We start from the raw sequence: 72,089 nt of genomic DNA on the forward strand, positions 1-72,089 counted from the left end.
TAGTTTTAAGTTTCACTGCATTATGTCAATGTTTATTGCACTATTTACCCATCTGGCAACCTTGATACTGTTCTCTGCTTTCAAAAACGTTCAAAGGTTTGGGGTCAGACAAACCACTCCATTCTCAGACCTCAAACAAGTCTTGGTCTGGTTGATTTGCAGCAATAAACCACTTTACATGACCAAAGTCGGCTAGAGTCCAGATTTTTTAACACCGCCATTCTAGACTTTTGAAACATCTAAAATTGAGTCAAAGATAGCAAACATTTCTTTAAAATTCACACATGGAACTTGTGAACAAAGTTAAATCATTTTTTATTATGCGTCAACATAAAGTACACGGAAGTTGACTTCTTTATTATGACCAACATAGAAAACTTTTTCAATTTTGAAGTGACAACGCTGACCAGATTAGATGGTGACTTTAAATCGTCTTTTGTTGGACACATATTATGACTTCTTTATTTTTACCAACAGACTTATTTATTATGACCAACACAGAAAACTTTTTCAATTTTGAAATGGCAACGCTGATCAGATTAGATGGTGACTTTAAATCGTCTTTTGTTGGACACATTGTACTCAAAAAGAGTCTAATAATACCTGTACCAAAAGTTAGTTCACCTTTACACTTTACAGATTTGCGACCAATTTCTTTATTGCCAACTTTTGCCAAAATTTTCGAAAATTTTTTATATAAACGAATGATGAATTTTATTGACAAATATAATATTTTAACCCCAGTTCAACATGGTTTTCGTGAAAATGATTCAACAAACTTAGCATTGACAAAAATTTATGATGATTTACTTTCTAACTTGACTGATCACAAATACACATGCTCGGTTTTTGTTGATTTAAGTAAAGCTTTCGATACAGTTGAAGTTGATCATGGCATACTTTTAAAAAAACTTCACCATTATGGCTTTCGTGGCAAGTTTTTAAACGTTTTAACATCTTATCTAACAAATAGAATGCAAAGTACAAAAATTAATGGTAAGAATTCTAATTTCAATGTTGTTAAATGTGGTGTCCCACAGGGGTCAATCCTTGGTCCCTTGCTTTTTCTTCTTTATGTGAATGATCTTCCAAATGCATCTTCTTTTTCAACTACACTTTTTGCTGATGACTCAAACTTTCATATGTCAGATAAATGTCTGTCATCTCTCCAAACAAATGTCAATAGTGAAATAGGAAAAATTGATGTGTGGATGAAATCCAATAAACTTTCATTTAAATTATAGTAAAACTACTTATATGATCCTCTGCAACAAAAAAAAGTGCAGCAGAAAATTTTAGTCTGTCCATCAGTGGCCGATCTATCGAAAGGAAGAAATGTATAAACTATCTAGGTGTAACTTTGGATGAGCGATTGACATGGGATAGTCATATTATTAATCTTAGAAAGCAGCTTGCAAAGGTCTGCGGCATGGCATTTAAGCTGAGATACATTGCCCCTTTAACAATATTACAAACTTTATATTATGCTTTGTTTCAATCCAAGATCCAATACTCGATTATAAATTGGGGAAGAGCAAACTCTACATTGCTTGCTCCACTACAAATGTTACAAAACAAGTTCATTCGATCCTGCTTATTTTTGCCGAGGTCAACAAATACAACTGTTCTTTTTCACCAATTTAATGTGCTCAGAATTGACGATATTATTAAATTAGAAACTGCAAACTTTATGTACAAATATGTGCACAAAATGCTGCCCCGGGCCTTTGCTGAATGCTTTATTTTTGTAAACGAAATTTACCATCATAAAACCCGTCAGAACCAAAAGAATGATTTATATTTGCCTTCTACAACGTCAAACTCTGGTAAGAAGATGCTATGTTTTAATGGAGTGAAACTATGGAATCAAGTACCAAAAGAAATAAAAGAAAAGTCTTATAATGTTTTTAAATTTAAATATAAATGTTTATTAAAGAATTTGTACAATGATCACTCATGAAACGTATCATCCGCTTATTTCTCTACACAGTTTTTTTTATGTTGCCCTGTGTTATTCCATTGTTAATGTATTATGTAAAGCAGGGGTGTGCAACGTGCGGCCCGCGAAGAAAAATTATGTGGCCCGCAAAGATGTGCCAATTTTGAATTGTGTGCGGCCCGCGAAACATGTTTATACGGTAATTTAGTTTAGTCTGGTACGTTTGAACAATTCATTGTGGAGTGGATTATTGTAGATTTTGCACCTTCTGTTAACCATTTTAGAAGTCTCCCACCGGCCACCGCTAATCCATTGTATTTAATTATTTGGAACGTAAAAATGTATGGTCACATAAAAGGCATTATGAACAAAGTACGACTTTGGAAAGCTCACGTACAGACAGGAAATATTTTCCACTTTTCAACTTTAAGAGACTATGGAATGCATCCTGAGAAGAAAACTGAACTTGCTGACCAACTTGAAAAATTGTTGTATGAATTTTTGGCTCGTTTCAAGGACTTCAAATCTCATGAACATTTGTTTGGTATATTCGCTTCGCCATTCAACACAGTCATTAACAAAGCACCAGAGGATATAACTTGAACTGATTGATCTTCAAGAGAAAACGGATTTGAAAGCAAAGTATTTAAAAACAAATCTTGGCGATTTTTACCGAAAACATTTCAACTAAGATGACTTTCCATATTTGAAAAATCCATGGCTTCAAAAATGGCACTTTTTGGCTCAACGTATTTGTGCGAGCATTTTTTTCTAAAACGGGCGTCATGAAATCTCCCTATTGATCGGTTCTGACAGACGAACACTTGGAAAATGGACTTCGAATTGCGATCACTTCCATTAAAGTAACTTTGGAAAAAGCCGTCGGGAAAAGAAGCCAGCTGCAAACTTCTCACTGAGCTCGTTTATAGACAGTGTGACAATAAATTTGAATAGCAGTTTTCTTCAGAAATTTATGCGTCCTAACTTATTATTTCTGGAAGGAGATAACCCCTAATATAAGAATAACATAAATAACAAAAAAACTATTCTTTTGTGCCTGCAACTACTAGAAATCATATGTTAAATAAACGTGCGGCCCGCGGTTTCACCCAGTTATTTATATCTGGCCCTCCTGTAATAAAGGTTGCACACCCCTGATGTAAAGTGCTGGTATTGTGCTATATATTATATATGTGTTAATGTTCTTAATTTTGTGTCTTTTGTTTAAATGTTTGGGTGGTAGCTGACTTTGGTGACCTTTTGGTCTTTCGCTGCCATCCTTGTTGTGCGAATTATTTGTGTTTATTGTGTTTTTGCTTTTTGTGTCTTTCTTTTTCGCCAACAAAACAAAAAATAAACTGAACTGAACATATTATATAATATTAACAGTGGCTTAATGTTAATAGTTGCCACTAACTACTTTGTACAGTACGAGTTCTAAAAAAATGCCTCTATCTAGTAAGTAAACTTCAATTTTAAAGTGATCTTGATCTTATTGTTCTTCAAGATCAAGATCACACAAAAAAAGTGATCTTAGATCAAGATCAAGATCACCAAAAAAAAGTGATCTTGAAGATCAAGATCACGCCCATCTCTGACTGTAGATAATAATAGAGTTTTATAATGTCAAAAAGTTTACTAAAAATTTAGACAACAGTTAAGTTAGTAGCCTAACTAAAAAGTATGGTAACTTATTGGGTGGTTCCACCTGCGCTGTAGACGTAGTCATTCAAAATTAAAGCTTGTGTGTTGCAAACATGTGTTGTGAGTGTTTCTATTTTGACAGACAGCAATAATTGCAAAAAATACAAATTCTGTTTGATTCTGTATCAATGTAGTAGTTCTATAAGAGCAAAAGAAGCCGAACTAAACACCAGGGATCTCTGCTAAACACAAGCATTAAGCTGTTAGAAATCTGGAGTACCGTAATCCTAAGCATAGGCTGAGCTTGGAGAAAAACAGTGATAAACAAAAACGCTTCACGAAGAGATTAGGCCTACACGTGTAGATTCTAAATGAAATAGACTAGTGTGATAACAAGTTTAGGCCACCTACTTTAGTGGTTAACTGAAATATTTTGAAATAAAATTTAACAATGCGAGGTGCGTTTGTTCAGTGGCCCCGTGCAGTCGACTATAGCGTTGTGCCGGCGGTGGCCTATGGGCTACCGGCGCTACGGCCTACGGCCCTGTAGTAACTTTAATTTTTTTTTTAAATAAAGAACTTAATTGTAATACTCAGTCAATAAAGTACTTTTAGTACAAAATGTACGACTAAAATAACAATATTCGATCAAAACAAAAACCAAAACGTTCAAAAACTGTGCTTCACTATGAACTAAGCTGATAAAGTGCTTGTTTTTCACGTCACGAACTGAAATTGTAGTAGCCTACTGATCAGCACAGTAATTTTTGAACGTTCTGGTTGTTGTTTTGATCGAAAATCGTTCACCTTAGTTTTACATTTTGCACTAAAAATTCTTCGTTGACTGAGCGTTACAATAGAAAAAAATTGAAGTTACTGCAAGGCCGTAGCTTATGGACCTAACTACCGCCGCCACAGCGCTATGGCCTACTGTACGGAGCCACTGAACAAAAGGACCTAACATTGATAAATTTTATTTTAAAATATTTCAGTTAACAACTAAACTAGGTAGCCTAAACTTGTTATTATTTCATTTAGACTCTACACATAGAATTTTTTCATGCAGCAATTTTGTTTATTACTTGATGTTTTTGTCGTAGCTTACCTTGGCCTACGCTTAGGGTTACCCAGGTTTCTAGGCCTACAGCGCAAGTAGAACCACACAATAGATAGGTAGATAGATGTTTATTAGCTGCTGCGAAAAAGAGAAATAGGCTACCATACTTTTTGACTAGGCTAGGCCTACTACAATTTTATTAAGTTGATAGTCTACTAACCGTTGTCTAAATTTTTAGTTAACTTTATAACATTATCTAGTTAACTACAAACAATTTATCGTAATGTAGCGGCTGCATGTTTGAATGGTGAGAACGTTTCGCGACGTTCGCAAAGGACGTCGGTTCGACACCGCTCCAGAATTTGCGACTGTGTCTCGGCAAAGACACTTACTGGCATGCTAAAATAGGGGTAGCAGCTGACTCGACGACTAGGCTATATACAGTATTTTTTCCAGTGACGTAGCCAGAAATTTTGAAAGAGGGAGGTTTTGACGGCCGGCGGGCGAAGCCCGACGGCGTGTTCGCCTAAGACGACATCCAGCGGCGGGGGTCTATTTGAAAAATAACTGTGAATTTGGTGCATTTTGAGAGCATTTTCAACAAAAATGTGGGTATGAATATGCCTGAAAGATGGTGCTGTCCGGTGGCATAGCAAAAGGATAAGCTCTTGTTTTCTTCGGCATGTTTCGGTAATAAAGCTAAGTCTCTATGTTTTCTTGTTGCTAATTCCTGGCTGATATTTGAATGTTTGGTATTGGCATAACTCGCTCTTTTAATGCAGTTTCGTTTAAAATTAGGCAAACTATGTTTTAGAGACAGAAAGAGACTGAAAGCATAATTCTCAATATCGTGACGTCACACGCATGCCAAAGGAGGGGAGTTGAAACCCCCAAAACCCCCTTTGGCTACTCCACTGATTTCTTCGCTGCTTCCTGTTGTGTTGCGTTTGTGACCGCAATGAAGGCTACGACGCTATTGACACTCTATATGTTGTTGCAATGGGAGCAAAAAAACGTGATTAGGCTAGCCTATTAGGCTATTGGTCCCCCATGTTAACTTTACTGCGTACCGTAGCTTATATTGGTTTGATATTACGTTGTTCATGTTTGTATTTGTTACAAAACTATCTTAATATCCATTAGAAGTTACTGGCGTCGACAAGTCTAGGGAGCACTTTTGGACCCAGGATGGTTCCAAGAGCCTGCAAACATTCCAGGGACCCGGGGAGTTAAAAAGATGCAGAACATCGTTTTTTGTAGTTCATTTGAATCAAATCAATTTTATTTTGGAGACTATTTATTTTTTTTTAGAAAAAAAAAAAATGCCTCTGTTTTTACAATTTTACTAACATTGTTCCTTTCTGAGGTAGTTCTTCAAATATGTATGGTTTCATTTTTTAACGATGTCTTGTTTTTAGGGCCAGAAAATGTCATTAGTTCAGTGCAGCAGGTCATAGCCCTAAGAAGAGCCGAAGTCATATCTCCATAGAGCAGCTTATTGTTCAAAATCATGAGAGAAATCTAGGCTATAGTCGAAAGGGCGCCACTCTGCAATCGACGGCACGTCTTTAAGTGCCTTGCAAAAGACACAGCCACCTGCTCTCTTGAGCGGTGTCAAGCCGGCGCCCTATCAAAAGTCGAATGAGAGCTCTCACCACTCGGAGCTCGCTATTGACCAGATATTTATTGATAGACGCTTGCAAGGTGTTGTGCTTTTTTCTTCATGTACCTTATCACCTGCATTTTAGAGACTTTATGCAAAAAAAATTAAACATTTCGTTAATGTTGTGCTATCTAAAATGCATATCGCATTTTCTAAATTTTACAAATTGTAAGTCTGATTAAAGTTGCACAAATCCGTAGGCTAAATTTTACCCCTGTCATAAACCGTGAAGGTACCGGTAACAAAAATGTAAGTGAAAAAATTGGTACGGTCAGCCGATGCTTTGCAAAGTTTGTTTTTTCTTCCATGGAGAAGAAAAGGTTACCGACCCCTGGTTATTCTTTAACCGCCACGTAGATACCTCTTAGTTGGCTAGAGCCAGTGCCGGTCTTAGGGTATTTCGGGCCCTGTGCGGAATGTGCTTTGCGGGCCCCAATGACAATGATCCATTTCAGTAGCGTAGCTAGGTATTTTGAAATGGGAGGGGGTTGATTTGATGGTCGGCGGGCGAAGCCTAACGGCGTGTTTGCCGAAAGCGACACCCAGCGGCGGGAGATCTGGGGGGCTCCCCCAGAAAATTTTCAAAAAATTACTTTGAATTTGGTGCATTTTGAGAGCATGTTCAACAAAAATTTGGGCATGATTATTATCGTAAAATCAAAATGGTGCTGTCCAGTGGCATAGCAACACGATAAGATCATGTTTTCTTTAGCATTTTTCGGAAATATAGCTATGTCTCTATGTTGAGTCTGGATGCAACCTATTTCAGTCAGATAAGTTAAATCTGGTGTGTCTGCCGTGAGACTTAATTTGTCCGCCGAGATAGCTGCTCAGACTGGACAGGTTTGTCCGCTGTCAACAAAATCGAATTTCGACCTATTTCGTCCCCTGAAAAGATCAAGAAAAATTTTGAAATGTTTGCGGCAACTCCGATCAACGACTTCGGCTCTGTTGTTTTTTCTCGATCCTTTCAGGGTACGAAATGTTCAGGGGACGAAAAGGGTTGCACCCGTTGAGTCTCTATGTTTTCTTGTTGTTAATTCCTTTGTTGAATTCACTTGTTGAATTTTTCCATGGGAAATGACAAAAATTACTGCATTTTCTGAGTAAATTCCGGGCCCCCTAATTTGCGGGCCCTGTGCGATCGCACGGTTTGCACACCCCAAAGACCGGCACTGGCTAGAGCAAATAATTTTACTCTATAAAGAACATTGCTCAAACGGAAAAGGAATTCTTTGATTTCAACTGCAAAACAAAGAAAATTTTGTTTCTTGTGATCATTTTATTCCCTGTAATGTTGTGATTTTGCATTGTTTTTTGGTTAAACAATTCAAATTTGCTACATTGCAATATGATCATTTAATAGCCAGAGAGAACGCTTATTGCCACCCGCATAAGGAAAGTGAGCTTTATTACAGCGCCACAACGGACAAAGATAAGCTTCATTCTACGCAAAGCCCAAATAAATCGTTCTCTTCTGCCATTGTTTAGTCATCATTGCGTACAAACTGACTAAGGCAGTTTTCGATTTACTTTTGCCGGCTGCGTTTATGTTTCCTAAGATAAGGTCAGATTGAAAAGTAAACAGGGTTGAAAGTAAAGTTAGACTGTAGAACTGCATATTTTTAGAAATCCGTTTTCATGTTGATTTAGATTTAGAAGGTTAATTTTGACGTTTTATCGAGCTGGGTAGGCTAGTTAATGACGAATAGTAAAGCCTATATTTAATTGCAAGAGTGGTGGGCTTCACTTTAAAATCGCGGATTTGTTGGTAATCTGACAATTTTCTGCAGGCAATTGTAGTGACAAGTTAATTAGTAAATTCGATATAGAAACGAACTGCAATATTGCTGCTTATCAATAGTTCATCATCGGAAACTCAAGCAAGTTCTGCCGAAATCCAGCATTCGTAATGCGGCAAAACAACCAAAATATTTTGAGCGTCTTTTCATACGGTTTGATGTTGGCTTTGACGCTTTCGGTGGTTAAATCGACGGAGTCGGAACTGCAAAAAGGTATGTAAGATTTTTACCTTACCATTTACTTTACACTCATAGCTTTTTCATTGATAAACTTTGATTGCTTTTGTTGGTGCTCAGCACACGTATCTGTCGATTGTGGCACAATGCAGTAAACAACGTTCATTGAGGTACAGCAAAACTGGAGTTTGGTGCAAGAACAGTCGCTGCTGAAATGGGGCCATTTTCTAGTGATTGGTGCAAATTAGGGTTATGGAGTCGGGCGAAAAATACACGACTCTCACTCGTCGATTTATAACTGGCCGACTCCGGCTTCAGTGTTGCAAGTTTTTATTTTTTATTTTTGATATATTAAAAAGAGTAATCATTGCTTTTATGAAAGTTAGTGCATTCAAGTTGTGGTGTAAGTAATAGAGTTTTGGTTTTATTTATCATATTGCAAACAGTTTAAAATTGCAAAGCAATATTTTATTGTTGATCGTTTCTGCATCAAGTCGAAGTCGGCCTTGTTTGTAACAACTCCGACTCCGGACATGCCAAACTCCCTCCCACTCCACGGTTTCAAAGGCCTGGTACAAATGTCGTAATTTTCGAAACAAAACGTTTTAGTAGGCTAAACTGCTAATATGCATTCGTCAATGCTGGCATTTGTACAACCCTTTGAGGACCGCTGGGACATTTAAGAATCGATTTCGCTATAATAATAGCATCTTCAGCTTATTCAAATAGAATTTTGCACTGTGTAAGACGGTTCAAAATAAGAGAAACTTTTATAAAACGAAACAGTGCAAAATGAAGGAAAAATGAGACATTTTACTACCAAACTAAGTGCATAGTCAGTACAAAAAAAAAAAACGAAAAATAAATAAAAAGACAAGTTGTTCGGTCAATCCTTTGCAATATCAACTGTGGATTAGTATCTTTTTCTTTGCAAGTTTAATTACCTGCCGGACTCAAATTAAAATTTTCTTTGCTTATTGTAAAAGAAACTCACGGTTTCTAAATGCCAACCGAACAATTAAGTTACTGTTTAATTTTGTACTTCTTTTTTAATCTGTTCTCTTTATTGATATGATCTCCTTAATAGCTTGAAGTATGAAACATGTGTGAAGGATGCAGTTATATGGGGATCATCCTTTACTTAAGGGGAAAAAATATGCTTTAATGAAAAACATGAAGCAAGCTGTGATTTTGTCGTAGTGAAAAATCAGGGTTGCCAGTTTTTCAGTTTTCTTGCGGATTTGGGCTACTTTTATTTTTAAGTAGCAAGGCTATATTAGCAGTTGTGGAATGATTGATTCGTTTGGTTTCAGTTCATTTCGAATTCACATTCATGTAATAAATACCATTAACGTAAAACTTTTGTTTTTAATCACTTTACTTTGCACGAATTTTCCAATTTTGGGCTACTTTGTGGCTTGTTTCAAACGTTTAGGTTAGTTTTAAACGAGTTTTTAGTGGAAATTTGGTTGGAATTTTTTTAAATATTTGGCAACATGGTGAAAAATATAACCGATTTATCATGAAAGTAACAGACGTTCTTCAAATGACCTAAGATACATCTTAGCCAGCTAAAAGAAGATTACGTACAAATTGAGTGCGAAGAGGAATTAGTGAAATTTAATAATACCGCTTTGTTCTTAAAGGTGCGGTAAATTAAAGAGTGCAATGTTTTGCTTTTTTAGGTTAAATATAAACTTAACTAGGATATCACAATCTAAAACTCGCTGGCCAGAACACCATCATCGGTGGTACGGTATCTGTATGTGGCTACTCACAAGTAGAAGCTCTAGCCTAAACATTGCACCATGCATTTGACAATAATTTTGTAAATCGTACTTCAGGCCTGAAACATACCATCCCGTGCTACTGCATAGCTTACAACAGCCCTACAAGCTACTGTGCACTTTAGCCCCTGCCGATAAATAGTCACCGAATTGAACACTTTTATGCAGAATTTTAAAGGATTCCCTTTAAAATGTAAAAAAAAAGTATTCTGAAAAATATATTTTGCCATTATTTTTGTTGTGCAAACATAACTTCTGCAACAAAAGAGTTTCATAGAATGTAGAAAATGAGAGTTTTACTTGCGGTTTCAGCGCAAAGCTGAACAATTACTATTACACCAAGCTCATTCAATCTCATTAATCCTATCGGAGTACAGTATTTTTCACACTGGCCGGGAGTAACAAAGACAGCCTTGTTTCACCAAAAATACTAATCCTACTCTATGCTGCTACAAGGGCATCAATGTGTTGTGTGGGAAACATGCCATACGCTCATGCACCTTGGGCAATTAGTGGTCAAAGCAGCTTGTTTTGTAAACTAGACTTTCTTGAACGATTGTGTTGTCACGCATGAAAGGGCACCAGAGTGTTTCAAAGTTGTTCTTGTTACACTGAAGAACTGATAATTTTTACGTTGGTTTTCAGATTTTTATTGTTGTTTTTGACGCAGGATAACAGACAGGTCTGGCATGCTGAAGCGCCAGCACTGCTTGAACTTTGAAATTGAATTAAGCCTAATTATGCGATTGCCAGAACAGGCTTTTGGCTATGGCTGGCTAGCAAAGCAGAGCGTTAACTGCACCACTTGCAGTGTTCTTTAGTCAAGCGTATGGTACATTACAGTTACACCAAGGTGTACACAGTACATGCACGTAAGCCCGGACATGAGTAGATTATGTCACTGTCAAGTAGTTTTTCAAGGGTAAATAGATGATTAATTTTAAGTTTTAGCTTTCCCGTGTTGCGAAAATACAACAAACGAAACGAAAGTTAGTCCTGAATTTTTCATGCGGGAGGGACTCTAAGAGGATAACGACACTTGCAGTTACACTTTTCAAAGATCATATCAAACATAAACAACCGAACGACATTAAAATATAGCCTACAATATTGTTGTATGTACATCTTTCTTTACACAAAACAAGATTGTCAGAAGCTGTTGGACCGCGAGCACTTCCACAATATCAAATCTGGCCTGCCTGGGAAAACTTTTGGACACCCCTGTGTTAAGTTGAGCTCTTTAGTTCACTGGTAGGCTTGCTTGTAGTTTTAGTGGGTTTATGGTCGAATTAAAAAAATCTAATTGGTGTTATTTTGTCTTAGATTGTTTTTTTTTCGATGAGTGCTCAGTGCAGTGCCGAAAACGTTCAATGTATTTCTTTATATTTATGTGCCTAAAATAATGTTAAATCTGGTTGTGCTGCTTACATTTTGTGGTACCACAATCTAAACTTTCTACCAAACCTCTATCATATTGCCAAAGTGTTTTTTAAGAGCACAACATTAATATAATCGCATGATCTGGCTAAATGGACATACAGTAGCCTACAGGCTTGCCGAATTAACTTTGGGATTGACTGGGTTCATTTGTAAAACCAAATAGGCCTATATGCCTTTGATTTCCCGCTTTGAGTTTAGGTACAGCTAATGTAGTCAGACTATGTCAGTTTTGTAATAGAAAGTTCAATCAGAAAAATTTAAATGTTTTGAAGCCCTCCACACTCCACAGTCCACAAAGGCATTTAGGAGCTATTTCCAGTGATTTAGACTCAATAGTTTGACTCATTTGTTTATGTTATGATCCCTCCTCAGGTCTGGTGTTGCAACGACGGCATGGCGCCAGTGCATTATGCAAAACTTTTAGACTAATCTTTTGATAACATCTACTCGTTTTACCTTAATCAACGTGGGAAGTATTAAACGTACGTCAGTACTTTACTGTACATTTTGTTTTCTAATGGCCCGTTAAACAAACGAAATCAACAAAAACTTGATTTCGGTTTTCTCCTTTCATAAGAAGCCAAAATTAACAAAACAATTTTAACATATCCATGGACAATCACTAACGTTGAAGTAACTGTTTTTGCGTTACTTTAACATCAAATTATCCTGAATAACACGACCGTATGGTATCGGTTCATAGACCATCTATTCAAATCCTAGATATCAAAGTACTTTTGAATCGCATCGGCTATGGTTCGCAAATTTCACTCATGAATTTCAGGAGCCATTCACTTTTCTAATATGTTTTGGTAATCCACAACGCAGGCTACACTTGTAGGCTATTTGCGATAAGTGGGTACTAGGTTAAAAGTGAAAAGCGTATATTTTTTGTTCCTAATTTATTTTTTTTCTTGAAAGTAACCGCACAAGTTGTAACAGTTAACTTTGAAAAATATTTTTAGTGAAAGTGTTGTTTCATTTTAAATTATTCTTCTAAGCCCAATTGAACTAGTCTTGGCTGATTCAGTGACGCTAAGTTGTTCTGCTCACGATGATGTGTTTTCCGGAAGCTGCGAGAAGATTTTATAAACGTCACAAAGAACGTGCAAGCAGTTAGAGATGCAGCGAACCCAAAATTGTTATCCGCACACCGCACCGCAACTGACTCATCTATCCGCGCACCGCACCGCACACCGCAATTTATCTGGAACTTTGACACTGCACTGCACACTGCAAATTACAAAAACTTTAAAAAATATTTTAATGCGTTATTTTTTTAGAAAGTCAATTGTAGCAAAAAGCACCCATGGCATATCACTGGTACGGTACGGTAACCTACCAGTACAGTTATGCACTAATTGGCTAGGCTAACCAGAGCATAGTCTCTTATCAGCAATGCATCTAAGTTCTAAGACATAATACAAACTAAGACAAATAGAATGTTCCTGGATCTATTATCAGGACTTTTGAACACTTTTTGTAAGCAATAATGCAATTTTAATGTCAGTGGCTATATGAACTACACAGTACACACACAAGAGTAAAACTTATAGCCTGAACTCACTGGGCTAACTGTTATAGTAACTAATGCGGTAGTTGCGCTAGGCCTATAGCCTGGTAACTGGGAGGTGGGCTTATCAGCTAGGCTATTAACCAAAAACATTCGTACAGCTTCCCTGACAAGCCAACCCCAAAACTCTGTCAACTGCAAGCCATTTGCAATTTGCATTTGCATAGCTTTCCAGCTTAGGGTTTCCGAAGGAAAAAAAACTGATCCGTGTTTCCAATTTAAATTTGAAGTTTCATAACTGATTTTTTTTTAAAGTTGAAAGTTTACGATTACAAAAGTTTAATTTCTTGAAAGTTTATGCGGCAAGCGGCGCGGCGCGGCTTTGTCATTTCAACCTTCCACGCGGCGCGGCACGCGGCGAAAAAGTCAAAAGTGGCCGCGTACGCGGCGCGGCTTGCATCACTACAAGCAGTATTGTTTTATTAAATGATTGGGATACTGTAATTATAAATTTCCCTGCCAAGTATCTTCAATAAATTAACTAATATTTTCAAAACCAAACTGAAACCACAATAAAACCAGAGCGAATTTATTACAGTTGTTATTTCTACGTTTTTTATATTTTTTTTCTATCTAGGACAAAGCACTGCTTCGAAAACTTTTAAATTTTTTTTTGTTTTCTTTACACTTGAAATGATGTTATTCAACGCTTTGTTGTCGATCGTCTGTTCATAGCAGCCTACACCGAAGTCAGTTCTCTTGGAAGGTTGTAGTTTTCTTTTAATTAACTGACCTAGTCTGCTAAATGTTTTTACCGTCTCTTTGGTGCAACTTTAAACGCAGCCTAATTTAATTTTTTTCGGTTTTAAAAATTGTTTTCAGTTTTAAACATGTTTGTGACATGACAACTGCCACGGTTAACAAGATTAACTATCAACGAAGGAATAAAGGTCTCCAAAATGGATGAACATCGTTTTCCTGCTATGCAAAAGCAAACTTTTTGAACTGAGATCGCGATAATTTCTGCTTCATTGTCTCAGCCTCCTGATCACTCATTAAGACTGAGTGGCAGCCAATTCTAAGCCAATCAGTGGTGTTTTGGTTTCGTTGCTTATCATAACATTTTCACCAAACCGCTCTCAGTACATGGATGCTCAAAATCGGTTGAAATTGATTCAAAGTATCTGGACGTTAAATCACTGTAAACATTAATAAGTTTACCAATTCAGTTAGAACTTCCGAACAAGAGTCACTAACTTTCCGTGACGCAATACTGGAGCCCAACTGGCTGGTTTTCCCAGAGAAGATTTTAGTGGGTTTTTGTTGCGCAAAAGCAAAATTACTACAAACGATTGTTTTTTTTGATTGAGTAATAGTTTTCGTGGTCATTGATCGTAAGATTGTTTGTTGTTTTAAAGTAACGTGCTCATAATGTTTGTCTACTTTTGACAAGTATGTCACTGAAAATTACGCACTGGTTTACACGTAAGTAATTTGTAATCACCACACGGAGTTATAGACCATATTCCATCTTGATCTGTTTACTTTAGTGGTCGATATTTATCTAAAGATAACTTCCATCTAAAATTTGACAATAAAGTTTCAAACTTTTGTTATTTTGACGACTCAAAGTCTTATGGTTTTAATTGTGGATGACCAGAAGACCACCTCGTATGTAATATGAGTCCTTTCAAGTTCTTGTCCGTTCTCCTACCAAAGATAAACATCGTTCAAAAAACTTTCTGTTCTTTATTACTCACTTAGACTGGAATTGGTTGACACCGAAACCAGGTGCAGCATCGATGCATCTTCTCCATCTGATGCCATTAGCCTGATGTTGCTCAGTTTCCGGGACTCACCAAGAAGAGGTTGATAACATGAGTCCCGATGCATTATTTTTGCGGTGATTTTTGTTTTTTTTACTTTTAGCTTGTCTAAAATCTTCTCAACTAAAACAGATATTTTTTTCACTTTTAATTCAAACAATACTCATTACCACTCAAGCGTAAGATCTTTACATGGCCCATGTAGTTTTAAAAACAGGTTACGCCCCAGCAGCCTTTAACCATCGCTTTAACCAACACGGGTTAAAAACAGCGTTTTTGCTTTAGTGGGATAGCAGTCCAATTATCTCGATCTCAGGTTGTAGCATTTGCATTAAGCTGGCAAAATTGGTCCTTTTTACATTGATTCAACATTGCATCAGCATAAAAAGGACCAATCTTGCAAACTGGCCGCAACAATTAGGCTGCTTTTTGGCGAACGTTTGCTAAATTTGAGGTCATAATTGTTACGGTCAATTTCATGTGTTTCCCGTTTGACTTTTTGCTTTGAATAGCAATGGGGCTTGGTGAGCTTTCCAGTCAATTGAATATTCTTGTTTTTACACCGCCTTAGCTATGTGGCTCGTATAATCGATGACACAAATCGTTAATTTTACATAAACTGTCAAAGGTTCGTTTCTAACTCAAGCAGTAAATCAGTCTTTTTCAATTCATGTCTACAGATGTCAAATTTATATAAAATAAACGGGTTTGTTGAATGGGTTTGTTGAATCAATGTAAAAAAACAATAACTGGTTTGCTCACAGGGAAACTGCTTCTGCTAATTTGCAAAAGAAAACTATTTTTACGTCGTACAGATGTCATCAATCACGTTTTAAACAGAAATGCACACCAGCCAAATATGGTTGGCACAAAATGTAAAGTGACAAATACCTTGAAACAAAGACATGTTGAAATTAACTTAAATTTTCACCTCTATTTCAATAAGCGTATTTACAACTAATCTTAACGATTCAATTACGTCAACTGTTATAATCGAAAATCATGATTTATTTGAAAACTTAGTAGTAGCTTACTGTATTGTTATCCATAAAAAGAAAAAAAAAAAGCACAAGTGTAGTTGAGTTTGAATATCATTGCGTTGGAGACTTGGAGTTAGTACTGTAGTTGGACAGCATGAAATGCGCCCAGATAACCTTGAAGCTGCAAGCGACTGAAGAACTGGCGCTGGCTTTGCCCACAAGTCGGAGTATTGTTAGCTGCGCACTAATTTTTAAGCTGACCGTGTCATTTGTGATGACCATTCAAAACTGGTTTGAAATGACATAATTTCTGATCGGGATAACTTCACCACACTGCGGAGGTTCGTGCAGGCATGAAATGGAAGCAGTGACAATTCAAGGGGCGTGTACGAGAAAACGTTGACCTTAAAAGTTGGGCAGTTGTCAATGGCCTTGTGTTTGTGTATGTTAAATTATCACAAATATCCTTTGACACAGCGTTCTTTAGTTTGAGCTCAACTGCAATCAATAAAAAAATATCAGGTACCTCATCTCAGAACGTGGGTTGCATTGGGCGATTACTTTTCATTTTATCAAAAACTTGTAGCATTCTACAATTGCCACCTTGGGTCACAGTGGTGGTATAAAACGATTTGAATTAAAGACAACAGAAAATTAAAACTACTGCTCGATCGCTTTTATCAGTATTTTGTTGTTAAATACCCAAATAACCCCCCGAATACCCGAAATGAAAAGGCGATCCTTTCCACATCCGCTGAGTATGTTTCTTGTTGTTGTGCTTATTTTGCAACATGCCTTTTTAGAAACACAACCCAGACTAAAACAACAAGTGTTTGGAAAAGATTTTTTTAAGGCAAGTTAAACAGAGTATTAGAGTGTCGTTTTATTTCCAACGGTTTTGAATTTATTTTTTAAGGCTTAGGAAATTGAAGTAGGTGTTGTATTTTGAGTAAAAATGAACTGGTATGGCTAAGTGTAGCAAAGCTTTGCTTCTCATAGAAGATTTTCGTAATTCAAGTGTTTGTTTGTTTTTCTTTATAGCAAAGCGCTGTGTGTTTGCAAGAAAATTGCTTCGATCTTATGTAATATGAACGATTGAGACTATTCTTCTCGGCAAAGTCTCCTTCCGACTAACGACTGTTAGTTTTTACATTGCTGGTTTTTAAAACGTCTAACATCATCAGCCTGATTCAAAAAATCAGATTTTGTTTCATGAGTTACTTTTCCCAACTGACCATATCATCGAGTACGACTCAAGACTAATCCCTCTGAAAGAAAATACTTAAATAAATCCCAGTATGACATGATCCCAGAATGCTGTGAGAGCTTTTTTTGTGGTTGATCGAAAAACGTTTTTTGCCACACAAAAATATTATTTTTTACAAAAATTAACTTAAAATTACAGCAAATATTTCAAGATGATACCTTTCACTTCTTTTGTGGTAGGCGTATGACAAATGAAGTGACCATAGAAAAATCAGAATTCATTTACATTGTTTCAACGTAAAGAAGCATTAGATAGAACCAAAAACACACGTTGTTTACTGTGAAATTTCCCTTAATGGATCGTTGTAGTCTCGGAGATAGTTATCATTATTTGTTTGGTTTAGTCTTTTGATAAATGTGAGCTGTATATATATTTTAGGGATAACCTTTTCTTAATGGATCTCAACTGTTATGTTAAGCAGCATACCGAACATTGATGAACGTATTAGCCGTTGTTGTGCATGGATCGTGGTTTGTGTACTTGTTTCTTTGCATTTGTTCAATTTGTAGCTAGTTAGTCATCTGGAGTGAGGCCTACCGCTACGAGCGTAGAAATGCCCCGATAAACCTGCATGTTAAAAAACAAAACCCGATGATGATGGTGATGAATTTACACTGGTGTTGTAGGCCGGAGACCAGAGCCGTTGAGAGAATCATTTTAGGCGCTGTACTAATAGTATTCCCGGGCCCCATATAAACAAAACACACCTATGCAAATGCATTATATCACAATAAAGGTTGGTCAGTGGACAGCAGAAACACCGTTCAAGAGCAAGGCAACAAAAAACGATAAAAACATAAGCAAACTAAAACATGACACAGCGTACGTTTCTAACTAGCTGGTTTGATGTGTGGAGAGGAGTCACCCTGTTCACCGCCTACATTTGGTTTTCTAGTCGGTTTATCACAGTGTAGTGTGATGAAGTTTCCTGCACATCAGTCTCAAGCCAAGACCATGTGTGTAGGTTAACCCGTATTTAAAATGGCCGCTTGTGACGAAAATCAATTTTGGTAGAACGTTGGTTTCAATCGAATTTTACTATGACGCAGCTGAAAAAAATTGAAATTAAAGAACTTATATTAATGCAAATAATGGGTACCGGTATGCACATGATTGAAAAATTCTTCGCTTTGAAAAATAAATCGATTTTTTTCAGACAATTCGATCTCTCTCAAACGTGATATATTTTCAGTTTTTTTTAAGGGAAATTTAACCATGAATCAAGGTGTAATATTCATTAAATTTTCGCTAAAACTTCTAAAAATCGATTTATTTGCCTTTTTGCAAAATATATTCTTTATTTTATTTACGATTATTCTCTTCACTTTTTATGGCACTGTTTTTTCCCAATTTATTGATATATATTAGATCTACCGTAGCATATAGGCTAGTCTGAACAGCAAAAAAAAAGAAAAAAAGTAGATTTATTGTATTAATTTTGAAACCTGTATGAAAGCAGGAAGTGGTGTAAAGTTAAGTTTCATATTACGTCTTGAAATATGTGCAAAGCGTTTTTGGTGTATATTGAATAAAATAATCCACCTTAAATGTAATTGTAAAGGATTTGTTTAATGTTTAGCTTCTAAAGTTGTCAGAATAATATTTTAAAAAGCCACAATAGCTTTCTTTCACTTTTCTTTATTGACACCTAATAGCGTTGACAAAGGGGTACTTTTGGACCCATGTCTGAGATAATTTTAGTGGTCCGTAACATTTCCAAGGAAACATTTACTCGGTAACATGAAGAAATCACCGGGTATTCTTTAAATATACAGCATTTTTCTTAGAAGTGTCTTTGAGGGCTGGTGATCTCATTAGTACCGGGCCCAAATTATCTTCTCAATGGCCCTGCTGACACCCTTCTTATAGGATGTACAATGGCTATAGGAGCTGTGTTATGATTCAACTTCATTTCCAGCACTCTTATCAGCTTGTCCCGTCAGCTGCTACACGCTCCTGCGTTGTTAGTTCGAACAAGCGTGTAATTGCAATTTGTGATGGCACTAATTACGGTAAGCATGTGGAGATGGAGCCCATCTGATGTTCTTCCAAGCTACAAATCAGTCCTTTTTTACGTCCATTCAACGTCTTCATTTTGTGGCTAGGACCTTATGACCTGACCCTGTAGTTCATCCCTACACTAAAAACAAACAAGGATTTAGGAAGAGTGCTTGTTTAGGATCGTGTTCCAACTATTTGTACATATTTTTCTGAGTGGTATACAGATAGCACGTCATTGCGGCAATCTGTGCATTTTTATTAATCTTTGCTAGCGGCAGTAAAGATGCTACAATGCACAGTCAGTCATTTATTTTTGTTCGGATGCAAAACAAAACGTATATAAAGAAAACGAAAACATACAGTGCGCGACTGCGCGTCCACTGAGGGAGTGCGAAAAGCCGTAGCCCTGGATAGGGTGAGTGGTGGTCGAGTCTGCACTTTCACTTTCAAACAGATATAAGTTTACGAAAACAAATGTTACGTTATTCAAATAGGTTCATCATGAAATAATATATCTACAAAGCATTAATGTCACATTAAATCCTCAATTAAAACTCACCCTAAAAATATACTGTAGGCTATCACAACCCCCCACATAACGTTAGCTTTCATAATGGCATTTCATTCTGTGCTTTTCCACGCAATAGTTGGCATGCATCTATTAGGTTCAAAAGTCAAAACTCAAGTAATTGTGAAGTTTTTACCAAGTATGCTAACAATTCTGCAAGTCAAATTATTCTATTTTTGTAACAACACTGAACTAATGCACGAATTGAAAAATATGTTGACAAAGTTGAAGGGTCAAGCTGTTTTTGACTTTCCTAAATTTTTGGATAATGTTGCCCTTGTGCGTGATATCCGACACCTCCCACCGAGTCAATAAGACTTAATATGAGCCTTAGAGCTTTGTGGTTTGTTCAACATTAGAACATGAGTTTGACCAAAACTCAGCTGTTATCTATACGAATATGTTTTGTGCGCGTACGAAAATATGATGTAATTGTTCAAAAATTAGTGGGGATAAGTTAATCAGCTTATGAAACGTCTTACACTGAAGCTAATGATGGTTGGTTACTCATAGCGGCGGAGGGCTGTAATCAGTATTAATTATAGCCTAGGTTCATTTACGGCGCCACATTCATCTGAGCCACTTACAAGTTTTAGAACAATGCCCAATTTCCTGATTTTTAACTTTTGCAGAAAATGAAAACATGCCAGGAAATCAACCAGTATTTCTATGCCTTTGTTTTTGTAACTGGGTTAAACGTTTCATACGGTTTTCAAGTTTTGCATAATGGTAACAGACCTATTTTGCGTCATAACTTGCTTGAACATTGATACGTTCTGTAATTAGCCATATGTAGCACAAAACAATCAACGGGGTTAGGCAAGCAACATGCCACTCATATGCCGGTTTGTCATGTCATGGTCGACTTGAAGTGTTTAGGCTCCAGTGCAAACACTTCTCAATCATCATGTACATGCTGCAGTGCTGCACAGAGAAAAATAGAGGTGGCTACCCATCATTTATTCAGAAGGTCCAACCTAAGACTACACGCAAAGAAACTTAACCGGCATCAAGCATATGAGAAAAATCAGAAAATCTTTTTTCAGGTTGGTAGCCAAATTTCTTCAGGTTTTTTTCTGTAGCTTTTTCTTCAAGAAACTAACTGACATTTTAAGTAATTTCACCGCTATTTTCTTCACTGTCGTTTTATGGGGTTATCTTCGTAGGTGGTCGCACTTATAGCTTGTTCTGGAGGTAAAAGCAACAAGAATATTGACATCTATACACGCGTTGGTAACAGACGTTTTTGGGCATCTTTTCAAGAATGTTTATTTTTTTTACGGTGCTACAACATTGTTTTACAACAGATTGACCCAAAAACAATGTGAAGTCTTTGGTACTTTGAGAGGCCTGGGAACGGCATTTTGTCAAATCAGCATTTGCAGCTTGTTGTATTCCTCTATGCTTGTGTCGCCATGCATCCATTCTTCTGTTACTTTTTCATCAACAAAACGCAAGAATGTTGTTGAAGCTTAGAGACATGCATGTGAAACTCTCTTAGTATCAAATCAATTTTCTGAGAAAAACTTTTTCCTGCACAAAGCGACCTTTGCCATTAGCGGTTTCTTTCTTATCATTGTGTTTGCCAGTTCTGCAGAACAATGTTACAAGCTATTAGATTACAACAAGTGATAGGACTTTTGTCAATAACATGTGTTTAAAGTTTAGTAGAAGCTGGTTTGTTTTCTGGTAAGCTTATCCATAATTCATGATAAAATAGGTTTCTAGCTGGCAAAATTCATTATTTTTACAATGATTTAATCTCTGCAAAAGTTAAATGGCTGAGATCATGCTCATTGTGTAATTTGGGAGAAATTATTTAAACTTGTTTTACACCATACAGTATATAATTGTGACACCAAAAGCTGTATCATAGTTTCACATAAGAGCAAAGTTTTACTACTTCTATGCGTTTATTTCATGTTCAGAAAGCGAAGAAAACGTTACCCAGTCAGCAAATCACCCCCTTTTTTATGTTTATTCGAATTGCTTGAATTTCCAAAACAATTTAATGAAAAACTTTACTCAAACCACTTATTTTGAAACGGGAAAGAAACATTTTGAAATATGTTTTTTTAACCACTATTTTTACCTTCCGATTCAATATTTTAAATATGACATAAAATAACAGCACCAATACATGGCAATCTATGGGACGTAAACCGGTAAACAACAGCGAAATATTTGTCTACTGTACATTTACTTCGTTCGCATAGCAGCTTGATTAGTTATTTTGAAAATGGTTTATAGATGCAATTAGGAAATGCAGAATCTCAAGATTAATATTACTTAAGTACGTAGAAGTCACCAATCATTACAAATGAACGACGTGCATATGCAAACCGAGACTGTTCAGCAGGCGTTGGATTGTAACTTTTTTTTGAGTTCTTCTGACGACTGCAGACTAGGCTATCACAAAATTAAAAAAATAATAACTATCCGACATTTTGTCAGTCAACACCACTGACTTTATTACGGGGGCTGGCTTATCAAGGTACAGAAGTTTTTACGTGTAAAGTCCATCGTGCTGACTGACAAATGTCGGAAATAAAGCTGCTTATTGTTTTCAAGATCTTGTGATAGCCTAGTCTGCAATCATCAGAACAACGCAAAAAAAAGTATTTTTGTTGTTTTTTCACTGACAGTGCGTGTAATGTCAATAAGGTGTAAAATTATAAAATACTTTTTTTGCGTTGTTCTGATGATTCAGTCTAAATAAAGCAATGTGAAAAGTTGTCGTAACAACTGCACTTTGTTAACGTTGAACCTTACTTAAACTCTCGAATATCTTCAAATAATAACATGATATTGCAAAAAATGAAAATCAAACGATGGCTGGCATAATACTACTTGTGCGCCTTCAATGCACGTGAACGTGGCAGTCGACCAGGGGTTTATTGGTGATTACGTCATTTCATTTTCAGTAGAGCATGATGATTTTTAGCACGCTTATTTGTGTACTTACAAATTGCTGAACAAATAGATTTTAGGTCGCTACAAAAAGCAAACATATTTATTTAAAAATGGAGTTGCTTTGGTCGCAGATTGAAATTTCTGAATCATTTACACGCCACCTGCTTTTTGCATCGATCTATCATCGTGTAACGTCTAAGTTTTGTAAAAAAATAAGCAACTTGTAAAGTTGCCCATGGGAAATGTCAGAGCGTCTATTGAAAGCTTACGTCTATCAGGCTCCTGTGAGATCACAGGCTTGGCTTAGCGACAAGATTGACTGACAGTTTTTGATCCCATCTTACTTAGCGGTTACAGACAAATTCTCTAGTGACCGTTTTAACTGGATATTATGTACTTCCACTGCACCACGCTCTGCAAGTCTCCTGCGGTCATGGACTTACGATTTGTGGGGTTTTGTCAAAGGCGTGTTTTCCGATATTTATCTCAGCAAACAATCAAACCGTGTAATTGCAATTGTTAATATTTGGTAACAGATAACAGATCGACATTTTTAACAGACTAAAAAAAGTGTTTTTTGTTTTAAAACGCCACTTAACCTTTTCATGACATTGTAATAACAAATGATGAGGTAAAAGTTCGTTTATTTTTTACATCAATCCACCGTTGTAGAACGTTGGGTTAATGCAGAAAAATTCGATCCTTTGCTATCAAAATGAGTTGCATTGTTGTGTGTGTGACCAATTCGTCGCAGATTCGATCCTTCACTTTTGCGAGCCTCCAGTTAAAACTGACTAAAGGACATGCTTGAGTAATTCTGCGTCAGCAGTAAACAGACAAAATGGTAGCAAATTATCATCAAGATCAAACAGGGGATGATTTGGTCTCTTACATGATTACTTTCAGAGGCGCCTAAAGTTTTCTTAGTAATTTTCGTCCCGTATCAACCTCTTAAAAGTTGGTTTAGGTAATCACTCAGCTTAAGCTTGTGAGCAATTCTTCTGGCTTTTATCAAGCCCAGTTAATAAACAGGAAATAATTTTGTTCTCTCAAAATCTGTCAGTTTTAAAATGATATGATCAAGATCCTGAGGATAATCTTCTTTCAAAATATAATTTCATTCAGATGCCTACCAGAACTACATGGAATGCTGTTTCCTTTTCCCGCATCTGCGTTTATGTTCGAATTAAACGAAAAAATTCGTTTCCTATGGTGATTTTTCGACCACTTTGAATATTTGCAAATGCAATGCATTGTGTACTAAATTGTGTCTGCGTGAAAAATGTGCCATTCATTGCCTTCACAGCTAAACAGCAAACCATAGCCTGCATGTGAAATTTCCTGCTTTGGCGAAATCACTTTAGATAAATCCAACAATTTGAGACAAACAAAGTAACCTAAATTGAATACATGTCTTAAATTCTTAAGCTTCTTATTTGTAATAGATTAGATATTCTCAATGGCAACCTTTACCGAACTTGATGCTCCCAAGTCCTTTTTTTTCATATAAAAAGCGATTTCGCGTGTTGTAGTTTTTTTCAAAAATTTGAGAGCTGTAATCTCGCTGTATTAGAAAAGTGATAAAAACACTTGTGGTCTTTCATTACAGTGCCTGTCAACCTGACATATTCTCATTAGACATATCAAAAACAAGAATCTTGAAACAGAGGCAGTTTACATAAACGCTGTGCGCATCCTCCAATGAAATCTCGGACAAGAAGTTCAACTAAGCACTATTTAATCCCATCCTCACATTCAATTACATGTTATTATAACAATTACTATGAAGAATCTTCGATCAATGCGGATAATCTTATAGATTTCGACATCATATTATTTCAGTTTGAATTCTTTTGCCCAAAGCACATTTCTGGACGAAGACGGCACTTCATTAAGCTATAAGTTTTACAGAACCAATCTTTGTTGTTTATTCAGGCAATCAGGCGCGCAGGTTGCTACAGAATGAGCACTCCTGGGCTAATTTTAGCTTTGGTGTTCATCAATAAAAATAGTAAAGCAAGCATGCAAACAACGCAATGCTGTCAGAACAGGGTTGTCAGACAGCTTTTGAGAAAAAGACCCAAACAATGTCGAAAAAAGGACCAAACTGGGTAAAAAAGAGCCAAATTGTTTAATAGTGTTAATAACGTTGCTAATAAAACATAATAACGTTAACAACGTCAATAACGTTACAACATTACAACAACACAGTCTACATTCTAAAAGAACAATTCCAAATCTTCATCTCCTACAGTGTTTCCACTCGAATCTTGGGCATTGGCATAAACATTGTCAGCTAAACACTGTCTAAAAAATCGTAATAACACTTTTCAGTCTCAATTTCCGAAAGACATTTGTTTAAATAGCTAGTTTGATAGTATGTGCCAACTGCTTCCAAAAAGAGCCAAATATTGAAAGCAAAGGGCCAAGGGGCCAAACAATTTTTTTTGGTGCCAACTATCTCTAAAAAGGGCCAAATTTCACAAATTTGGCCCCAAAAGGGCTAATCTGGCAAGCCTGTGTCAGAAGAAGCCATCGTTTCGAGAATAACAAATTATACAGAAGTGAGCCATCGCTAGACATCACACATTTTTTTGGCAAGCTTTCATCAAAATTCTAATTTATGCGGTTGCGTTTGATCACACTTTTTTGTACTTTTAACGCAAAACACAAGGTCTACTCGAATGGCAAGTGGCAAGCGTGTTGCTGAAGGTTTGCATGCGGTCTGAAGCCAAAGCAACGGGATCACACAAAAGGTATTTTAATTGTAGTCTGCTTCAGAAGAACAAGAGGCAGGAAAATATCTTTTGTAAGTAAATCAGATTAGTGAAGAAACCGAGGCTTTCATTGTTTGGTTTGTCAACCGTAGACAACTTCGTCGTAAGCCGAAGATTTGATCTGGACAAAAACATCCCAAGGGTACAGCAGTTGATTTTCGTTTGTTTAGAGTTTTTAAACGTTTAAGTTATGAATAAAATACCAATTGATCAGGGAGCAAGGAGGGTTAAGGGATGCTTTTATTTAGGCGTCTACAAGACTAACTTTTACAAATATTTTTCGAAGGGATATTATCAGTTCTTGTCAATGCTTTTATATGTCTACTATTCTGAAGTGTAATGCTTATGTCTTGACTGTCTTGTACTGTTTTTAGCTTTTGCTAAATGGCCTTTTCTTGTTTTGCAAAACGAAACATACACTTTTGACGTTGTTTTAAGCGTCTGTTTCTAAACGATGTTTGTGCCAGGCGATTAATACAAAACAGTCGATTTAAGTTTATGCTTTATACCTAGATTGCAAATGCAGAAATCAAAGAAGTGGCATTTCTGCAGGTCGCCAAATTCAAGCCGAATGATTTTTTAAATGAAGGACAAATCAATTTTTTTTCTTCGTTTGAACGCGTATATGTCGCAGGCCCAAGAGTCGAGCAGCAATGGCTGCCGTGCCATCAGCCATCCATTGTCGATTGGTCATCCGCTTCAAGATTTAAAGAAAGCAGTTTGTTAAATGCTGTGGGAAGCGCTTCGCGATGACAAAAAACTGATTAGCAATCCTATTGAAATCGAGCACCTGTCCATCTTGGATGGATTTCCTGGAGCTGATTTTTACTCTTCGGTGCAGTAATAAACTTTTAACTAATCAGCTTCGCCTTGACAAAACCATACTGCCATATTTATATTATTTCATTTTTTATAATTTAATTTTTTGTACGTTTGACTCATCTCTACCTTTGGCAATAAGCAAAATACTCAGTCATGTTACAAACAAGTGCATGCGTCTGAGATGGGATTTGAACCTATGACCACTCGTTCGCCATCGACTTAATACCGGCCAAGCACTCGGTTTGTCGCAAACGTGAAGCTTGACATCTCTTAATAGACCTTATATACCTCGCACATCCGTCCTTTTTGCATTGATTCAACGTCCGCAAACGTTGAATCTATTTAAAGATGGGATTTGTGTGCTGGCTGGTTCCACAGATAGATGACAATCAGAAATACTTTCGTGCTGAAAGATCTAAAAATACATGACAAACATGAGATTGTTAATCGTTGTCAATTGAGTTGATATCTTGTGGAAGAAAGCCGCATGGAAAATGAAATAGGGGCAGACCACTAAAAATTTAGACTAATGTTGAGACTGGACAGGATTTGATAATAATCAAACTGCAGTTAAAATATCTCAAAACAGAAAATTTTAACAATTGTGTTAGGCCTGATGTTGTATTATCAAGCCAGAACTGCAACAGTTGGGTAATAACGTACTTTGCCTCCAACCCTCAACGAGAGGAATGAACCTGATGACGATGTTCATTGAGTTGTAGCCTATATATGGGACTAAATTGGATTTATTAGCCATTTAAGATTTCATCCAACAACTAAATAACTTACTACTAAATAATAAAATGACTAAACAATACTATTACATACTACCGTACATACAAACTGTAACGTTGTGACATTTTGGATCCAAACCGCTGTTTTTTAGTTTTCATTATTGCTCATCTTTGGGACAACAGCGATGAAAGACGCTGATGTTTAACTCTGACGATTAAATTTTTGATATATCATTGGGGAATTTAATCGATCTCTAGGCATTTTCTCATTGGGGCTTACATGCAGACGAATTGGTTGTAATTGAGTTATACGAATTTTTTTTGCTGTTGCGCTTAGTCTGAATGATTCCTCAAGGGTTATAGAAATTTGGGTGGCAAAAATTGAATCAAAGACTTGTTGTGTTTAACGTCGCGTTTTGGTTACATTGCAAAACGTTTGTATTATTTTATCAGTAAAACATAATTGGTACTTGTGCAAAGTTGATATGGTAATTTCGTGTTTAAAATTGTAAGGCGATTTTGTGCAAAACCGCAAACCGTCCGTCGTTCTGTCTCTGGCTCTCAAATCTCGACACAGAGCGTAACTTGTTTATTTTTTCTTAATAGAGACGCTTGTTTATCAAACGACCGTTGTCAGCGGCATGATTAGACGACATAGGCGTCACGCAGTCTCAACTCACGGGTCCCGGCCGCTTTTTCAATGATTTGATCTCCAGTCTCAAATTTTGCTGCTACTCAACTCTTGCTTGCAGCCAAAAAGTAAAAGTACTTTGAGAATGAAACGGTCAGTTGTGAGTAGGCAAGAATAAGAACGGAAACTGTATAGACCAGTATAGAAGTTGGTGCACAAGCGCAGTGTATATAATATTAGTGTCACTGACTTGATTGGCATTGTGCAGACTTGGAGATCCACGCTGCACAACGCGATAACTATGCACCAGCAAATGCAATAAACAAAAACTTATTGTCATGCCAACGCTTTATGTTGGTCCTGCACAGTTGCTTGATGATTTGATAGGCTTATTCAGAAAAAGAAACAGACACCCAGCCCTTGAAATTAGTCATTTTTACATTTTTTACTTTTTTTTGCAACTCATAGTTTGACTTAACAAGAATATTCTACTTCGGGTTGTTGAAAGTAACCTATTTAAGGTTAGGTTCAGAGCAGCATTGCAAGTTTGAAACAAAGCAGTTGAGCTAACAAGGTTGTATTGACTTAACTTGTGAGAACATGCTTCCAGTATTTAATTAAGCTTACAAATTCTACGTAACAACAAATAGTAGAAAAGTAAACACCAGCGGTTGCCGAGATACTCCAGTCGTTCAGAAAAGGAAAACCGTTTTGAAAAATTCTATACCGCTGATAAATATACAAAAAGTTCATTAACATTCGAAGTTGCGTTGAGTTGAACGTGAATAAAACTTCATTAATTTGCAATTTGCACAATAAAGTTTCGAACAGAAAATAAACCTTTAAAAATACAGTACACATCTATTGATTGTCAAAAATATAAAATCTACAACTTCTCATCGTTCGCTGTCCAATCTTTAAAAATCTAGCTAGTCAGTGCATTTTATCAAGTCATAATTATATTTTAACATGACATGCGAGTCGAAATTATCTGAACCTATTTCAAACATCGCCAATACGATTCTTTAGCTTTTCAAGATTTGCTCGATCAGCCTTGAGCCATAGAGGCTATTATCAATTAACTGAGATTTAATACTTATTTTTCACAAACCTACACTTATTTTATTGAAATAATGAACTACCGCATTGTTAATCTATTGTGTTAAACTCTTCAACAGAAGTGGAGACATGTGTTTCTTGTTCCTTTGCTAAATGCCATCACTTATTACGTCTATTAATATCTTTTGATGAGAGTAAGTGCCAAAAGGTAACATTTGAAACTGTAGACATACTTTCATGTGAAGAATATATTTACTTAAGAAACCTTCGTGATTAAGGTTTAGTTGACAATACAAGTTCAAAAGATTGAGCCGCTGTTTAATTTTTAGCCGGAAATTGGTGATTAAAATCTGGTGAAATGAAAGCCGACGCCACTCAAAGCTACTTCTTGACATGTTGTGCAAATACATTTACTTATATCTGTTTGATAGTTTTTCACAGCCAGTACGAAGTCTGATGTAGAAGATGTGAAGCTATTTCAATTGGAATTCGGTCGCTACGTTTAGCTACCACAATATTTATCAGTAATGTTTCAACTAATAATTATTTTTCAATATGACGTAATTATTAAGTCACAATTCTCGCCAGTGCGCAAAGTTGGTGTATCGTTTATACCTTTTTATAGCAATTAAATTATGTATGGCTTTTTGTGCAAGTTTATGTTGTTAAAATAAATAAAGACAAGTTCATTTATTTGCATAGGAACATTGGAACACTCACGTAATCCGATTTATAGCAAAGGATTATAAATCTCAAACATTGGTGATAATTTGCCAAGAATCCGGTTCAGTTCACAAAGTAGCATGACAATTTAGCTATTCAATTAAACGGATCTGTTTATGGTGTCAACATGATTTGATGTTTCAAAGAAGGATGTTTATTGAATGATTCTTGCAAACAGTAACAGTGGCCCAGTTTAATAAACGTTGGCATCTTTATTCTTTACTTCTGGCAAAATGGAACAGGTGTGAAAAGATAACTTTTGTGAGCAGAAACTTATCATTTGTATTCTTTTAACAGTTTAGTGTCTACTTATTTACTGAAGGGTTATGTTGCTTTAAGCGTCAGGAGGAAAAGATACAGTTGAGATTAGAATCCGGGTCTCGTTGAGTTTTGAGCCTCAACATAACCGTTAAGTCAGTGTGTCGATAGGCATACAAGAATACAGTACTGTTCTGCAATTTTTACTTTTTAATCGACATCGTCTTGTCACAGAGAATGTGTTTCTACCAGGGCTTAGAACTTCAATAGTTCTAATAGGAAAAAATAATCTGAAAACTTTTCACTGACCGTAAAACTTTTGGATTTTATCACCCCTTTGGTTGTTAGCAATACAGATCAAAACAACAAAGATAGAACCAGCTTCCATTAAAGGTAACGCTGGTTCCCGTTCAGAGTTGCCATTTTAATAAGAAGGCGTTTTTCGGATTTTGATGATTTTCATTAACTATATTTCATAAACGACGACACACTTACTTTAACACCATTCGTCATATGACTAGGGAACTGTGTTCCGAAAGCTAGTGCAATTCGCTATTACCTCAGCGAACTCGCAGCATTAGGGTAAAATAGGTCATTAATATCTACATTGTGAAGTAAGCTAAGATCATGCTGCTAAAAGCGAAACTCAATCTATTACATAAGTGTGTATAGGTTTGGTGTAAAATGCATATTGATGTTGCAAAAACGTAAAAAAATGCAACATGCAAATACAAATGCAACGTGCAACAACATAAATGCAATGCAAAGCGACGTTAATGATCTTTTGGTTCCTCTGAACTATGTCTTTGTAGGTTTTTAAACTTTTAACGTTTTATTTTTGCGAAAGCAATGTTGTGATTTCGATTGTGAAAACTTACTGATCTCGTTTTTATGCAGCCAAGATGTTAGAAGAGCCATCGCTTCCTCGCTTCATGGAAGAGCCTAAAGACCAATACATGGTCAAGAATATGCCAGTTCAGTTTTCCTGTTCAGTCCAATCTTCCGCCAAGACACAGTTCAGATGCAACAGTCGATGGATACCACAATCCTCCTCCAAGACAAAGACAGAAGAAGATCCGAAAACTGGGGAGAAGTTAGCATTTAATTTTTACTGTTTTATCTTCAAATGACATTATGCATTTTTTTTTCTTCGCTTCAAAGTTTCACATGATTATGCACATTTTTAGCAACACGATCACAAAAGCCATTTTGCTTAGCGCAAATTTCCTGAGATTGAATTTGGATGTGTGTTCTTTTTTGCCTTGTTCAACTCTAAACTGTGACTATGCAGAAGAAACTTTTCTTAATTTCAAGTGTTTAGTATGTGACCGTCAATTTTGAACTATCTGTACCGTGTATATGATATCTAAATTAATTTGCATGTAATCAAAAGTACTAGATATTTCGCCAGCTATAGTTCAGCCCTGATATATTAGATTTCTTTTGTAGTTTTTGAAAAATTATTATTTTTAATTTTTTGGTTAATGAGACTGTAATTTTTTCTTTTTTTTTTTTTAGAAAAATTTGCCCCACTTGCACACACCATAATTAAACAGCTTCAGATAAAAATCCGGCAGGTTAACGTAATGTGCTTTAACGTAGACGTGGTGAAAACGTTTCCCTGAAGTATTTTATAAAACGTTTAACCGCTTTTGCAAAACCTTGCTGCTTCAATCACAGCTTTAAAATTGCATGATGTTCAGGTACACTCGCGTCACATTGAATGTGTCCCGGGCGGATTTCGATTCTCTCTTTGCTCCTTTCAAATATTGGTGCCAATGTGTAGCTTGGAGCAGTGCTGGTCAGGCAAAGAGTAGAAAAGCTACTCTAGAGTTGGCTTGTAAGTTCTTTTTTAACTAAAAAAACGTTTCAATAAGTTGTAAAATTATATAAAAATAACTTTTGATTGTATGAGAATTTTTTTCATCATTAAAATCATTACTGGTGGATCACAAATCCATTCAGATCCAACAACAGGCCCACAAGGAGTGTCATAAAATAGGACAACAATTTTATTCAGGAATAGAATTCAGTTATCTAAGCTTTTAACTTTTATCAGATCTTCATCGTCTGTTTGAACATGAGCCAGTAGGGGGGAGGACAACAGTGGGAAGTGAATATAAGCTGAGCTGCGCTCCTCCTAAGGGTCTGCCTCCACCCACAAGTAAGTTTGGATCATTTCAAAATAATCATTTTCGTGAAAAGTTTAGATTTTGCTTTTTGTTTGAGAAGATGTGTGCAAGATACATAAACTTATGCGAGGACGCAGTACACATAATAGTGAAGATATTGATCTATCAACCGCCTTTTTTGCATTGGGCAACTTCTTGATCTTGAAGAGAGAACAAGTAAGTTGGCATTAGAAATGTCTGTCAGAATTGCTTGGTCTTGTAGTTGGCTGCTTACTTTGAAGGGATCTACTTCTTTGTATCCTCCGTTCTTTCTATATGTATTTAAAAGTGTTTACTTTCAATGCTTTTTACCGAACAGTTGAATGGACGAAAAACAACAAAGTCATATCGGCTGCATCGGGCGCCAAATACTTGATCACTCAAGAAGGCGACCTGATTATTCAGATTAGAAGCACTGAAGATTCTGGAAAATACACTTGCCTCGCCAAGAACATTGTTTCTAATAGGAAAAGCCACACTGCTTGGGTCAGAGTTGGGGGTAAGTGTTAGGTTTTTTTGCTGTTTTGAATACATTTAATATATAGCCTGCGAAAAAACGTTATTTTGTTTCCAATTAATAATTTTGTTGATATCGTTTAACATATTTTGCTGTCTTGTAGGGATGTTAAAACAAATTAACCTTAGTTTTTGCTAGAAGCATATTTTAGGGATTTGGATGATTGACTTGGATGTATTTGACAGAGTCAAGAGTCTGAAGAAATGTCAAAGTTGAAATGATTTGACCCTTAAATTGCACACAAAGCTCTTAATCCACTCTTTCTAGTTTTTCTTTTGTCCGCTTTGCTTAATGGAACACTTGTTTTTATGTTGTTAACAATGTTAAAGTAAATTAACCAGTTAAATAGGTAGGTTAGCTGTTGTTCAAAGGCTTTGATCGACCCTCTCAATCATTTAAATTAAATGATGCAGCAAGAAAAGTAAAAACTAATAACTTTCTATTTTTGTGGCCATGCATCATTACACAAACTCAGGTTAGATATAGACTCATGAATGACTAATACACTGAATTGTTTGAAAATTTCTGTTCAGTTTTATTTTTACATCTGACATACAAACAATACATGCCAAACATCACCGAAGTCCAGTAATCAGTGAACGCGAAAAAACCTGAACTTCTACCATCCTTGATAGAAACAAGAAAACAAGTTTATTTTAAAAATTGACAAAGTCACAACACTTTAAGAAAAAGTAAAGACTGCGAGGAAAAAGCAAAAAATATGAAAACGCAAATAAATTGATGTTATCTAAATTAATATGATTAAGAAACATAAACGATTTTTAAGTTGATCATCGGGACATGGGGAAAAAACATAAAGATATCAAACCACAGGCGAAGCCATTTTAAATCACACCTGATTTGACGCCTGTTTTACATTTATCGAAAAAATGCGGCTACCACTTGGAAGACATTTATAGTCATGCCTGAAGGTTGGCATGAAGATCGGCTTCCTTGCTTTCCCATCCACTTAGTTTTAATTTTTAACCACCAGGCACAAACCTGGCTACGACAAAAAGTGCTTTCTCAAAGGAAGGTTTAAACAAAAGGGGTTATGTAGCAACGGATTCAAAAAAGCTCACAACATTTTTTTTGCATTAAACAGTTAATGTTTTGCCGTCTGCTGAGAAAACCCAGGTTTCTGTCAGTTTAGTTAATTTTACAATGTAGATACCAATGATCTGTTTTAGCCTGATCCTGCGAGTTCGCTGTCGTAATAGCGATTTGCACTAGCTTTCGAAACACAGTTCCCTAGTCACGTGCTATGACGATGATTAGTTAACTTGCATTCAACCATTAAATTGAGAGATCAGTATTCTTGCAACGCTGTGCTTATCCTTTGTCAGTCCCCTTTTCCCCGTTTCCTCTTTTATTGTTACTCTCTCTTGTCTAAACACTTTGACTTTATAGTGTACAACGTTGCAATTTTTTTGACGTAGCGTTCACGAACCGGCAACCGAAGTTGCCATTTATTGATTGTCAAAACCTAACAAATATCTTAGACTGTCATCATGTAATTAGAGACAAGATATGGATCTGTATAAAAGAAAGTTTATATTACAAAGGAACCCTTATGTAAACAGAGATAATATCCTGTCGACTGTGGTGCCTTGCCAAAGAAAGAAAAGAAACTAGAACGATTTTATGTTTGTTTTTTGTATCGTTTTTCCTGATAGGGTAGCTCGGAAAAGTTTTGTAAACAAGATGGATTCTGCCCGTTTTGATATTTTTTTTTTCTGTGATTTTAGACTTCTCTTTATCAAACATTATTCGATTATAGATTTACGTGATGCCATTTGATGTTTTTATCAAACTCTTCCGAAATTGTGTGCCAGCTTAGCTTTCCCTCGAAAATCTGTATTTGTAACCTTCTGCTATCATTCGGCTTGGAAAATTTGATGATGTTCAATTTGAACATCTTCATGTGGAAACGTTTTCATTGCGTGTTTCGTGCTTCGTGCTTGTATTTCTGTAAAATATCCATGGAGTGAGATAAATGTTATTGTGCCAGATGCAGCAATAAAATGAATGTCTATTATTTTTTATGCTGAGGAAAGAAAGGAAACGTATTCCAAGTAGACATTGCCTCGACGAGACCAAACAAAAATGTTTCCATCTTGCAAACGAGAAAATTGTCAAAGCAATTAATTTGCGCATTCAAAGTCAATGTTACGGCGACTATAAAATTCGAAATGTTCTTTTTTCATAAATCTAAGCAGAGCAAGAAGACAGAAAACCATGAAGACACCCACGTTTTACAGCTTGCAAACAAGGCTGAGTGTCAAATTGTCTTTTTATACGTTGATTCAATTGCATTTATCATCGAATGAACAGATGAAAAAAATAGTGAGAAAGCGCTTCTTTGGTCTGTCGTTAGGTTTTATGTATTACAAAACAGGCTCCTATGTATCAGCAAACATACTTGTTTTAATTCAAACTTGTTTATTTTTACGCTTTTGTTCCTTTCAATGTATTTTTGTAGCCAAAGAGCGTCTCAGAATTGGATCGCTTGTTGATTTACAATCACTGAATATGTATTTTCTATCTAGAAAATAAACGCTAGGCGTAGCTTCTTATATTTAGATCATTGTAGACTATTCTTTCAAGTCTATCGTCAACGGTGTGGCGCCAAGATTATGACAACGCTCTCAAAAGTCTGCCTACATATGACGGCATTCTTTTATGAGGTCGTCGTGTGAATTTGAGATTACAGACCGTCTTGTCAATTGCCCTGGGCAGTTTATGATGAGTGGAATAGTTCTTTAATTGGTGTTTACCTTTTACAATTGTTGGTGTTTTGTTTTAAGTGAGCTTTGATTTTTGTGTCGCTGTTACATTGATTGATTAGATTGTGTTTATGTTTACTATTGTATTTGGGTTTCTTGGTTTAATTTAATTTGGAATTTTCAGGCACCCTAGAGATGATCAGATTTTAAACCTTTTGTATTTAGGAAATGTTTTTGCCTACCCAAAATTGCCCAAAATTAGTAAAGTTATTGTTAATTCTTAGAAACTAGCTTAAAAGTTATCAATTCCTGATACTGAAAAGTTTCGATGTTTATGTCGATTACTTACTTCTGTAGCAACATTAGCCTGATAAATGAAATAGTAAAAGCAGAAACATACAAGTTTCATTTATTGCCTGAAATTACAGTAATATTAATGCTCATTAAACTGGCGTTGGACATCTCGTTTCAGATGATTCAAACCACCAGCATCTAAAACGAAGAAAACACAATGTTTTGCTTCTTCTTCAGTGTTTTCTCAGTTTTTTTTTTCTAATAAATTTCTTGATTTTGTTCCAAGTGAACGGAGGATGGAGCTCTTGGTCCTCGTGGTCCGGATGCGGAAATAAATGTGGAATCGGAGAAGAGCGGAGACTACGGACATGCACCAAACCGGAACCACAAAATGGAGGAAAAACTTGCCCTGGGGAAGTTATCCAGACAAGGACCTGTACCAACTTATGCCGAGGTAAAAAATGATTTGATTTTCAATTTAATCACTTTACTATAACTAACGGATAAAACGTTTTTCATGACAAAAGCATTTTGAGCATTAAAAACGAAACAACTTTTCATTCCAAGGATATTGTTTTTAGGAAAACAGCGCTTCGAGATAAACGTTTTTCAGATTTTACAAATGCAAATATCAATGACTTTTGAAATTCGCAAAACGTATTTTTGAAAAGCAACTTTTCACTCGGCTGACTCCAAGCTATCAAAACTTGTTATTGTCACACCGTTGCTACTACGTTGACGTGATAGACTACGTGATAGACAAATGGCAATTTTGCTAGCTGAGTTATAGACCTGATTAGTAACAACAATAACACTTTTTTCATTTCAACACTTTGCGTCTCTTTGTATAAATACCATCGACAATATTCTACATTCACACCAAACCATGCTGCAGGGGAGATCAAACTCGTTACCAGAAGGTTAACTCGAATCTCGTCATGAAATATCTCTGTATCGTTTGCTGCCACATTGACAGCCCGTACAGAATCGTACTTTTAGCTGTTTCATTGCTACCAAAACAACGTAAATAGTTGTAACATGATCGCAACATCGTTTCGAAGTTTTAGCTCTTTTTGCCCGTAAATTGTCTTTGTAAGGGTTCAATTTGTCGGTCGCATATTTGATTGAACAGTTTTTTGATAAAAAAACTATGAAAATGAATTGACTCAAGCGATGTTTGATTTCTGCATTGTTCCAATACTTTCGTATTATGTTTAATTGTAAATTTAGAACTTTGGATTTTAGCGATTATGCTTTACCGGTACTTCATCGCTTTAAAAATATCCACTATGGGTAAAGTCGCATGTCATGTTAGTTCGTTTTGATAGATCTGAGTATACCTTGTTTCATCAAAGCAAAATCATGAATTCGAGCCAAGAAAATGACTGGGGTTCTACCTAGAAAATTTGTTGTTTTAAACATTTTTCACTTATCTTGCTAATCGTATTAAGTGGCGGAACGAAGAACAGACGACCTGTCAATTTACTGTTCATAGTTTTGACATGTAATGCTCTTAGACGTTGTATGAACGCAGTATAGCGAAACGTGTCACCGAAAAGTCTTATTTTGTTTCAGTTGCTGGTACAGGAATGTTTACGGTTGTCAGAGACAAGTTGACCCTTTTTAACTCACAATATGCTTTTGCATGTTACGGGACATTGAGCAGAGGTAGATTGGTTTCCTTTCTGCCGGTTAACACGCTTTTTCAACGTTCCAGAACGTTAGTTAAGCTTTAAAATATGGCCGAGTTGCGTTGCCCTTTTGGTCCTGTTGGCTGAGTCATTTGCTACAATAACAGTTTTGTTCGAAATTTCATTTTTCTTTTCACCCTTGCTGGGTCTGGTTTGGCATTTGATGTTTTCCAGACCTGCTCAGAAAGTGTAGGAGGTTATTCTTGCAGGGGCTTGGGTTTCTGTAAGCAAGTTGCGTTAAATTTGCATCTACGACACGTTTTTATAATGAAAATAAAGTAATTCATAGCTCGAGATTGAAGAAAATTTTGTGATCTTTATCAACTAGCATATAACTTGCAACAAGACGATTGCATTTCTACCCTTGAGTTTTCTTAGTTTAATTCAGAAATCTACCCTTTCACTTTGCTAACGAATGTCTGTGTACGCTTCGTAGCTTTTGGTATCTTTATTTTGGAAATGAATAATGTATCTGCTGATAACTTGCATTTTGAATACTCTATGAGAAGAGAAGACGTATGCTAACATCGTGTTAGAATAGTATTTTTGAATCGGCCTTCTTTCAACAGACGTAAAAAGACACATCTTGAACAGGACGCATAAACTATATTTTTCATCATTTGTTCATGGCAAAAGTTTATCGCAAATCATCAGGATCGATCAGTTACCAATGATGGCGTCTCTAACTGTGTCGTTTCTATCCTCAAAAGTATCGATTTATTTTCTCTCATATGATCTTCGACTGGTCCTTTGTCCAAAATGTTTCATCTTTTTTCTTAACATCACCCACGTTGCATATCTCATTACAATCTTCCTGCCGTCCTCTTCACATCCATTCTGTCACACAAGAATCAAATAGAGATCAAGTTCAAACTGACGAGTTCAGTTTATGTTTCAACGCATTTTTCCCTAACGACATGACGTCATTCTTCTCAGTGAACGGCGGTTGGACGGAATGGTCAAGTTGGTCAGCATGCAGCCCAGAGTGCAAACACAGGCGGCGAAGGACGTGTACAAGACCGCTGCCTCACAACAGCGGCCTAGTATGCCCGGGGCTTGACATGGAGACGAAGAATTGCACGAATGGTTTGTGTGCCGGTACGTAACGGAAAAGACAAAGTTTAAAGTTTTTTTAGATTATATTTGTGACATGGTTAGTGATTACTCTGGAAAATATCTTGGGTTTTACATGAGTGTCTGAAACAAACCATTTGGTTTTTTAAGATTACAGTCACAACAAAACCTCAGTCATAACTAAACGACAAGTTATTCTTAAATAATAATAGTTAACTAACTAAAATTATGTTTCACGGCAGCAGATTATAGCAAGAATTGACAGCGATAGACACGTATTTCGCCCATTAGGCTGGGCTCGTCAGTATCGCACCACTAATTCAGCTTTGTGCTGATAGCCAAGAAGAACGCTCCCTTCTTCACAACTAAAATTATGTTAATACTTTTGTTGTAATTTGCACAGCATAAAGAATAAACTTAAATTTCGATAACTCAGCAAAAATCTTATTGTGGCTTGTTTTTATTTTTCATGTCGTTGTCGTTCCACCCCAAATTACTGACGGCCTAATGTATTGATTATGTTCAGCAGCCAACAGTCAGGCCAGCTCCGACGGTAAGTTTTTAGTTTTCTTATTACAAACAGATCTGTGGCAAAAAATAATATGGCTAAAGCCAGCAAATTGGTCAACGTCTGCAGAGTGCAGACATTGAATCAGTGAAAAAAGCGTCTAATTTGGTGACTGGAAATACTTAGTTTGCTAAAAAATGTGACGTGAATGTTATTGTGTGTGCAATAACATTTGGACGTTAGTTAATGATTGTTATGGTTAGTAATAATAATGATTATTTTGTCTGTGACCAATAATGTTACCTGTTTTTTGTGACGAAGAACTGAAGCACGCTATTTTACAAAATAAAACCTAAATTCATCCTCAACATATTTCAAAGAGAATGATATTAAGTTTAATGAAGTACAAATAGACCACAAAGTTGTTTTCAATCTTCATGGCAGATTTATCTTCATTATCCTCGCTGTGTTTTCTTTATCAGAGACTTTCTTCTGTGACCGAAGTCTGACCTCTGTTCTTCCGCTTGTGATTCTAAGCACAATCGTTTATAGCTTTCTGCTAGGCTTTTTTGTGAAGTGGTCTTGACCGTTTGACAGAAACCAGACTTCTGTGGTCTTAATTTTATTTTTTGAGATCGATTTCGACATTAATGTTACGCAAATCAAACTTTATTGAAAACTTGCTTGAAAACATTACTGTATATTTTACTCAATGTCATAACTAAACGAACTATTACATCTTCATCGCCATGTACAGCACCCAACCCAAGAGCATAGTTTGCACTTTGGAAGTGCCGTTATACAGTATATTAGGGTGTCCCATTTTTGAGCGACTTTTCAGGAATAATAAGCTTGGATCATGTTCTGAATGAATGAATTTTCAACGCTAGATTTAAAACTAAAGTATTTTTTATTGTGACGTCATGTCAAGGTGCCACTTAACGGATTTATGCAAATTTAGCCGTATCTCGAGAACGATAAAAGATGGAGAGCTGGAATTTGTAGCAAAATAACCGGAAGGGTCAGTTTTATAGGATAACAAGCTGCCCTCTCTGCCTTGTATGAATATTTTTCCTTGTCATCTGTCGCTTCTTTTATATCTTTATTCTCAAACGTAGTCTCCTGTTCTGTCCTATTTGTATCTTTCTTTGGTCTTCATCTTCGTTCTCCCAGCACTTCCGGCTGCTCTTCAATCATGCAACTTACAACGATGGGAATTGGGCTTCATGCCAAACATCGATATAGTATTATTACGTCATAAATGGTGAGATTTTGCCACATTATGAGTCCCAAAGTGATTTCCAAATATTGTCGTAGATCAGATTAATCGATTGAATGCCATTTTTTAGAGGGAAATGAACAAAGGGCCATTTTTTCTGAATAACTCGTTTTCTGTTGTAGTTCACGCTTAACAATGTATTGAAAGCAGATAGAAATCGACGCTTTCGGTTATTTTGCTACAAGTTCCAGCTCTCCATCTTTTACCGTTCTCGAGATACGGCTAAAATTGCATAAATCCGCTAGTTGGCACCTCAAGACGACGTCATAATGAAAAAATAACTTCATTTTTAAATTCAGCTTTAAAGTCCAATCAGAATATGACCCAAGCTTATTTTTCCTGAAAAGTTGCCCAAAAATGGGACATCTACAGTATATGCTATAATTGTTGTTAAAAAGAGAGAGTCACTGCAAACAACCGACGACCCTGATAATTCAGAATCATGCCCTAGTCCTTATCAACAATTTAAAGTGAATCTTATCATTGAAATATAATTTCTTTATGAAAATCAAATGAGATAGTCCTATTTGCCATGCATTTAAATTAAAGCAACAATTTTCTTTTGAACCATAAGAACACAAAATTACTTGTACATTTCAGGCTTCCAGAACTGGATGATTTTAGGCAGTTTGGTTTTCTTGGGACTGTTAATGGTGTTGGGCTTGGCGATATTCGCTTTTATCAAATACAAGAAAACTTCAAGGTCTCGCCGCTACAGCAGCGGGCGCTCTGTGCGGTCCTACTCTTCAGCGACACATAACGGAACTGTTCAAAGTAAGTCTTGTCAGATGTGAATGACGTTGTTTCATCGAAGATTTTTTGTCAGTCGTTGGGATTTTGTCCTGAAGAACTCATTCGTTTGATACTTTTTACCCTTAAGCAACAAATAGTTATTTCATAAGAAGAATTGATGTTTTTTACCCTAAAACAACAGATAGCCTACAGCCATGCACGGTCCTTCTTATATGATCATTGATCATGATCACTGTGTGGTAATTTCGGTTATATTGTGTATGATTATTATATGTGCACAAGCAACAGAGGACACGAAACACGCTTCGAGAGCTCTATTTATTGTCGTTACTAAAGGATTGTACCGGAAGAAAAAACATTAAAACAAAACTTCCAGCCATATTTTGAAAAAGCTTTGACGCAAAATGAACAAGGAAGTAGACTCAGTTTTACACTTGGCTTTTTAGAGAGCTGCCTTATTAAGTATCGCCTTTGATTAATACTTTATTATTTGGTTTGCGCTAAGCCTTGTGTTAGCTTCAGCTTCTGCAACACTTTGGCAGATAGCCACTCGCTGTTATGTAAAAGCAAACTTGACTAACAATCATACGTCGGAGATTTCAACTGTAAAAATATTGGCCAGAACTGATACGGGCTCCAATCTCCATATCAAAACGTCTATACTATTCTCAATGTCACCTTTTCTAGGTGGAGATTTCTGCATCATCCCGACAAAGCCACCATCCATGGGAGATGGTCCAGCCTACGCTCTTCCGCCTTCTTATTCTTCCTACGAAGACAACTATTTACAACATCGACTTGCATCCAAACAATCCAAGAGTTTTCCAGAGCAATGCGGATACGGAAAAGAAGCAAACATTACTGCGGCACTTAACGAACGCTCATCATTACTGATGGAGAATAAATATCCGCTCCCGGATGTTGCATTCTGTGGGAGACCAAGTTCGAGAGAAGATCAAAATTACTCTCTTACTAAAGAACGTTTCCTATCGGAAAACCCTGACATGAACCAACGCAGACCAGCATCGCAAGGTTGGAAAGCAGATTCATCAGCAGTGTGCCAGTCATCTGATCAGCCTCAGTATGAAAGGTGAGTGAAAGCCTACTACCACAAAGATTGCTTTTAGAATTTCATTCACTGACGGTATGGCGACAGCAACAGGCAATGAATATATTGTGTCATTCATACTGCGATTTTTAGGTAAATAGTGAAGATTTTTTTCACGTTACGTGTAGAATCGGAACCACTGACGCAGTTTGGAACAACTCTTTTTTTACAAGAAAATCTTTACCAGCTGATAAAATTCGGTTTGAAATCGACAGTTTAGAGACATCAACAATAGTTGTAATGATAGTTGCTGTGGCATTAACTCGTAGCTGTTTAAGTATTGTGCCAACAACTGGGTAACTAGATGACTTTGTTTTTCTATTTCGTCTTCAACGGTGTTGTTGTAGAAACATTGGGTTTTTGAAATAAAAATCTGCTGTCAACTTAATTACGTCTAGTTGGTGTGATAACATCGCAAAATAATTTAGGCTGTATAGTAGGCTTACATCTGGCTTACATATACAACAAATTAAAAACATATTTATCTATTTGGTGACAGTTAAAGGGCGAGGAAACCCAAATTAACTTTGCGAGTTTTTTGTTTCAGCGTGATGTTATTGTGTACAACATGCGTTTTAGCAATAAAAAAATCCAAATTTTGGTGCCCTCGTCTCGCTAAGGCCGCTTTTGTTTGATACCCGTTTGCGAGGTCTCGTTGCGCATCAAGCTGTGATGCTGTTTGCTGTGACGTCACAAGGTACATATAGTTGTGGCCAAAATTTTAAGACCAGACTTGATTTATGACCATTTTTGCATTACTTCAAAATACTGCATCAGATATAAGATGATGCATAAAGATGATGCAACTGAAACAATATCTGATGCAGTATTTTGAAGTAATGCAAAAATGGTCATAAATCAAGTCTGGTCTTAAAATTTTGGCCACAACTATATGTACCTTGTGACGTCACAGCGAACAGCGTCACAGCTTGATGCGCGCGAGACCTCGCAAACGGGTATCAAACAAAAGCGGCCTTAGCGAGACAAAGGGCAACAAAATTTGGATTTTTTTTTGCTAAAACGCATGTTGTACACAATGACATCACGCTGAAACAAAAAACTCGCAAAAAGTTAATTTGGGTTTCCCCGCCCTTTAAAATTCAACTTTCACCTTTTTTGAAAATAAAAACCTAAACTAAAGTTATAATTTTTATAGGAATTCACACGTACAGGAAAATCCTGATAAGCGAGTGACGTTTGTAGAAGGAAAAATGAAGACATTTCCGGAGTATGATTCAGGTTTTGAAGGGGACTCAAAGCAAAACAGCCAAGAGCAGCTCCAAAAGCAAACTCCGTCTGACAAAGATTGTGCATTGACGAACAATTCCTCAGATTCCCAGTGTAATGGCGATACCAACTCTCTTCCTGAAAATCCTAATTTAAATGAATCGCATGAAGGTATTATGATAAAAAGTTTAAATTTAATAAAGCCACACACTTACAATTTTCTTTTTCGAACTTTTCAATAAGCTATTTGATCATTTCTTTCAAAACAAACGCAATATTGAAACTGCGGTCTGTCTTACTCCTTGTTAATTTAGCATGCTACAAACAAAACGTTAAATGTAATAAAAAAGATTAAAATTTTGTGCAAATTTCATTTCACAAAGTTTTATTTCTTACTCACTTTATTATCTTAGTTCCATGCCACGGGTTGTATTGCATCGCATATGAATTCTTGTGTAAATTTTCCATTTCAGATAATTCCTCGTAGCCGGTGATCAGCATCGTGTTGATGAAGCAAGATTTTAACATGACCAAGATGCGAGACAAAGGCCAAACTGGCGTCTACGGTCGACAGACATTCAAAGCAGAAGAACTTTATCAAATACAATAAACCAACAAGCTTTTACAAAAGCATGTTTGTTAGTCTCCATTTGTTGGATTTCCTGGAGTATTTACTTGTTCAAGACTGTTTTTTCGACTACCCAGGAGATATATAAAAGCAACGGCTATCATTATACGTTTGGAAATTAAACTGCAAACACGTCTTAAAAACGTTATTTGTCGTATAATTCACGTTTTATCAATTAGTACAATTGACTGTTTTCGAGGAGAAGTTGCTGGTATTACTTCTCTAAAGAAGATTATCGTTTTCGTCGACACAAAGTAAAAAGGAATAAGTGTTTTTTGCTGCTGGTTGCTCAATGTTCATAAGTGCAGAAACTGTAAAAACGCTAATTTATGTGTATGCAGAGAAAGGGAGTTTGCGATATAAAAGTTTTGGAAACAAGCATTGTTGTAATCTCTGAAACTGCAATGAGAAAAAAGTCTGAAAGTTTAAAGCTACTGCAAAATTGACTGTTTAGAAAATTATATTGCGCTGCAAATATAATGTTTGATGCATCTTTTCTTATGTTTTATAATGGTAAGCTACAATATTAACAACGCTAACCCACCTGAAAACACTGTTATTTTCAATATGTTTCATTTTATTCATCGTCATTATATATACACCTGGGGCATAGGCTAAACGCGAATATACCACCAGCAACGATACTGTTTTTTTTTTTCGCTGAGACTTCGGTCATTTGTCCGAAATGACTTGACAAATTCGGTCATTTTTTATTTATTTTGGTCATTTTTAGTCATTTTTGGTCATATATAGTCAATTAGCTATATATTTTTTTGGACATTTTGACCAAATTGACTATATTTTTTTCAGACATTTTGCTGAAAAATCGGTCAATGACCGATAAATGACCGAAAAAAAACCCTGAATATACACGCTATACAATACAAGTATGCGAAACTTCCAGGACTAAGTTTTCAATGAAACTTTCTCAGCCCGAGGATAAATGTTCAATCAATTAATCAATTTTCTAAAAACATAAAGGAAAATGGCAAAACCTTGAAGGATAAGCGTGCATGAACAGTTGCTTCGATTCAAGGTAATTGTCAGTAGATTCGAAAACGACACAAATATTTTTGTCACATTATGCTACAACTGCCAGCATTAATCCAATGTATTATTATATCAGTATTGATCAAACTGTATTATTTTTTGCGTTTTTTGTTGTGGAAATACCTGGATAAACTACTGACTGATAAAAGTATCGCACAGCCTAAATCTAAAGCGCGATAGTTGTGTTCATCTGATGGTAGTTGTTGATCTTTCACAGCAAATCTTAGTTTGTTTAATAACTTTTTTTATGTTGTTTGCTAAACTTCTCCTATTTCCATTTAAAGTGCAAGCTTTAAATTCTGTTTTTGGCCTCAACAATATAGGCCTAGCCTATTCATTGGCATGAAAACTATTGGATTCGTTATGTGTTGACTTGCAAATGTTTTTTTGTTTTCTTTGTTTTATCATACTATTATTTCTGAATACTACTGTTTTGTTTGTTTCTTTAATATTTGTTGCAGTCTACATTTGAATGGAGCTAACCGACTGATTTAAACGAATAGTTTCTATGCATTGGCTGCGAATACATAAAATTTATGGAAGGATTTTGAGAGATTAGAATTTCCATTAAATTTAAAGTTGGCCGATCTGGAATAAGTTTTAGTTTGCAAAGATAGATGTAATTCCTGTAACTTCTGTTATCGAATTTCAAAGGTTAAAGATTTTGTCGGTACCTACATTGAAATTGAAATGATGTTGAAAGGCAGAGTCCCTTCAACGCTTGAACTGACGAAGGCGATCCATACAATAAATGAAAAAGACTAGAAATCAGGATCATTGTCACTTTTGTGATACAGATTGTCACTTTAGATACATTTTATGTGATTTGACCGGATTTGACAATTGACTGGGTTCAATACCTGCTGGATATTCTTATACAGTTCAGATGTTGTCAGTTTGAAATGAAACGTCCCAAAAATGAAACGTCCCTGCCATAAGGAAAACTCAAAAAAGCAGACTAAGCATAAAATATCGGTTGAATGTAAAGTTGTTTGCCGTCAGATAACACAACATGACTGTTTTGAACCTCCATTCGTTTTACAACCCTTGACCAGTAAGCTTGCATTGACCTAAGCTAGATGTTAAGATGGGCGTGGAGCAGCTATTACTTTGAATGGTTATCAGTTTGCTCAAGCCATGCAAACCGTTTGGCGCTCGATAAATGGCACAGTTGATGGTGTGGTCTGCGGTTTGTTCTTTTTTGCCACAATCATAGACCTCGGATGCAGGCGCGGATTTATGGGGGGGGCCCAGGGGGCCCGGGCCCCCCCCGAAATTTTGTGAGAAATTGTATGTTTCCGCATCAAATGGTTTGATATGCTTCTAAACAGCTGATATTAGTCCCTCGGCATCACAATTGATGAAAATGTTTGTTTTAATGTCTATTTTCTAGCATATCGTATATGTCGTAGTATCATTGTTCATATCTGTTTAGCTTTTCCTTTCTTTTTAATTGATTTTCAAATTTTCTGGCCCCCCCCGAAAAAAACTCTTACATTCGCGCCTGCTCGGATGCTCCCATCTCTCAATGCATATTGAAGCGAAACAATCCGGCGCCAGTGCTCAGGCGGTTGAGCCACACCCAGTTATTTCTTAAATGCTTTCTGGCTGGAAACCAATGTCGATAAGCCATTGAAGCCTTGTGGAATTTTACTTCTACTCTACGCTCTATTGGCGGTGCGCAAAGTTAGCCGTGCTGCTGAATAGAGGTCAGCAGCAGTTTTTATCAAAAGATGTGCGGTCTGTTCAAATGGGCGTCTAGATTTCAATCGCGAGGTTGCTTGCAGATTCGAGTGGGGCATTTGATTGGAATGCAGTAGAGCAGTGGTTCCCAACCTTTTTGTTGTCACGGACCCCTTTAGACAAATTATTAATTCTGCGGACCCCTACCTAAATTTTGCCTGAAACTCAATTAACATACTATTGACTATTGTAATACTTATGCTACTCAACTACAGTAGGCCTACTGTGTCATATTGCATTGCCGCTATGACTCCTGAGGCAAATATCAGGCTTAACAGTTGTTCAAATCAGAAAATGAATGAATTGTTCAAGAAATGTCAGCAGTATTTGAATATTAAGGTGACCCAAGGTGCCATGCCGAAAATTTTTCAACGTAAGCAAATTTAATGAGAGAAATGAAAGTGAAAAGATCGCTTTTCCCTTTTTTTCCAAAATTCATCAAAGTAATCACGGACCCCCAAATGCTTTCTCACGGATGGTTGGAAACCACTGCAGTAGAGCATGGCGCAAGACAAATATATAGGATGCCTTCTTCATGACGCAGCACTACCGTTTGGATGACTTTCAGTTTACTCATAGACTCCATAGTGAGGGGTGGATCTCAGGCACCCAGTCACAATACGAACAACGTCAGTTTTGTGGCAGTGGGCTGGTGCTGCTCGTAATTAACTAAATTTAGAACCTTGGTTTGGTTTTGAATCTTTATCCTCAGACTGACAAAGCCTTGATAGGTTATGTGTAAAGGCTTTTGACGCAGGGCCGGTTACCAAGATTGACAGAGTGAAGTTTCCGATTGTTGAGCCGAACCAGCGCCAAGTGAATTTGAGTCGGGCGCGTAACAACTGAGCTCACGGGGCAGAAGTTCAGAAAAAACTACCCCAGACAGCCACTTTGTCTGGTCAGATCCCCATCTGATCTGGACTAGAGAAAGTGGTTGCTTGGAACAGCCCAGCTAGAAATTTCACGTGTATTACACGTAGATTCTACGTACCTTGGGTCGTGTATTATACGTTAATTTTCACGTATAATACACGCTTATGTGTCGACACTATTTCACGTGTATTACACGTATATTTGGTTGTGGATTTTACGTGTTTTACACCCGCATTACACCTAATTTCCTCGTATCTGACACGTAGATTCTACGTTCCTTGGGTCGTGTATTATAGGTTAATTTTCACGTATAATACACGTATAAGTGTCGACACTATTTCACGTGTATTACACGTATATTTGGTGGTGGATTTTACGTGTTTTTACACCCACATTCTACCTAATTTCCGCGTACCGTATCTGAAATCAACAATTTAACACATTTGTATTTATTTAACACATTTATATAACACATATTGTTATAAGAGGCTACTGTCCAATTGTGACCCTTCTAGCACTCATTCGGAAAGTTAATGCTTGTTTTGAACTTTATTTGGAATTAGAGAAGAAAAAGAGAAATAGCAGTGGTGGGAATCGAACCCGCGTCAATGAAATGACTACTTTCTAGCCTTAACCTTAGCCCCTAAGCCAACCAGCTGACAAAAAATCCATCACTTAATTTGCTTTCTATCATCTTCTTTTCGCCATTTTTACGTCACTTAAACCGGAGCTTATGATTGGTTGGCGGTTTCATTCTAGTCATTTTTAGTGGCAGAATTTCGACTTGTTAAAGTGGCTACCGTACCAAACCTTAGTAAGTAATTGTTTAATATCAGTAAGCGAGACCACTTAAATTTACACTAAGAACTATCGTTAAAAGATCACATTAATTTGCGACTAAAAAATGTCATGAAGTTTCCTTTTTACATAACGTAATAAAAACGTGTAAAGACACCTACAAAAACACATAATCTAACTTATATCCTAAAAAATGCGGAGGAGCGTGGTTGACACCAATCCGCTTGAGTGGAGAATTCTTTCTGTTTATACCGTCCTTGGGAGGTAGTTTTATCTAACACAGATTAAAAATTGCCCAAATGAACGAAAGAACTTCAACACGTTTAATATACGTGGAAAACACGTGTTACTTTTCAACAGATGGAAACGTGCAATACACGTGGAAACAACATATAATCAACATACAAAAAATTCCGGTAAAACATCCTTCTGCTGGGGTAAACATTTTTTCTCTTTTGTATGCCCTCTTCTGGGTGTGATTTTACCTTATATACCTTAAAAATTAGTAAAATAATCATAGGATTTTGAACACGTGTAATATACGTGGAAAACACGTGTTATTTTTGCAAGAGTTATATTCACAAAATAATCCCTGATAAAACTTCTAGAATCATATTTACACACTAGTCATACTAAATGATAGCTAAAATATGTCTCTAAAAAAATGTTTTTTAAACAAGTGAATTTTTGTTGGTGTACACAAACTCCTTAATAACACCTGAATTCTACCTAAGATACCATACTACCTAAAATCAACCAAAAATCAACGTGTAATATACGTAGCTTTCTAGCTGGGAGTTAGGGTACCGGTAAGCTATTTGTAATCTGCAGGTAGCGGCAGCAGATGGAGTGTCTTAACCGGTAAACGCTTTAAACATAGAACAATTTTCTCTATGAACCACCGTACTGCAGTCATTGTGACTACCAGGCCCGGATTTAGGGGGGGCAGTTGCCCCGGGCCCCCCGACTTTTGAAGGGCCCCCTTATGTAAAAAAAAAAATGTGATTTTGTGTTATATTTTTTCCTTTTGGCCTTTAAAGTTTCTGCAAAATGCTGTGCAGTACTGGACTGATGCTACTGTAGACGTAGAAATGGTTTTTCGCGCCGAAAGCGCGAAAAATTTTTTTGCACGAGGGCCCTCCGATCTAAAAGTGCCCCGGGCCCCCCATCAGCTAAATCCGGCCCTGGTGACGACCTTTCTGGCACTCAGCCACAGAGTTTCTTGCTTTGAACTTTGTTTGGCTATTACAACAACAAAAAAGAGTAATGGCATTTCTAGAAATCGAACTCACGCCATCAGAATTAATGAATTACTATTCCCTAGTTCTAACCCTCTAGAAAACGTTCAACTTAATTTACTTTCTGACGTGCGTAAGTCGCATGATTGCAATCAGCTGATTTAAATCTTGCCTTCTGATTGGTTAATAGACCTCATATGCTACAACGACCTGCAGATTACAATTATGCAGCCAATAATACTTTTATTTTTAGTTTGTTTATTTCTTTCAATGGATATATTATCACAAGTATGCGTTCTTCAAAATCTAATTGGTAATCTACACAGTGTAGTCGACTGATAAAGGTTAACTTTTTGATATCTTCATCGTTTCTGAACAGATATTTCAGAAATGCAAAAAGTGCAAATTTACAGATTGTTTGCACTAAAAAAAAGTTTTTTGAGAAAATACGAGATACAAAAAAACGACTCACATGCCTAATCGCACCACAAAGCTCTCAATCTCTGCTTTGTAAGCAAATAGCCTTTAAAAAACGCTTTAAACGCAGGACAATTTTCTCTATGAACTGCAGCTGACTGTAGTCATTGTGACCATTCTCGCACTCAGACATAGAGGTGATTCTTGCTTTGAACTTTGGTAATTACAGAAGAAAAAAGAGTAATGGCACCACTGGAAATCGAACTCACGCCATCAGAATTACTACACCCTACTCCTAACCCCCTAAGCCAGTGGTTCTCAACCTTTTTTCTTTTGTGGCCTATTTTTGTTTGCATAAAAGTTCTGTGGCCCATTCAGTTTTTATGTAGGCCTAACAAAAAAATTACAAAAAGGTTTATAAACAAAAAGCAGCAGAACAGTGCCTTTGGAATGTTGCTGAAATCCCCTTGTTGAATCCAGGCTCTGACGCTTCACACTGTCTTCTTTTCGTTAAGAAAAATCATATCTTCATTTCTTCATCCTTGCAATTAGGATGAACTTTTTCCAGGTGAAGTTTCAGTTTTGATGGCCTCAATGAATGATGACTAAGAACTTTACAACATAGGCAATTACACATTGCCCTTTTTCTTCTCTGTCATCAAAAATTGATGCCTACAATTGTACATACTGAATGTAATTTTTATCAAACTTAAAGCTTCAAGTATTGTCAATTCCTCCCCAAAATAAAATGTTGCACGTACTAAAAAGCGGATCTGCAGAAGTTCAACAAGGCTACCGCTTATAAAGATGGCTTAATTGTAACCACAAAATAAAGTGTTTTAAAAACTGAGTTGATGTAAAACTGCATGTTGCAATATTTAGAATGATGATATGCCACTTTGTAGCTAAAAACAGCAGCATCATTCATTGTAACTAAACAATCGCACAAGTGTAAAATTGACTATAGTGATAAAAATGGAACAAACTGTTGCAATAAATCTTTCAAATATGTCTATGGCCCACCTCAAAATGCTTCTATGGCCCACCAGTGAGCCATGGCCCACTAGTTGAGAACCACTGCCCTAAGCCAAGCTGCTGGCAACGCGAATTGTTAAACTAATTTACTTTCTAACGTAGGCATAAGTCGCATGACTGCCATGAGCTGATTTAAATCTTGTCGCCTGATTGGTTAATGGAACTCATCTGCTACAGCAACCTGCAGATCTTTTCTGAACAGATATTTCAGAGATGCAAATTGACAGATTGTTTGCGCTAAAAAATCGATTGTTTTTTGAGAAAAATAAGTTACGAGATACAAAAAAAAAACGACTCACATCCTAATCGCACCATAAAGCTCTCAATCTCTGCTTTGTAAGCAAATAGTCTGTGAGCAAATTATAAGATTTTGATTTTAAAACAAAAAAAAAGCTTGATATTAGACCACAAATGAAAAGCAAAACCTTCACCAGAGATAACAAATTCCTTCTACCAATTCTTCAGCTTTGCGCAGAGGCGATATCGTAGTCAATGAGGTTTATCCGAGACGCGATTATTGCTAGTTGAAAACTATTCCCAATACCCCGCCCTGACGATGTGAAAAACCGTCGGCTGTGGCAATTTCTGAAGGATTCTACGGAACTCCTATGTTATTATTATTTAAAAGTTGTTTTTGTGTGTTGTTTGAAAAGCAGGAAAGCGCAGTGCTCCAAATAATGCGCCAGATGCACAACGCTGAAACTACATGTATATCGAACCCCAGTAAGCGGTACAAATTTTAAGGCAACGCCCAAATTCTAGCGTTTCGAATTCCTAACAAACACAGATTTCACAACGGCAATCATACGCAAGGAAACCTAAGGACAGCCGCAGGCGCTACACCTACCAACGCAAGGCCTGTGAGAGGGGGGTACGGAGGGTACGGCGTACCCTTGAGGGCCCAGGACTGTGTTTGTTGGGGGCCCGAAATTGTGGTTTTATAGTTTACGCGCAAAAATGTTTAGTTAAATATTAAAACCATCCTAAACGACTGATTTCAAGCATAAAAGTTGTTATTCTTTAGTCCTGGGGGCCCGTAATCTAGCAAAAGGGCCCAGAAAGGTAATCGAGTGCTTTGCGAAAAATTAGGGGCCTAAAGTGGTAGTTTAATGCTTTACGTGCAAAAATGTTCTGTTAAAATCACCCTAAATCAAATCATAAAAGTTAGTTAGTCACCTGTCCGAGGGAGGGGAGGGGCATAGTGTAGCAAAAGCAGGTTTGAGAAAAACCCTGGCAAAAAGCTCGGGTGTTTGGTTTTTTTTTGTGTTTTTTAAAAACTATTTGACAAAGATGGTTTCACGCTTATTTCACTTGAAAATAAATTTCGGAGTTCGAGCAGGAGCCGGAGAATACTTTCGGAGCAGGACCGGAACCGGAGTAAAAAAAAGTGACTTCTCTCGTTCACCTCTGCTAGTGCTGGGCATGTGGTGAATACAAAAGTTAATGAAGAAAGGTTAGGATTAGTCAAAAAAAACATGAAAAAACTACTAAATCCAACGTTTTCGACATCACATAGTGTCCTCTTTAGAAATAATTATAAGCTACATCCAAGAGAAATAAAAAATGAATTTAAAAATTTTACATTAAAGCTGTACAAGTGACACCTCTCAACAGCACCATCAACAACTGACACACGAATTTCAATGCAGGATACACAAATTGGCGAGGGGTAGATCACATGATATGCACAACACAAAATAATAGTTTTATTACAGCCTGATACTATCATGTTGCACAGATGTCCAATTCTGCAGTACAATGTTGTGTGGTGTGCAATACGCCTAAGCAAACATCATACTTTTTGCCCAAGACAAAGGGGGACCGGAGGGAGAGGGGTGCCCGGAATGACTCTTCGTACCCCTAGTGAAAATTTCTCTCAGAGGCCCTGTACCAACGTCCAACAGTGCTTGAAACTGACACCAATTTTATTTGCTGTTTTGAACACGTGTTTTGCCCTTTAGGCTGGGGTCATCAGTAGGCTATCCCACCACTAATCACTGTCACAAACAGGGCCGTTGAGAGGATAAGTTGGGCGCAGCACCAATGAGATTTCGCGCCCAAATTAGGACATTTCTGTGAAAAACGCATCACATCCGAAGAATACGCGGTGGTTTCTTGAGGTCCCGGGTCCTTTGGAAAAATTACTCCGCACCTAAAAGTAGGCTACCCCCTGTCAACACTACTGGTCACAAACTGATGCTTTGCAAGCAAGCATAGCATAAGCATAAGCAAAATATCTCGTCTAAAAAAAATGATATCAGCCCAGTATAGGCTATTATCGGAAATACAGTAGGATTAGAAAAAGAAAAATGGCCAAGGTCTATTACAAATGCGTTTATAATGGATAAAATTTGGAATGTTATAGAATATAGATAGGGATTTATAGAAGTGCGCAATGCGAAACTACCTTCTTGAAGTAGGATACGTTAAATATAAGAGTTGCCAGTTTTTTCTGCAAGACATGCTTTTCATGACTTTCTGGTATAAACCGATGCTTGTTTGATAAATCTATCCCAAAATTGACTTTAGCAATATTGCGCTGCGGCAATAGACCTATTTGAAAATGGAAGCTGTTCAATTCAATTAGGCTACAGCCTGAAAAAAAATTGTTACAAATAACTCAAATAGGCTAAGCTTTTACTGCCTAAATAAAGCCATTTATTATTAATTCCATTTATCTGAGAGTAGCACTACCATACGAAACAAGGTTTTGGTGCGATGTTTTTACTCTTTTCAAGTTGTAATTTTTAAAGGGCTAAATAGTCTAAGTTTACAAACACCATTGGGCTACATCGATAATGTATTTTTGTCGTATCCGGCCTTACATGTAGTTCGATGAATTTTTAAGAGATTTCTTAGGATTAAGTTTTAACGATGTAGGCTAGGCTATATGTTTTGGGTTAGGTTTGAGTGGAAAGCGTTGGTCTACTTGGTTGGTCTACTTCAAGAAGGTAGTTTCGGTTTTCTTTGCCTACCTTGCTTTACATGATGAGCTAACGCATCAAGAGTGTTCCACTCAAGACCATTAACAGTTTTGATAACCAACCAAAGTCGATCAACATAGCAACTGTCCTTTTGTCTTGCTTTTTTTGTTTATTTTTTTACTCATATAAATTGTTAAAAAAAGAAAAAATTACTAGCCTATTTTTTTTCTCTTTTTTCTAAATTCATAAAAATTTTATTAAGGTGTTGCGACTTGCGACTGCGACCGTGTCATATTTTAAACTGATTGTCCTGCTTTGGTATCATGCACGCTATAACGTCCGCGTTTTGTTGTTACTACCTGTTCTATACCTCTGCTATGTTTGTCATATATAGTTTTTTCGTTTTGATGGTCAGAAATAAAAAAAACAAACTGAACTGAGCAACATGATTAAAATTACTATTAAATTTCAAGAAAAATGGGAATATAAAGAGTCAATTAAAAACCATTAATTTCATCTTTGAAAATAGGAACAAATAACACACACATAAAAAGAAACAAAAATTTATTTCCACAATACAAAGTCAATGAGATTTTTGGCATTGTTTTCCAGCTACGATGTTATCAACATTTGCATTAAAGGGCGGGAAAACCCAAATTAACTTTTTGCGAGTTTTTTGTTTCAGCGTGATGTCATTGTGTACAACATGCGTTTTAGCAAAAAAAAATCCAAATTTTGTTGCCCTTTGTCTCGCTAAGGCCGCTTTTGTTTGATACCCGTTTGCGAGGTCTCGCGCGCATCAAGCTGTGACGCTGTTCGCTGTGACGTCACAAGGTACATATAGTTGTGGCCAAAATTTTAAGACCAGACTTGATTTATGACCATTTTTGCATTACTTCAAAATAATGCATCAGATATTGTTTCAGTTGCATCATCTTATATCTGATGCAGTATTTTGAAGTAATGCAAAAATGGTCATAAATCAAGTCTGGTCTTAAAATTTTGGCCACAACTATATGTACCTTGTGACGTCACAGCGAACAGCATCACAGCTTGATGCGCAAGCAGACCTCGCAAACGGGTATCAAACAAAAGCGGCCTTAGCGAGACGAGGGCACCAAAATTTGGATTTTTTTATTGCTAAAACGCATATGTTGTACACAATGACATCACGCTGAAACAAAAAACTCGCAAAGTTAATTTGGGTTTCCCCGCCCTTTAAAGGACGTTGTGTTGATTCTTTGGATGTTTGCTAAGTGTTTGTCGGACAGTCTGTTTCTTTCTGCAGTTTTGATGTTTTTCAAGGATGAAAATAACTGCTCGCAACAATATGTGCTGCCCCACATGCACAATGATTTTCTGGACCAATTAACTTATTAAATTCATTACATGAATAAAATAAAGGAAGAGTGTGTTTTTTGTAGAAAGTTTTCAAACTTTCTCGACTTTGCAGTTCAATCAATTTGAGTTGGAATTCGGGTGGCGCTTGATCACATTTGAATGAACGCGTACTAAACGCGTGCTTTAATTCTTCGAGTCTTATCGTTATATGGGCCTACAATCCTTTTGCTTTCATACTATACTATCACTGCGCCCTTATAAAAAGCTGACTGGTACATTTTACTTAGGCTAAGATTCAAAGTTCAAAATACTACTTGGAGTGAAAATGACTAGCGGGCCGCAATGCAGCCCTCTGGTCGCCGGTTGGACATCTTTGTACTAGGCCTTTTGCACATAGAACTAAGAATCGAACAATAAAATCAAGGCCACACATTTTGCCAACTCTTCTTGATGCCCATAAATAGGTTTCTACTTTCTTGGTAGGCTGGTTTCTACTTTCTTGGTAGCCTATTGGTATAATTTGTGTCGACGTCTTGTTGCGTTTTCCGGAGGTTTGAAATTCAACTTATCGACCATCTTAATTAGTTTATACGCTTTGTAGTTGAATGAATTTAATATTTTCTGCTAAAGAGGAAAGAATTTGAGAAACAATAGTAGCCGTTGTTTCACAAATTTTCATGCAGATTTTTCTTCAATGTAAATCTGATTCGCATGGGTGATTGTCTCACTTGATTTGTTTCCATAAAAGTAAAGTAGCACTCCTGGAAAAGGATGATACTGTTATTATCACTGTAAATCTGTTCGAAAAAGTTAAAGATCACAATCAGGGCCGTGTGAGCAGTGAGCACCATCTTGCCCTTCCCCGAAATCCATTAGAGGGCCCTTATGTTTAGTGATTGCGCTTAAAAATAAGACAAGAAAGCAATAAGTTATAGCTGCAAATTCTTTCAATGCAAGGAAAAATTACATTGACCATTTTAACAAAGAGTAAACAACTTTAACGTTTCTTATAAAAAAAAGTAAATATGCCGACAACGCAGTAGCGGATCAGGAAAAACGTTGGGAAAGGATTTGAGCAGTGGCTCTTAACCTTTTGCCTTGTCGGCATCACCTTGAAATTACTAACCAGTTTTCGCACCCCTCCCAAGGATCGGCTGAAAAGTAATAGTCGCCTTAAGTTGGAAAATTTTTTTGAAACCTAGTAAAACAACTTTGCTTCTTACGTCATATTATAAGAAACCTTGATAATTTAGCATCCCCGCACCGCCTAGGCACAGGTCTCGTACTCCTTAGTGGTGCGTGCACCCCTGGTTAAGAACCCCTGGATGAGAGTTTCAAGAAAGAAAAATTTATAACAAAAGCAAAATAGACAATGTACAACTTAATGTCCGAAAAAGAAAAGTTGAATAGGGGGTGTGTGGGGCTTGCCTTCTAGACATTTTTAACAATTATAATCTCAAGCTACATATTTTACAGCAAACGATTACTTTGCAGGTTATAGTATAGGCCTATGCCGACACATAATTGATAGAAATTGACTTAAAATTTCTCCCCTAGCAATCCACAGCATATGGAATATCTTGGTTCCTTTTGTTGTTGTAGTAGGCTACGTCAAACATAAGCATTTGTAGGCTACTACGGTATTTATAAATTTTTGCCAGCAATCCAATTTCAGCAACACACAAACTTAACAAGCTCAAAGTTGGCCTATGCCATATGGGCTACAAATTTACCTTTTCTACTCCAAATATGCAAGAAATAAATGCTCTGGGAATAGCAGTCACAAACAAGCCCATTGTAAGTCCTGCGTAAATCATGATTGGAGCAACGCACAATTGCTTTGGCTTTGCAAGAAACTTAACAACTTCCAAAGAAATCTTCAACGTTGCACGCAAAGATTTCTGTGAATAAAAGTTATTGAAAAAAAAATTGGGCCTACGGTACTATCCAGTACCCACAGTCAACCATGGGTAGGCTAAGACAAAATGATGATAGTAATAGACAAGAAATCAAGAAAAAAATCACTAAATTGGGTCTAGTTTTAATCTAACTTTAACTACTTTCTAGTTTTTATTGCTTACCGTTCATAGTTTTGTTCGTATAACATCAGTCTCAAGGTATAGGCTAGGTCTAGTCTATGGGTCACCTTTTCATTTGACATGATTTCCTCGTTTGCTAGATTTCCCTTTTGAATCAAGGTTTCAGTATTTCCTAAATTTGCTTCCTTGAGATTGGTGGAAGTAGAAGCGACGTTGCAATCTTTAATATTTTCGACAAAGATTGTATGAAGTATAGCACCAATAATCACCAAACCAGCCATTATACCAAACAAAGCATGAAGAAGGGCTATTGAAGACGGTTGGAAATTCTTAGTGTCAATCTCTGTCAAATTCATTTGATCAAGACAGTCGTTGATGCCGCACATAGACAAGTTTCTGGAAAAGTTCGTGGCCACAGAACTGTTGTCGACTAATGTTGTATTATGCACTCCGCTTTCAAAGGAAAACAAGATCTGACTGATGCAGTATCCAAAAATCTGAATTAAAGATTATTATGCTGTTGTGTATGAAGAGTATATAATTATGGGGTTATAATAACTGACCCGATTTGGAGATTTTGATCACCTTAACCATGTAGCCTGCACAATTAATCGTCAACAAGATTTATTGATTCTAATTTCTAAGTTAGTTTTAGGGTAGCCTATATATTTTTTAGTTCATGCGTGTGCAATAAAACTTTAAACATGGTAAAATAGCCTAAGCTTAGATATTTTGCCTCCGAGTTTTTAACTTGGTTTGTTTAGTGGCTAGACAACATGCCAAATAGCAAAATCAAAACTATTCTTTGCTTATTTGAGTTTGACATTAAATACATGTGCATTAGTTAAACCTTTCTTCACTTTAAGTTAGACTCCCAGACAGCTGACAGTTGCCTTATCTGTTGCACATCTTCATCAGAAAAAGAAGATTTAAGTCATTTCAGATTGGTAGGCCTACCTGGTCTGGTGATGAATCATACGAGATTGAGTGATTGTCTGATTGATAGTGGAAATCTTTATCCTCGGACTAAGAAAGTTTCTAAGTTTTGCCCCGATAGCTCAATTGGTTAGCGCGTCACTTCTGGAACAAAAAAGCTTCAAGATCAAGCGGCGCTGGTTCGACTCTCGGGGTGTGCGCTTGAGCAACGCACGTTAAGGACTGCTCTCCATTCAGCGGCATCTAATGGATGGAATAGTGCCCCGGCAACAAGACTTCAACAATCGGAAACTTCACTCTGTCAATCTCGGTGACCGGGCCCGCGTCAGTGATTCAAAGCCTCTACAAGTATGCGAAACTGCCAGGATTAAGCTCTGCAAGAAGCTTTCCCAGTCCGAGGATAAAAAATTCAATCAATCAATCATTCAATAAATCTATAGGCCTACCGAGCTGATGCTTTATTTGTACGGTAAGCTACGTACGAGGCTAGTGGCCCAGCCGCAAAAAACATTCCAGTAAATTCAGAAACATAAGCAGTCGCATCTTTAGTTCCCCGTCCTACTGACGCGCACAGTGGCAACAAAAAAGAACCGCAAAAGGGAGCAGAGTTGCTTCGCCAAATCCTACCAGTGTTGCTGCAGGAAGAAGAACATAAGGCTCTGAAATGAGGAAAAACATTGTTGTTTCAATCATTAACTTACGTTTTTACGCGCTAACCAACTGAGCTATCGGGGCGTATCGGAATTCCTAATAAACGACACATATTCTTATAATAAAACCGCAGGGACCCAAAAGGACTCCAGGTTTCACAACGGCAAGGAAACATAAGAAAAATTGCAGGACCTACACTGTCATACCTGGAAACCTAAAAGAAAATTCGTAAACGAAGTAGCCTATAGCACTTTTTTTACACTTTTTTGGGGCACCAAAGGGGCAGGCGTAGGCCTCTGAGTTAATTTCACCCAGAATTTACTTCTAGTTTAATTTGGATTTGTTTAGAATAGTGTAGCCTAGTGACAACCAAACAAGCTCAGAGTAGTTACAGAACTTTTGATGAAGGTGTAGGGATAAGCGGGTAAAATACAGCAAACTATCTTACAAAGTTATTATACTAGTCTAAGGGTATTTTGGTAAATTTTTGAAAAACATTTCCAATTTGGTGCGCTGTGAGAGCATTTCCAAAACAAATCAAAAATAAAAATCTGTCAAATTGGGCTTCGCCTATGTCGTGATCATACATCCATTTAATGTTTAGAAGTCATAAACAATCTTAATTTTAATGTTGCAGGACCAAAATCCAGTGTTAGACATGGAATAATAGTGTTAGTTTTTGTAGTGTAGGCCTAACTGAATACCTGAGAATGAATGTTCATTCTCAGGTATTCAGTTAGGCCTAGACTACAAAAACTAACACTTAGGCCTAAACATTACAACCGCAATTAATTTGTACAAAAAGCTGGATAAGTTTGCCTCCTGCGTATAGAAGCTTAACGAACTAAATATTGCACCCGCACCTGAACGTTCATTGGCGAAGTAACGTTATATCAACGCTGTAAAAAGGGCAAAGGCATGGCTATGAAAACTAGTAGGCTAAAGTACATGGCGAGGAGACATAAAAAAACAGCAACAATCTTTTCGCCTTTATGATTCTGTGCTGTGTACCGTGACGAGAGACCATTCTGTGCGTCTGACCAAGGTCTGACGAGATAGTCTAGCGATTGTACGCATTGACGTCACTGGGAAAGCACAACTAACCATAACACATTTGATTGGCTAAGCAGCTGGTGACGTTTTGCAAAACGAGTGAGGAAAGGCAACTTTGAAAGTTGCTTTCCCTGGAGCATCAGTGGTTGTTTCTGACAGAAGCGTTAGTGTTAATTGGCATTTATAAGCAAGACATGCCGTTTGGTGAGGACTTAGACTACTCACAAGCGTTACGAGCAATTCTAGTCACGAACACAGTAATTTTCAAGTTAAAATAGACGTGATAAAAATAGTAAGAAGTTAAACCTAGAATTCAGTCATTAGGCTATATTTTGCATAGTTTTCGCTCAGGTAAGCAGTGCTTTCCTTGCTTTCCCTCACCGATTGTCACTGGAAACCCGATAATGATGAGGCATCAAAAATATCAAGGTGGATAGCCTACACTGGCTATCTTTTACAGGGTGTTAGCATTAATCCAGCACTACACAGCATTTTGCAGAAACTTTAAAAGCTGAAAAAACACAAAATCACATTTTTTTTCACGTCCAAATTAAATGTCAATCACTGACAATGTTTGCTTTTACTTTTTGTACAAGACAGTGCAAAATGCAGAAAAGCGAGAAAAAAAGAAATAGGCTAATGTCACGATCGCGTCACGCGAATATCGATTGGAAGTGGTTAAATAATAATAATAATAATTTATTTGCATCAGACAAAGCTGTCCATATCCAAAACTAAACAACAAAATAATACACAAACTGCAAATGCACAAATAACGAACAACAACAACGAAATAACATCAAAAAATAACAAAATAATACACAAACTGCAAATGCACAAAATCTCAATAAATAGGCTAGGCCTATCTACTGTTACAAGTTTACAGACAATGGTACGGTAGCGTTACAAGTTAGAAGAACTGAAAGTATTGAGAACGATAAAAACAATCAGATGACATGGCAGCCATCAAAACTAGATAATAGCATACATAGAATTATTATAATGAAGACGGTAATTTTATATACGATGGCAATCAGACCTCATCAGGGAGGCAACAATAGAGTTAGACGATACTTCGCATCTTTCAACAAAAGAAAAAACATATTTACGAAGTAATGCATCAAATGTTATGATGTTACACAAGACTTGATATCTAAAGTGCTTGCCTACGAACACATGGTACAGGAAACCATAGATATCTTATATATAGATATGCAACTCAGTGGTGCGTACCGATGTTTGAAGGCTAACAGCGTAGCTATGGCTGTATGCATTGACTTCAAACTTGGCACAGCAAAACAACTTTATTTTTAATATATTTTTTTAGTTTTTGTTTAAATAAAACTTTCTTCGTTTTCAAGTTGACGTATGGATTGCTTGTGATGACGTCACATTCTCGTTCCGCATGGACTGCTTTATGGAGATTCTGGCGATTGAAAACAAATCACAGTCACAGAGGGTACCTCTAAATACCCTTTGTCAGGCATTGTAGGCATTGTCGGGCATTGTCAGGCATTGTCGAGCATTGTCGGCTTTTTGGGGGGTTGTGGAGCATTTTCAGGAGTTGTCGAACATTTTCAGGGGTTTCAGGTATTGTAGAATAGGCTAACTACTTTCAGGCATTGTTGGGAATTTCTAGGCATTGTGTAGGATTTCCAGGCATTGTCGATCATTATCAGTGGTTGACAGGCTTGTGAGGCATTGTCGAACATTTTCAGGCATTATCGAACATACTCAGGGGTTGTCGAGCATTTTCAGGGGTTGTCAGGCATTGTAGAGTAGCTACTTTCAGGCATTGTTGGGAATTTCCAGGCATTGTCTAGGATTTCCAGGCATTGTCGATCAATATCAGTGTTTGACAGGTTTGGTAGTCATTATGGAACATTTTCAGGCATTGTCGAACATGTTCAGGAATTGTCGAGCATTTTCAGGGGTTGTCAGGCATTGTAGAGTAGCTACTTTCAGGCATTGTTGGGAATTTCTAAGCATTATCTAGGATTTGCAGGCATTGTCGATCAATATCAGTGTTTGACAGGTTTGGTAGTCATTATGGAACATTTTCAGGCATTGTCGAACATTTTCAGGGATTGTCGAGCATTTTCAGGGGTTGTCAGGCATTGTAGAGTAGCTACTTTCAGGCATTGTTGGGAATTTCCAGGCATTGTCTAGGATTTCCAGGCATTGTTGATCATTATTAGTGGCTGACGGGTTTGTCAGGCATTGTCGAACATTTTCAGGGGTTGTCTAGCATTTTCAGGGGTAGTCAGGCATTCTAGATTAAGCTACTTTCAGGCATTGTTGGGCATTTCCTAGCATTGTCTAAGATTTCCAGGCATTGTCGATCATTATTGGTTTTTGACACGTTTGTCAGGCATTGTCGAACATTTTCATGCATTTTTATTCCCAGCTTTGCATGCGCAGCAGAATGATCCCTTTCTATTTTGCGTAGGTTGTAAACATATTTACGGTATACACAAACACAGCAGCGTTTAAATGACCTGGCTATCATAAGTATCGACAATGCCTGACAAACCTGTCAAAACCTGGTAATGATCGACGACCCAAGAAAACGTTCGACAACGCCTAACAAACCTATCAACCACTGAATATGTTCGACAATGCCTAGAAATCCTAGACAATGCCTGAAGATGTCCGACAATCAGTGGCGTAGCTAGGGGGGGGGGAAGGAGGGGAGGACGTCTGGGGGCGGCACTTTCAGACTACGATTTTTGATTTTGATTATAATCTGATAAAATACGCATTTCATTTTCACACAGGGCCGGATTTAGCTAATGGGGGGGCCGGGCACTTTTAGATCAGGGGCCCCGTGCAAAAAAATTCGCCTACGGCGCGAAAAACCCCCTCAACGTCTATAGTAGCATCAATCCAGCACTGCACAGCATTTTGCAGAAACCACAAAAGGTAATAGTAAAAAAATCACATTTTTTTCACGTAGGGGGGCCCTTTAAAAGTCGGGGGGTCCGGGGTACCTGCACTCTCTGCCCTCCCCTAAATCCGGGCCTGTTTTCACATGCTTTTTCTTAAAGGGGCGGCAAAATCTAAATCCACCCCGGGCGGCACATTCCCTAGCTACGCCACTGCCGACAATGCCTGCCAGAAAGAATCTAAAGTACTTTATAATGCCTGAGAGCCCCTGACACCTAAAAATATTCGACAATTCTTGAAAATTTCCGACAATGACTGATAATGGTTGACAAGCCTGTCAACCATTGATATTGATCGACAATGCCTGGAAATCCTAGACAATGCCTTGAAATTACCGACAATGCCTGAAAGTAGCTACTCTACAATGCCTGACAACCCCTGAAAATGCTCGACAACCCCTGAAAATGTTCGACAATTCCTGAAAATGTTCGACAATGCCTGAAAATGTTCCATAATGACTACCAAACCTGTCAACCACTGATATTGATCGACAATACCAGGAAATTCTTAACAATGCCTGAAAGTAGCTACTCTACAATGCCTGACAACCCCTGAAAATCCTCGACAACCCCTGAAAATGTTTGACAATTATCGCTACCGTATATCTCACCCTAAAATCGTTCCGGCGCCCCTCTATCTCAGGTTTGTAAACTGCCTACAACAAGCTTTAATGAGTCACTGGAAATAAGCTTAAATGATAGTTCCAACGATCATGAAACAGAAGTTGCATAACCTACATGAAGAAAGATTATTGTCTTGATTTTTCATAGTAGGCTATTCTGTAAAAACTTGAAATATACGCCATCAAAAATATTCCAAAGAAGCTCAAAAGCCACCACTCGCCAAGCCCAAACCGTACAATAATAGCCTACCATAGATACGCTAGCCAAGCTGGCAACCTTGATTGTGTCCATAAAGTCAGTCGAGCGTGACGATAATTCCACGATTGCTGAGTTGCATATCTATATGTAAGATATCTATGAGGAAACTGTGGTCCAATTATTCAGCTCAGTGTTGTCATATTTTTTTTCAAAAATAAAATGAAAACTTCGAAAACAAAAATGAACGGAGCACATAAAAATTGCGAGATGAAACTACAGCCCTGATCAATTTTAAGAAGGCAGAGTATAGTTATATAGAGCCATAGTAAAACACTAAAAAAACTAGCTGCTGCTAACAAACTTGAAAAACTGCAGCTAAATTTGCCAATTAGTGTTTTTTTTTCAGAATTAGTGATCCTCATAGTGATGCATGATTTAGAAAAACATTTCAATTTTTTTTTTACTTATAGCAATAACGTAAAAAAATTGAGGGGTTACCGTAGTTCGCCCGCAAATAATGACGTTGGCCCAACGTTCTGTACAACTGCACACCAACATTGGAAAGAACGATTTCCTAATTCCAAGTTTTTTTGCATTTTCATTGTCCCATTACAATTGTAAAGAGAATACCATGAAGCAAACTTGAACAATTCTTCGAAGGTATCTTCAATTAAAATATTTCAAAAGTTGGCAAAGTTAGCAAAACTACACTACCCTCAGCCAACCCGAACAACCGTCAGCCAACGTTGGGCCAAGGAAAAATGTTTACTGGGAAGGTTTGAAATTTACTGGTTGATTGAATCTTTATCCTAGGACTGAGAAAACTTCTTTGAGGGCTTAATCCTGGCAGTTTTAGTTCAGTTGTGCACGTACTTTTTGAGGTTTTGAACCACTGATACAGGGCTGGTTACCTAGATTGACAGGGCGAAGTTTTCGATTTATTCTTGAAGTGTTGCCTGTAAATTATTCCATCCACTTGGTGCCGCTAAATGGAGAACAGTTCTTGAAATGTGTTGCTCAAAACCCCAAAAGTCGAATCAGGCTATCAGCCAAGGATGCCAGAGCTTGGTTTTTCCACCTAGATCTGGGTTTTTTTTACCACATCTGAGTTTTAAGTTTTTTTTTTTCAAATTTAGGTAAATCTAAGTTTTTTGGTTTTTAACTTTGTACAGAGCTTGCACGGTATTAAGGCACTGGGATCCTCGGTAAATGGTCCACACTGCAACACAAAAATGATTTTAAGGTAATGTTTTTTGCATCAGCTACTGTAGTCAGTGAGGTACAGCTGGTATACAGTAGTCTAATGAGTTGTTGTGAGCAGGTTTTAATTGATACATATATTTGTCATCGTTTATTATACTTCTCAGGGATATTGGTATTAGGCCCCCTAAGCTATAAGACTCAAATACGACTGTTAGTGTAGATCTAATGTTATAAACTTAACTGAACTCTTCTACAGTACCGGTATTCTTACAAAAACGAGTGATGAAAATGAAAAACCCAATAAGAGGCAAAAATTGTGGTATGGACAATCATTCAAAAAGGACTGGCTAAAAGTTCCTGAATTGAAAGATTGGTTGTAAATGAAAGAAGATGCTTCAAATAAAAACAACAGTTATTGTAAATGTTGAAATGTTGCAAAGCCATACTGAAAAATGCTAATAAATCACTGTTGTTAGCTCACAGCAAGACTGAAAAACACAAACAAAGGTACAGTGACTGCTAAGTCTCATGTGAAAATCAATAGCTTTTTAACACAAAATTTAGCCACGCAGTCAGATCAAATCGCCAAAGCAGAAGCATTGCTTGCAGGTTATTTTTCTGAGCATCATGTACCATTCACTCACATTAATCATCTTGTTGATGTTTATAGGAAAGCATTTCCTGATAGTGCAATTGCAAAAAATAGATATGAAATAATGAAACGCAAGTGGTGCTAAGGGGGTGCAACCTAGTTCGTACCCTGAACAGTTCGCACCCTCAGTTCGTACCCTGAAAAGATCGAGAGAAAAAATTAAAAAAAGCCGAAGTCGCTGACCGCAATTTCATAGCACAAAGCCGAACTCGCTGATCGGAGCTTCCGCAAACAAACTCGAGGGTTAGGGTTAGCGGAAACTGCAGAAAAATGCAACAGCGGAAAAATATTTGGGAAAACTGCGATCAGCGAGGGTTAAAGCATAGATTAACCACCGTCATTCTGGCAGAATAATTTTTCCGCTTTCCGCCTAAAAATATCATCAGTGAAATAAGTGCGAGGGATACAATGCGACCCGAGGTACTTTCGACAAATCTCAAATAAAACTATAATCCGCAACATATGCCATTTAAAATTTACATGCATCGGATTCAGTATTGAATTACCTTTCCAGGGGTGTGCACCAATAGGTGGGCATTTGGTAAGAACTCCCAGCAGAACGGTTCAAAGATTGAGGATATATTTACGATAGACATCAAAATAATACGATTTTTGCATAATTGACACCTCTCCAATAAACCTCAAATAAAACTATAATTCGCAACATATGCCACTTAAATTTTACATGCATCGGATTCAGTATTGAATTCCCTTTCCAGGGGTGTGCACCAATAGGTGGGCATTTGATAGGAACTCTCAGCAGAACGGTTCAAAGACTGCAGATACATTGACGATAATCAAGAGAATAATGCAAATTTTGCATAATTGACACCTCTCTAATAAAGCTCAAATAAAGCTATAATCCGCAACATATGCCACTTAAATTTTACATGCATCGGATTCAGTATTGAATTCCCTTTCCAGGGGTGTGCACCAATAGGTGGGCATTTGATAGGAACTCCCAGCAGAACGGTTCAAAGATGGAGGATATATTGACGATAATCAAGCGAATAATGCAATTTTTGCATAATGGACACCTCTCCAATAAAGCTCAAATAAAACTATAATCCGCAACATATGCCACTTAAATTTTACATGCATCGGATTCAGTATTGAATTACCTTTCCATTGGTGTGCACCAATAGGTGGGCATTTGGAAGGAACTCCCAGCAGAACGGTTCAAAGATTGAGGATATATTTACGATAGACATCAAAATAATACAATTTTTGCATAATTGACACCTCTCTAATAAACCTCAAATAAAACTATAATCCGCAACATATGCCACTTAAATTTTACATGCATCGGATTCAGTATTGAATTACCTTTCCAGGGGTGTGCACCAATAGGTGGGCATTTGGTAGGAACTCCCAGCAGAACGGTTCAAAGATGGAGGATATGTTAACTATAATCAAGAGAATAATAGGCTACATGTTTTGCATAATTGAAAGGCCTCCAATAAACCTCAAATAAAATTATAATCCGCAACATATGCCACTTAAATTTTACATGCATCGGATTCAGTGTTTAATTACCTTTCCAGGGGTGTGCACCAATAGGTGGGCATTTGGTAGGAACTCCCAGCAGAACGGTTCAAAGATTGAGGATATATTTACGATAGACATCAAAATAATACGATTTTTGCATAATTGACACCTCTCCAATAAACCTCAAACAAAATTATAATCCGCAACATATGCCACTTAAATTTTACATGCATCGGATTTAGTATTGAATTACCTTTCCAGGGGTGTGCACCAATAGGTGGGCATTTGGTAGGAACTCCCAGCAGAACGGTTCAAAAATGGCAGATATATTGACGATAATCAAGAGAATAATGCAATTTTTGCATAATTGACACCTCTCTAATAAAGCTCAAATAAAACTATAATCCGCAACATATGCCACTTAAATTTTACATGCATCGGATTCAGTATTGAATTCCCTTTCCAGGGGTGTGCACCAATAGGTGGGCATTTGGTAGGAACTCCCAGCAGAACGGTTCAAAAATGGCAGATATATTGACGATAATCAAGAGAATAATGCAATTTTTGCATAATTGACACCTCTCTAATAAAGCTCAAATAAAACTATAATCCGCAACATATGCCACTTAAGTTTTACATGCATCGGATTCAGTATTGAATTACCTTTCCAGGGGTGTGCACCAATAGGTGGGCATTTGGTAGGAACTCCCAGCAGAACGGTTCAAAGATGGAGGATATATTGACGATAATCAAGAGAATAATGCAATTTTTGCATAATTGACACCTCTCTAATAAAGCTCAAATAAAACTATAATCCGCAACATATGCCACTTAAATTTTACATGCATCGGATTCAGTATTGAATTACCTTTCCAGGGGTGTGCACCAATAGGTGGGCATTTGGTAGGAACTCCCAGCAGAACGGTTCAAAGATTGAGGATATATTTACGATAGACATCAAAATAATACGATTTTTGCATAATTGACACCTCTCCAATAAACCTCAAATAAAACTATAATCCGCAACATATGCCACTTAAATTTTACATGCGTCGGATTTAGTATTGAATTCCCTTTCCAGGGGTGTGCACCAATAGGTGGGCATTTGGTAGGAACTCCCAGCAGAACGGTTCAAAGATGGAGGATATATTGACGATAATCAAGAGAATAATGCAATTTTTGCATAATTGACACCTCTCTAATAAAGCTCAAATAAAACTATAATCCGCAACATATGCCACTTAAATTTTACATGCATCGGATTCAGTATTGAATTACCTTTCTAGGGGTGTGCACCAATAGGTGGGCATTTGGTAGGAACTCCCAGCAGAACGGTTCAAAGATTGAGGATATATTTACGATAAACATCAAAATAATACGAATTTTGCATAATTGACACCTCTCCAATAAACCTCAAATAAAACTATAATCCGCAACATATGCCACTTAAATTTTACATGCATCGGATTCAGTATTGAATTACCTTTCCAGGGGTGTGCACCAATAGGTGGGCATTTGGTAGGAACTCCCAGCAGAACGGTTCAAAGATTGAGGATATATTTACGATAGACATCAAAATAATACGATTTTTGCATAATTGACACCTCTCCAATAAACCTCAAACAAAATTATAATCCGCAACATATGCCACTTAAATTTTACATGCATCGGATTTAGTATTGAATTACCTTTCCAGGGGTGTGCACCAATAGGTGGGCATTTGGTAGGAACTCCCAGCAGAACGGTTCAAAAATGGCAGATATATTGACGATAATCAAGAGAATAATGCAATTTTTGCATAATTGACACCTCTCTAATAAAGCTCAAATAAAACTATAATCCGCAACATATGCCACTTAAATTTTACATGCATCGGATTCAGTATTGAATTCCCTTTCCAGGGGTGTGCACCAATAGGTGGGCATTTGGTAGGAACTCCCAGCAGAACGGTTCAAAAATGGCAGATATATTGACGATAATCAAGAGAATAATGCAATTTTTGCATAATTGACACCTCTCTAATAAAGCTCAAATAAAACTATAATCCGCAACATATGCCACTTAAGTTTTACATGCATCGGATTCAGTATTGAATTACCTTTCCAGGGGTGTGCACCAATAGGTGGGCATTTGGTAGGAACTCCCAGCAGAACGGTTCAAAGATGGAGGATATATTGACGATAATCAAGAGAATAATGCAATTTTTGCATAATTGACACCTCTCTAATAAAGCTCAAATAAAACTATAATCCGCAACATATGCCACTTAAATTTTACATGCATCGGATTCAGTATTGAATTACCTTTCCAGGGGTGTGCACCAATAGGTGGGCATTTGGTAGGAACTCCCAGCAGAACGGTTCAAAGATTGAGGATATGTTAACTATAATCAAGAGAATAATAGGCTACATGTTTTGCATAATTGAAAGGCCTCCAATAAACCTCAAATAAAATTATAATCCGCAACATATGCCACTTAAATTTTACATGCATCGGATTCAGTGTTTAATTACCTTTCCAGGGGTGTGCACCAATAGGTGGGCATTTGGTAGGAACTCCCAGCAGAACGGTTCAAAGATTGAGGATATATTTACGATAGACATCAAAATAATACGATTTTTGCATAATTGACACCTCTCCAATAAACCTCAAACAAAATTATAATCCGCAACATATGCCACTTAAATTTTACATGCATCGGATTTAGTATTGAATTACCTTTCCAGGGGTGTGCACCAATAGGTGGGCATTTGGTAGGAACTCCCAGCAGAACGGTTCAAAGATTGAGGATATATTTACGATAGACATCAAAATAATACGATTTTTGCATAATTGACACCTCTCCAATAAACCTCAAATAAAACTATAATCCGCAACATATGCCACTTAAATTTTACATGCGTCGGATTTAGTATTGAATTCCCTTTCCAGGGGTGTGCACCAATAGGTGGGCATTTGGTAGGAACTCCCAGCAGAACGGTTCAAAGATGGAGGATATATTGACGATAATCAAGAGAATAATGCAATTTTTGCATAATTGACACCTCTCTAATAAAGCTCAAATAAAACTATAATCCGCAACATATGCCACTTAAATTTTACATGCATCGGATTCAGTATTGAATTACCTTTCCAGGGGTGTGCACCAATAGGTGGGCATTTGGTAGGAACTCCCAGCAGAACGGTTCAAAGATGGAGGATATGTTAACTATAATCAAGAGAATAATAGGCTACCGTACATGTTTTGCATAATTGAAAGGCCTCCAATAAACCTCAAATAAAATTATAATCCGCAACATATGCCACTTAAATTTTACATGCATCGGATTCAGTGTTTAATTACCTTTCCAGGGGTGTGCACCAATAGGTGGGCATTTGGTAGGAACTCCCAGCAGAACGGTTCAAAGATTGAGGATATATTTACGATAGACATCAAAATAATACGATTTTTGCATAATTGACACCTCTCCAATAAACCTCAAACAAAATTATAATCCGCAACATATGCCACTTAAATTTTACATGCATCGGATTTAGTATTGAATTACCTTTCCAGGGGTGTGCACCAATAGGTGGGCATTTGGTAGGAACTCCCAGCAGAACGGTTCAAAGATTGAGGATATATTTACGATAGACATCAAAATAATACGATTTTTGCATAATTGACACCTCTCCAATAAACCTCAAATAAAACTATAATCCGCAACATATGCCACTTAAATTTTACATGCGTCGGATTTAGTATTGAATTCCCTTTCCAGGGGTGTGCACCAATAGGTGGGCATTTGGTAGGAACTCCCAGCAGAACGGTTCAAAGATGGAGGATATATTGACGATAATCAAGAGAATAATGCAATTTTTGCATAATTGACACCTCTCTAATAAAGCTCAAATAAAACTATAATCCGCAACATATGCCACTTAAATTTTACATGCATCGGATTCAGTATTTAATTACCTTTCTAGGGGTGTGCACCAATAGGTGGGCATTTGGTAGGAACTCCCAGCAGAACGGTTCAAAGATTGAGGATATATTTACGATAAACATCAAAATAATACGAATTTTGCATAATTGACACCTCTCCAATAAACCTCAAATAAAACTATAATCCGCAACATATGCCACTTAAATTTTACATGCATCGGATTCAGTGTTTAATTACCTTTCCAGGGGTGTGCACCAATAGGTGGGCATTTGGTAGGAACTCCCAGCAGAACGGTTCAAAGATGGCAGATATATTGACGATAATCAAGAGAATAATGCAATTTTTGCATAATTGACACCTCTCTAATAAAGCTCAAATAAAACTATAATCCGCAACATATGCCACTTAAATTTTACATGCATCGGATTCAGTATTGAATTCCCTTTCCAGGGGTGTGCACCAATAGGTGGGCATTTGGTAGGAACTCCCAGCAGAACGGTTCAAAGATTGAGGATATATTTACGATAGACATCAAAATAATACGATTTTTGCATAATTGACACCTCTCCAATAAACCTCAAATAAAACTATAATCCGCAACATATGCCACTTAAATTTTACATGCGTCGGATTTAGTATTGAATTACTTTTCCAGGGGTGTGCACCAATAGGTGGGCATTTGGTAGGAACTCCCAGCAGAACGGTTCAAAGATGGAGGATATATTGACGATAATCAAGAGAATAATGCAATTTTTGCATAATTGACACCTCTCTAATAAAGCTCAAATAAAACTATAATCCGCAACATATGCCACTTAAATTTTACATGCATCGGATTCAGTATTGAATTACCTTTCCAGGGGTGTGCACCAATAGGTGGGCATTTGGTAGGAACTCCCAGCAGAACGGTTCAAAGATGGAGGATATATTGACGATAATCAAGAGAAAAATGCAATTTTTGCATAATTGACACCTCTCTAATAAAGCTCAAATAAAACTATAATCCGCAACATATGCCACTTAAATTTTACATGCATCGGATTCAGTATTGAATTCCCTTTCCAGGGGTGTGCACCAATAGGTGGGCATTTGGTAGGAACTCCCAGCAGAACGGTTCAAAGATTGAGGATATATTTACGATAGACATCAAAATAATACGATTTTTGCATAATTGACACCTCTCCAATAAACCTCAAATAAAACTATAATCCGCAACATATGCCACTTAAATTTTACATGCGTCGGATTTAGTATTGAATTACCTTTCCAGGGGTGTGCACCAATAGGTGGGCATTTGGTAGGAACTCCCAGCAGAACGGTTCAAAGATTGAGGATATATTGACGATAATCAAGAGAATAATGCAATTTTTGCATAATTGACACCTCTCTAATAAAGCT

At 37.0% G+C, this 72,089-nt stretch overlaps 1 protein-coding gene and 1 non-coding gene across 4 annotated transcripts; both read left to right on the top strand.

Moving 5' to 3' along the window:
* Positions 1 to 8,165: 8,165 nt before the first annotated feature.
* Positions 8,166 to 45,366, top strand: LOC145768948 (netrin receptor UNC5C-like). 3 transcript variants are annotated; one of them, XM_082580552.1, is made up of 12 exons: positions 8,166 to 8,318; positions 30,479 to 30,674; positions 31,285 to 31,421; positions 31,641 to 31,745; positions 32,072 to 32,251; positions 35,576 to 35,743; positions 37,917 to 38,078; positions 38,581 to 38,607; positions 40,442 to 40,615; positions 41,282 to 41,684; positions 42,859 to 43,100; positions 43,403 to 45,366. In XM_082580552.1, exons 1-12 carry the CDS (start codon positions 8,216 to 8,218, stop codon positions 43,414 to 43,416), a joined length of 1,911 nt encoding a protein of 636 aa, XP_082436678.1. In that variant the 5' UTR covers positions 8,166 to 8,215; the 3' UTR covers positions 43,417 to 45,366. The 3 variants fall into 3 exon arrangements, with proteins under 3 accessions (XP_082436678.1, XP_082436684.1, XP_082436689.1); XM_082580558.1 differs by having other exon boundaries at positions 38,584 to 38,607; XM_082580563.1 differs by lacking the exon at positions 8,166 to 8,318 and adding an exon at positions 29,829 to 29,974.
* Positions 45,367 to 51,174: 5,808 nt separating this feature from the next.
* Positions 51,175 to 51,315, top strand: LOC145785128 (U4 spliceosomal RNA). The gene has a single exon (XR_014291126.1). It is a non-coding gene; the product is annotated as a U4 spliceosomal RNA (small nuclear RNA).
* The last annotated feature ends 20,774 nt before the right edge of the window (positions 51,316 to 72,089 follow it).

The sequence above is a fragment of the Aplidium turbinatum genome, chromosome 1 (assembly GCF_918807975.1).
Source record: "Aplidium turbinatum chromosome 1, kaAplTurb1.1, whole genome shotgun sequence".
NCBI lineage: Eukaryota > Metazoa > Chordata > Ascidiacea > Aplousobranchia > Polyclinidae > Aplidium > Aplidium turbinatum.

Excerpts from the sequence above, each read along its gene's own strand:
- LOC145768948 (XM_082580552.1), top strand. The coding sequence starts at position 8,216 with ATGCGGCAAAACAACCAAAATATTTTGAGCGTCTTTTCATACGGTTTG. Across the intron at positions 31,422-31,640 it reads AGCTACTCTAGAGTTGGCTT|ATCTTCATCGTCTGTTTGAA; the intron begins GTAAGTTCTTTT and ends AACTTTTATCAG. Across the intron at positions 40,616-41,281 it reads ACATAACGGAACTGTTCAAA|GTGGAGATTTCTGCATCATC; the intron begins GTAAGTCTTGTC and ends CACCTTTTCTAG.